The sequence below is a fragment of the Prionailurus viverrinus genome, chromosome D1 (genome assembly GCF_022837055.1).
Source record: "Prionailurus viverrinus isolate Anna chromosome D1, UM_Priviv_1.0, whole genome shotgun sequence".
NCBI lineage: Eukaryota > Metazoa > Chordata > Mammalia > Carnivora > Felidae > Prionailurus > Prionailurus viverrinus.
The window spans coordinates 35,661,241-35,733,329 of NC_062570.1; positions in this window are offsets into that span (position 1 = coordinate 35,661,241).

Below are 72,089 nucleotides of genomic sequence, written 5' to 3' on the forward strand. Positions count from 1 at the left end.
AAGACAAATTGCCCAACAGATTCTTTCTTGAATTTCTTTCTCACAATATTGTATATAAAATTAAACAATATAACCTTACATCTCAAGGAATTAGAAACACAAACTCATCCCAAAGTTAGTAGAAGGGAAGAAAAAATGTAGATTGTAGCAGAAATAAATCAAATATAGAATACAAAATAGAAAAAAAATAAATACAACTAAGAGTTAATTTTTATACAAAAGATAACATTGACAAAATTTAAATTACCTACTTAAAATAAAAATAAATAAATAAAATCACAAATGAAAAGGGAGACATTAAAACTAATGCCACAGAAATAAAAAGGATCATCAAGACTAACATAAACAATTACACACCAAGCAATTGGACAGCCTAGAAGAAATTGTGAAATTTCTAGAAATATAAAACCTACCAAGAATGAATCATGAAGAAATAGAAAACTTGAACAGACCAATAGTGAGAACTTTAATCATTAATCAAAAACTTCCCAACAAAGAAAAGCCTAGGATCAGATGGCTTCACTTGTGAATTCTACCAAACATGTAAATAGTTAATGCCAATCTTTCTCAGGCTTTCCCAAAAATTGAAGAGAAGGGAACAATTCCAGACTCATTTTATGTAGTCAGGATTACCCTGATAACCAAAACCAAACAAAAACACAAGGAAATAAAGCTAAAGGCTAATATTCCTTATGAATATAGATGTAAAAATTCTCAACAAAATACTAGCAAATCAAATTCAACAGCACATTAAAAGATTGTACACCATGATAAAGTCAGATTTATCCTTGGGATGCATGGATTGCTCAACATATACAAATAAATATGTGTGATGCATCACATTAACAGAATGAAGAATACAAATCATATGATAATCTCAATAGACAGAGAAAAAACATTTGGCAAAATTCAATATCGTATAACAAAATCTCAACAAAGTAGGTATAGAAGAAATTTACCTCACCATAACAAAGGCAGTATTTAACAACCCCACAGCTAACATCACACTCAATGGTGAAAAACTGAAAGCTTTTATTTTAAGATCAGGAATGAGACAAGGATGTCCACTCTTGATTGCTACTCTTATTTTGCTTACTACTGGGAGTTTTAGCCAGAGCAATTAGGCAGAAAACAAAAGTAAATAAGAGGCATATAAATTGGAAAGGAATAAGCAAATTGATTTTAAGATGACATGATCTTGTATGTGAAAATCCCAAAGATTCCATGAAAAACAAACAGAACTAATAAATAAATGTGATAAAGTTTCTAGATGCAAAATGTACATACAAAAACTGGTAGTGTTTTTAAACCCTAAACACAAACTATTCCCCCCTCAAAAAAAGCCCCATTTAGAATGGCATCCAAAAATAAACAAATAAACAAATAAATAAAGTGTTTAAGAATAAACTTAACAAAGCTAATGAAACACTTGTGTATACTGAAAACTATAAAACATAGATGAAAGAAATTACAGAAGAATAAACAAATGAAAAGACATCACATGTTCTAGGATTGAAAGACTTTATGTTTTTTAACCATCTTACTATACAAAGCACAAAGTGATCAACAGATTTATTGTTCTCCCCAACAAAACACCAATGGCATTTTTACATAAATATAAAAACCAGATAAAATCATAAATGTCCCAAAGAGCCAAAGTGATTTTAGGAAAGAAGAACAAAACAAGAGACCTCACAATTCCTGATATAAAACTTTATTACAAGTCTATGGTAATCAAAAGAGTATGGTAATGGCATAAGCACGGACATATAGACCAATGCAACAGAAATAAATCCACACATATTATATTCTTCATTAAAATTTGTTTACTCATTTTGAGAGAGAGAGAGAGCAAGCGGAGAAGGAGCAGAGAGAAAGGAAGAGGGAGAATCTCAAGCAGGCTCCGTGCTGTCAGCACAGAGTCTGACGTGGGGCTCAACCTCACAAACCATGAGATCATGACCTGAACCAAAACCAAGAGTCAGATGTTTAACAGACTGAGCCTCTCAGGCACCCCTGCCACACATATTATATTCCAATGATCTTTGACAAGGCTGCCAAGAATGCACAATGGGAAAAAGAAAGTCCCTTCAACAAATGATTCTTTGAAAACTGGTTTTTTATGTGCAAAAGAATGAAATTGGACCTTTTCTTATACCACACATAAACACCAACTCAAAATGGAAAAATAACTTAACATAAGACCTGAAACTATAAAACTCTTAAAAGGAAACAGAGGCAAAAAGCTTTTGGCAATGCTTTTGGCCATTACTTTTGGCAATGTTTCTTGGATATGACACCAAAGACACAGGCAACAAAAGCAAAAATAGAGAAGTGGACTACATCAAAGTAAAATGTTTCTGCATAGCAAAGAAAATACTCAACAGAATGAAAGGATGACCTACGGAGTGGGAGAAAATATTTACAAAGTATATCTGATGAGAGGTTAATTCCAAAATATAAAATCAGCTTTTCACTCAATAACAAATTAATAGTTAATAATAATAATAATAATAATTTGATTAAAGATAAACAAATGACTTGAATAGATATTTCTCCAAAGAAGACATACAAATGGCCAACAAGTATATGAAAATGCTCTTAGCATTACTAGTCACTAGGGAAATGAAAATCAAAACCACAATGAAAAGGCTTCCCATCTATTGGAATGACCATTTTAAATTAAAGAGAAGGCAAGTGTTGTTGCAAATGTGGAGAAATTAAAAGCTGAACACTTTCAGTAGAAATGTAAATTGGTACAGCCACTATGGAAAACAGTAACAGAATCCTCAAAAAAATGAAATATAGCACTATTGTATGATGTAGTAATTCTATTTCTGAGTATAAATACAAAAGAATTGAAATCAGGATGTTAAAGACATATTTGCACTCCCATGTTCATTGAAGCATTATTTACAATAGTCAAGATGTGGAAACAACCTAAATGCCCATCAATATATGAATGAATAAAGAAAATGCAGTACATACACACAATGGATATTATTTAGCTTTAAAAAGGAAGGAAATTGTGTCATATATAACAGAATGAATGAACATGGAGGACATTTTGCTAAGTGAAATAAACCAGTTACAGAAAGACAGATACTACCTGATTCCACTGATTTAAGATATCTAAAATAATAAAATTCATAGAAGCAGAAAATAGAATGGTGGTTGCCAGGGACTGGGGAAGAGGAAAAATAAGAAGTTTTTGTTCAATAGGTAAAACATTTCATTTATGCAAGATAAGTTGTAGAGATCTGTTGTACAACATCATGCCTATAGTTAACAATACTACAATACACATTTAAAGTTTGTTTATAAATTTTTAATAACATGGGGTGAATTTTGTTATATGCTCTTGCCACAATAAAATAAATTCAATATAGTATTGCATATACTATCACACTTTCTACAAGCTGGTATTAATACCAATCAAAACATCGTATTTACTGGTCTGTTTGATCAGCCTTAAAGTCTTTGAGTGTAATGTAATGTTTTATGCTATTTTGTTAACCTTAACATTTTGAAAAATATTGACAGTTTCTTAAATATTTGTTAACTTTGAATAATAAGTTTGTTCCACAGGCATGATTATATAAGGCTAAAATAACTTGTTATAAACGACTTACTGGATTCAGTTTTCACCCATGTTCTATTAATTTCAAGCAAAAAGCATGTATGGCTCATGTTGTTTGTATTTTTATATACATCTATGGAAATTGTGTATAGTCAGTTGACAATGGAAATAAAAATCTTTCTATACTGTTACCTTCGTGTAGACAAGACAACTTGATAATTTTTCATATTTTTATATTTTGACACAGTGTTCTCTAAACACAGTCCTAAGCATAAATAAGTTTTTATTTTATTGTGTTCTCATGAATTCCCTTTCCAACTTTAATTCAGAGCCCACTAAAGTTTTCTGACCAAGAACAACAAAGATATACTAATAAGGACACATTATACTTATTCCTATCTACCCCATTCCTGGCACTATTTTCTGATCACCCAATAAAATACATTACTGAAGAGCACAACTAGCTTTTTATAGCAATTAAACTGGAGCCCATTGTGTGATAGAGAAACAAACAGAGAGAGAAAGGAAAGGAAGGAGGTAAGGAGGGAGGGAGAGAGAAGGAGAGAAGGAGTGAGAAAGACAAATTGTATTCAATTTCTCATTTTATTTGCCGATTCTTATTTATCCTGTCCAATTTATTTTATGTTCTGGATATATGACCTGACTCTACACAGCCATGTCTTCCAGAATCACATTGAAGTTAATTTATTTTCAAGTTTTCATTTTACATAATGTTGTCATAAACTTTAATGTGCGAGAGTGGTGATGTTTCAAGAAGAGTTTCATACAACAAAGTTCTCTTCTCAATGTCAATTTATAGTAGTACAGCGTTCTAATTTTTACACTTTATGTAGGCAGGTTTGTCTTTGGCTCATGATGGGTATGAAACAGGGCTATGTCAGTGTCAGGTTGAAAGCCAACTCTAATGTGTCACAGAGACAGGAAAAAAAATCACTTTTGATAAGTATCTTATATGATTTTTTAAATGAATGTTTACTTATTTTTGAGAGAGAGTGAGCAGGGGAGGGACAGAGAGAGAGGGAGACACAGAGTCTGAAGCAGGCTCCAGCTCAGAGCTGTCAGCACAGAGCCCAATGTGGGGCTTGAACTCAAGAGCCATGACTTGAGCCGAAGTCGGACGCTTAACCAACTGAGCCATCCAGGTGACCCATCTTATATAATTTTTTTTAAGTTTTTATTTAAATTCCAGGTAATTAACATATAGTATAATATTAGTTTAAAGTGTACAATGTAGTGGTTCAGCACTTACATCCAACAACACCCAGTGCTCATCACAAGTGCACTCATGAATCCCCATGACCTATTTCACCCATCCCTCCACCCACCTCCCCTCTGATAAGTTTGTTCTCTATAGCTAAGGGTCTATTTTTTGGTTTGTCTCTCTCTCTTTCTCTTCTTCCCCTATTCTCATTTGTTTTATTTCTTAAATTAAACATATGAGTGAAATCATAAAGCATTTGTCCTTTGACTGACTTATTACAGTTAGCATAATATTCTTTAGCTCCATCCATGTCATTGTAATTGGCAAGATTTCCTTGTTTTTTTATGACTAATATTACACACACACACACACACACACACACACACACATGTGAGTGTTTCTGTATAGATCCATTCATCACCCTATGGACATTTGGGCTGTTTCCATTGTCTGGCTATTATAGATAATGATGCTAAAAACATCAGGGTGCATGTATCCCTTCAAGTAAGTATTTTTAAAATTTGGGGGGTTATAAGACCTTTTTCAAGATTTGAATATTTGATAACATGAATTGATGTTTAAAACACTCTTTTGTTTATTAAAGGATATATGAGTAATGCTACCAATCCATCTGAATGCATATCAAAAGTTTGGTAAAAGATTACTTAAACATTTACTTTAGAAATTTGTACTTTTTAACATTTTGTTATGGAAAATATTAATCATATAAAAAGGAGAAAGAATAGGCTAACAAACTTCTACATTCACATCACAAATATTTAATAATCATCAAATCCAGAAATCTGTTTTCTATTATATCCATATCCACTCTTCCTGCCCAGATTATTTTGAAGCAGATCCAATACTTTATATTATTTTGCATGTAAATATCTCAGTATTTACCTCTTAAAATAGTTTCTTCTTAAAATGATAGCCATAATATCATTAGCATATATTAAATAGCTGTGTCATATGATATATACACAGTGCTTATATTTTCTTGTTATAAGTACCAGATATTTTGAAAATTTAAATGAATAGTGATTCAAATTGTTTAAATATACCTTCAGTTTTTTTAATAGCAGATCTTTCTCCTCTCTTTCTCTTGTAATTTGTTTGTTGATAAAATTGGGTCAGTTTCCCAGCTGCCTTTCCTAGAGGATAAAATGAAAATGATTTGACTGTTGATATTCCACACCTCTACCCATTTTGTCATCCATCCATGCTCATTCAACACTTATATGTGTCTCTATCTATATCTATCTATCTATCTATCTATCATCTATTTATCCTCAATCTAAATTAGCTAGTGTATATAAATTAATATTTTAGTGTGGATACAGAAAAATCAATGTCTAAAAGCAATGGCATATTATGCTATGGTGACGTGATAAGGTTTGTGTTTGTGAGAGCAAAGTAATTATAGTGATAAATATTCCTACGCTTTATTTACCCTAATCATGCCAACCAAGGAAGTTTCTGTCTTTGACTACTTTATATTTTTATTTCATGAATTCTAAGTTACCTTTGACAATCTTTTGAAGGAGATCTGTTGCAGAAAGTGGATGAAATGATAAACTGTGAAAAAGAAATGGATGGAAACAAGGAAGTCCTTGTGATGGATTATAGATTCTAGAGTAAATTGGGAGCTATTTAATGTAAGAAGCCAGTATAGAGTGATAAACTGGAGAATAAGTGAACACTGCTTTCTGTGAGTTTGTTCAGTGGAAGCAAGAAATTAACAGTCTGAAAGAATATATTTTCTGGATAGATAATACTATTCATAATTCTAGTATTAGAATCTAATGTAGTTTTATATAATCTACATAATCTAATCTATAAAACAGGGATTAAATAAGGATTTGAGGGATGTAAGTGGAAAGAAATTTAAAATGGTAGAATGTGAGGAAGTGAGCATCTCTGCTAGATAAATTGTCCAAAAGGGAGTGAAGTTTTCCACAATGATACATGGGCCAAGGATATAAAGGAAGACTATAAAGATTGTCTGCCTAGAGGATGCGGAGAAAGAGGATCTCTTTTGCATTGTTGGTGGGAATGCAAGCTTGTGCAGCCACTCTGGAAAACAGTATGAAGGTTCCTCAAAAAACTAAAATAGAACTACCCTAGACCCAGCAATTGCACTACTAGGCATTTATCCACAGGACACAGGTGTGCTGTTTCGAAGGGATACATGCACCCCCATGTTTATAGCAGTACTATCAATAATAGCCAAAGTATAGAAAGAGCCCAAATGTCCATCAATGCATGAATGGATAAAGAAGATGTGGTGTATATATATATACAATGGAGTATTACTTGACAATCAAAAAGAATGAAATCTTGCCATTTACAACTATGTGGATGGAACTGGAGGGTATTATGCTAAGTGAAATTAGTCAATCAAAGAAAGACAAAAATCATATGACTTCACTCATATGAGGACTTTAAGAGAGAAAACAGCATAAGGGAAGGGAACCAAAAATAATATGAAAACAGGGAGGGGGACAAAACAGAAGAGACTCATAAATATGGAGAACAAACTGAGGGTTACTGGAGGGGTCATGGGAGGGGGGATGGGCTACATGTGTAAGGGGCACTAAGGAATCTACTCCTGAAATCATTGTTGCACCATATGCTAATTTGGATGTAAATTAAGAAAAATAAAAAAAAAATTAAACAATAAAAAAACATTAAAAAAAAGATTGTCTGCCTAGATATTGGAAAAAAAAAAACATGTTGAGGAAACCCAACCATGCATTTTTATGCACAAAATAAATGAGGTAGAAGGTACATAGCAAATGATGAGAATCCAGAACAAAAAAGCTTTGTAAGTTTAGGAAAATAGAAATGGAAATATAAGAAAATTCTGATTCTGCCTCCTTGCTTGTGAGAGAAATTGTTTAGAAATATAAATGGATTCTCCTTAAAGTAGGTTTTCAGAAGGACCTGTGCCTTCACATTAAAGGCAGGATTCAATTAAGGTGAATAGTTACAAGGAACACCAATTAAGATGGAAGATGGGATTAAATTTATGATAGAAGAATCTTAAATCTAGCTCTCTCTCCATTCCTATCAAGTTATTCTAATGATGAGCCAGGGCTGTGGTCACTTCATCAGAGCAGCAGATTTCCACTTTCACTGCACAATGGAGTAATCTGATGATGTCTGGTTCCCATCCCCAGATTTCTGCTTTCATTTTTCTGACAAATAGCCCAGGTCTGAGAACGATTGAACTACTATGTGAGTTCCTACTGGCCACTCTACATCCTTAAAATCTACACTCTCAAGATCTATCATTATCTGGGAATACAAAAATCATTAAATATATATGTGGTTTTGAAATAATTATACAAACCTAACCTAGGTGACACCCTAGAGCTCGTGTGTACTGAGAAAGCAATGGTTACCATGATTAATGAGATTGTCACTTTCTCCTTTGGATTATACTAGGTTGATTTAAGAAAGACTTTCTTTCCCTCTATAAATATATACTTTTGAAATATTATGCTGAAACATGTGTTTTAGTAGTTTCTGCCTAAAGCTAACAGATTGGTTCCAGTTCCTCAGCTTTTGAAATTTTGAAAGATGCACATTGATTGAAACTGAGCTTGGCAGAAAAAAAATCATAGAACTTCAACCCAGAATCTTTAGCATCCTATTGCAGATGTTTCTTATCAGATATAATTATTTCCAAGTTTCACAAAGTATGAAATTATATTTATATAAAATCTGAAGTCTAGAGAAATTTAGAGCAAAACATATGGACATTTAACAAAAACACTAAGAACATACATTTTAGAGTCAGACAAATGTAAGCTTGAATTCACCTTTTACTTTCCAGGTAGAAAAATTTTATTATATTTGAATCTTTGTTTCTGGCTTATAAAATGACAATATGAATACATTATTCATTTGACTGATTAAAAAATAAATGATACATGTGAAATAAATTAGTTGTGCTTAATAATTATTAAATTCTATATATTAAATATGTATGCAAAATTTATAAAAGAAAAAGAGAAACTAAGCTTCAAGGTCAAGTAACAGATTTGACCTTAGAAAAACAGAATTGTTTCCCAAAAGTTACTTATTAATTCAAAAAACATTACAAAGTATTTACACAAGATGCTCTATTTTATGAAGCTAAGCTCTAGTGGAGAAGACAGAAAATAATCATTAAATTATTCAAACATATGTATAATTATAAACTCAAGGAAATACATTAATGTAAGCAAAGGAAAAGGAATTCTGTAATAGAAAATAACGAAGGAAACTGAAGTGAACTATTTGGGGGTGAATCAGAATTTTTCCCTAAGGAAGTGATGCTCAAATTAATCAAAAGATTAATGAGTTCAGTAAATAATGTATTGTGTGTGTGCATATTTAATTTATTTAATTGAGCTTCCCCCCAAAACGTGAAGCTCTTTTTTTTTTCTGCAAAATACTTTCTCATAATACGCAGAGACATGCTCAAAAATAAAGTTGGGAAATCCGAGTTTAGAAAATTCTTTATCTGAATAATTTCCATGACAGGAATAGAAGAGGGGGAAAGATCAACAGGAAATGGAAATCTTAATTTGAAAAGAATTAAGAACATTCACAAAGACAAGAGTATGATGTAAGTCTAAAGAAATATGAGGAGAGGAAAAACAAAAAAAAATTCACATTGGAAAGTGAAACTTAAAATATCAGCTGAAATAGTTTTAAACAAGCATTGAATGAATTTCTTCCAAATTGGTGGAAACCAAAATCTAAATATTAGACAAGACTTACAACTCTAATTCTATACAACTTGAGGATGCATATTTATCCCCAATATACTGTGAATCTAGCCATCATTTTCCACTTAATTTTCATTCATGTTCTCAAAACAACTTAATTTCCTCTACTCTTTGTATTCAAAGAAATATTTTTATTATATAATAGAAGTCATTCAGGAAAATTATTACATTTTTCAAGGTTTATTGTTAAATGGGTTAGAGAATGTAGGTTCTGTACAAAAAGTCTCCCTGATATGCATGAAGATTTCTTCCCAAGACAATTTACGATACTATTGATTTTTATTAAAGCTTCAAATAAAGAAAGAAGAAAGATCCATTTTCTTCACCACAAAATTTCAGCCATCACTGGGATAACATATAGCAGCTGCTTAACAGCTCTGCAGACTGGAAACTACAGGGAGAAATTTGGCAGGTGCAATGCAATTACCCGCACTGGACTTTATCCAGGAATATAGGGCAAACTCCCTTCCACTCTTACAGATTGCTTTCAAATCTTTAATAATCATAAAATGATTAGTGACCTCACTTTTTTATCATTCAAAATATATGTAGCTTAGTCACATTGAAAGAAAATTAAAATTAGTTGTTTTGTGCTAAAAAATAAGACTAACAATACTATTTCACTGTTGGCATATGCTTATATAATGAAGAGTATACATGTGTTATGCTTTTAATTAAATACTAACTCTCTCTCTCTGTATGTGTATATATGTATATATACACATATACATCCACATATGTATCCTCTGTGTATTAATAGTATATATAACATAAAATGAATTACATATGTTATACATACATATAAAGACATAATGAATTACAGAGAAAATTTCTTTTTTTTCAGGTTGCAATATAAGCTATTCAAAGGAATTAATTTCTTACAAGGGTTTTATTTATTCACCTGACATGAATATAAAAATAATGTGGATTATATTATATATTTTATTTTATAGTGAGACATTAATTTGTTTTTTTCATGGCTTGATAGACTGTTCATCCATTTACAATTAATTCTCCTCTAATGTACTGAGTACTAGTATAATCCTAATTTAGGAAACAAATTTCCGATGCCTGAATCTTGAAAGAAAACTGACTTTGGTTTTGATGCAACTTCTGTCACAATGAGACTGGGACACATTTTTCACATTTCCTTTCCTCTTTCCCATGCCACTTTCAGACTCTCTCTTTATGTTCCAAATTTGATAATTTGCTTAGTTTCAGGGGAAAAATCATCAATATTTTTCTTATTTTTATTTTTTGGACAATAATAAAATATGTGTGTTTAACAGATCTTTAAAGTAATCTTAGAATTTATAATAAAGATTTTATACAGATATTGGTCTCCAGATGGATTTAAAATCAAGTTGTTCTTCTTTATTTTTTTTTTTCTCTTACATGATATCTTACCTGTCTGACTGTGCCTTAGTCTTTTTTGAAGAGTGTCTTGTGCAGCTTTTTAGCCTTTGTTTTATGCTCATTTAAATTTGTTTCACCTGCTTTATTAACTTGTACTTTCTCAATCTAAGTTTCATTTTGTTTTTCTGTGATTATATTTGCCATTTTTAGACATACTTACACCATATCTTTGTCCATGTCAGTGTTATTACTTATTCCTAATTTAATATTCTCTGAAATTTGAAACAGGCTTTTTATTCTTTCAGTTTACTACGGGAGGCTGAAATTAAGTACAAATCAGGTGCAAATTCAGCACCTTCCAAAAAGTTTCCTGAATTGACTTCATTTATAGGAATTATTATTTCCTATTTGTGTTTTAATTCTACCTCTATCTCTAAAGGTACAATTGTTAAGGTGGAGGTTATTTTAGCATTTAGAATGACAACTTGTAATGTTCACAGTAAATACATTATAATGTAAACACTATGAGAGTGGATGGGGCAGTATTTACTCCATTTAAATCTATTTTGCTTTTATACCTGATACCTTTGCCCTACCCATTATTTTCTTACCTATTAATATCCCTATCCCTATTTTCCCACTAAAAATAAAACTGGTTGCATTTTTGTTAATTATCAGCAGTATGCTTATTTCTGAATTTTCAGATTTATCTCTGAGTAATAGTAAGTGGTTCAAGATGTCTATGCATTCCCTTAATTCCCTAAGAATCTTGTCATCTGGACGTATTGATTTGCATATGTTCAAATTTCCCAAATGTTCCTACATGATTTTTGTCAATAGCTGTTTTGCAAAGTTTTCATTACTCTCCAATTCTTTAATTTTTCTTAGTTATTGTCACAAAATTAAATAGACACAAAGTCATCATATTTTTTCAATCCTAACATCATTAACATAGATTTTATAATGAAAATATGCCAACAAATTTATGAATAATTGTAAATACCAAGATTTGGTTTTAAAGTAATAACTTTTGAGCAATGATGAAGGTAACTGATTTCTTTGAAAAATGTTTTAATGTTTATTTTTGAGAGAGAGAGACACTGTGTGTGAGCAGGAGAGGAGCAGAGAGAGAGGGAGACACAGAATCCGAAGCAGGCTCCAGACTCTGAGCTGAACCATGAGATCATGACCTGAGCCGAAGTCAGAAGCTTAACTGACTGAGCAACCAAGTCGCTTCTGAAGGTAACTGATTGTTATGTTATCACTATCTTAAGAAATGTTTAGAAAGTGTTGACCAAACCACTATGAAATGATTTTTCCTTTTAATGAAATATGGAACTGAATTGCATACAAAGAAATATCTCTACATCATAGAAATTTTCATTTAAGTGGTTGAATTAGAGTAATTTACAAATACACCAAGGGATGTCTGGGTGGCTCAGTTGGTTAAGCCTCTGACTACTGAATTCAGCTCAGGTCATGATCTCATGGTTTGTGGAATCTAGCCCAGCATCAGGCTCTGTGCTCTCAGCATGGAGCCTGCTTGGGATTTTCTCCCTTTCTCTCTGCCCCTCCCCTGCTCACACTCTGTCTGTGCCTCTCTCTCTAGGTAAATAAACTTTTAAAAATGCACCGTATTATCTGTTATATTCTGTAGATTGATGAAGATGCTAATTGTTACTTATTTAGAAAGGATCATTTCACTGAAAAGGGGCTAAAGGAAGATTTCAGCTTATAAATAATTAATAAGTTAAGGATTTAATATTATCTACTTATACGACAAGCTTTCCACTAGAAATAAAGATTCAACATCCAAGAAAGCAAACCATTTTTTTATCTCTCCAATAGGTTTCATTATCTTGGATAAGACAGATGATTAATAAGAAAATGGCATTATGAAATTATCTATGAATATATGTGTGTATCTATATCTATTTATTTGTCCCTGAAAAAATGATATTTGCACAGATGTTTTAAGGGATAGAAGGGGATTTTGAGATGGTGGTAATATGCTGAATGTTCCTGATGTAGGAAAGAGTTTGATGTGTTCTCAGAACAATAGGGGTGTTGGATATTGATGGAGCTTAAAGTGATTGAAACAACCAAAATTTGGAGAAATTGGCAGAGACAAATAAATCAACAGATTTGTATTTTAAAGTTAATCTTAACTAATCTTAGATAAATACTAGGGGATAATAATTGAAGAAAGAAAAACAAATTAGAAAACAGTGTTATCCAGGTGAAAATTTATGAAAGAGTTTGATGCCTGGACTAGGATGAAGATATATGGATATGAGTAGGACTGGAAATTGTCTCTAGCAATGGATATGGGTAGAAGCCACTATCATCACTCTTATTCAATAGTACTGGAAATTCTAGCAAGAGCAATCAAGCAAGATAAGTAAATTAAAATCATCCAAATCAGAAAGGAAAAAAAAATAAAACTGTCTTTACTTTCGTATAATCAAACTTAAAATAGAAAATTTTTAAAATTCAAATTAAAAACTGTTGAAACTAATCAATGAATTCAATAAGGTTGTAGGAGGCAAAATCAACATACAGAAATCTGTTGCACTTCTGTGCACTAACAATAAAATATCTGAAAAAGAAGTAAAACAATCTCACTCATAATAACTTTAAAAATAAAAACATAGGGGTGCCTGGGTGGCGCAGTCGGTTAAGCGTCCGACTTCAGCCAGGTCACGATCTCGCGGTTCGTGAGTTCGAGCCCCGCGTCAGGCTCTGGGCTGATGGCTCAGAGCCTGGAGCCTGTTTCCGATTCTGTGTGTCTCTCTCTCTCTGCCCCTCCCCCATTCATGCTCTGTCTCTCTCTGTCCCAAACATAAATAAACGTTGAAAAATAAATAAATAAATAAATAAATAAATAAAAACATAGAAATAAAGTTAACAAAGGAAGTAAAAGATCTGTTCGGTGAAAACTAATTGTAGAAGACAAAAATGGAAATATATCTCATGTTTATGGATCAGAAGAATTAATAATTAATTGAACTGTCCATATTTCCCAAAGCCCTCTATAGGCTTAATCCAATCCTTTTCAAAATTCCAACTGTTTTTCATAGAAATAAAAAAAAAAATACTAAAATCTGTGGGAAACTACAAAGACTCCAAAGTAACTCTTAGAAAAATGAACAAAGCTGGAGACATCTCATGCCCTGATTTGAAACTATACTACAAAGCTATGGTAATCAAAACAGAATGGTTATTGGCATAGTAATAGACACATAGCCCAGTAGATCAGAATAGAGAGCCCAGAAATAAACCTACACATACACAGTCAACTAATATTTCACAACAGAATCAAGAATACTCAGTAGGGATGGGGCGACTGGGTGGCTTAGTCGGTTAAGCATCCAGCTTTGGCTTACGTCATGATCTCACAGGTTCGTGAGTTCAAGCCCCATGTCAGTCTCTGTGTGGATGGCTCAGAGCCTGGAGCCTGCTTTGGATTCTGTGTCTCCCTCTCTCTCTGCCCTCCCTGCTCATGTTCTGTCTCTCTCAAAAATAAACATTAAAAAATTAAACACAAACATTAAAAAAAAAGAACACTCAGCAGGGAAAAGATGGTCTGTTCATTAAAGGTACTGGGAAAACTGGATGACCACATGCAAAAATTTAAATTTGTCTATCTTACACCACTCACAAAATTAACTAAAAAATGGATTAAAGACTTAAACATAAGAACTGATACTATTAAACTCCTGGAGAAAAGCATAGGGAAGAATTTACTTTACACTAGTTTTGGGAAAGACTTTTTTTTGTACCAAAGGTACAAGCTATAAAAGCACACACACACACACACACACACACACACACACACACACAGCTTGTGCACACACCCAAAAAACTACCCACAAAATGGAAAAGAAGTCTGTGGAATGAGAGAATATATTTGCAAACCACATATTTCATAAGTCATTAATATCCACAATATAAAGAATTTATAGAATTCAATAACAAAAACAAACAATCTGATTTAAAAATGAGCAGAGAAAATGAATAGAGATTTTTTTCCAAAGAAAACATATAAATGGCTAATGGGTACATGAAAAGATGCTTAGCATCATAATTGTTAGAAAAATATGAATCAAAACCACAATGAGCTATTACCTCACACCTGTTATTATGGCTATCATCGAAAGACAAGAGATAGCAATGTGGGTAAGATTATGGAGAAAAGGAAACCCTTGTACACTACTGGTAATAATGTAAATCTGGTCAGCCATTATGGAAAACAGTATGGAGTTTGCTCACAAATTAAAAATAGAACTACTTGGGTGCCTGGATGGCTCTCGGCTAAGTGTCTGACTCTTGATTTTTGGCTCAAGTCATGATCTCACAGTTCGTTTGTGAGAATGAGCCCCATGTCAGGCTCCCCACTGGGGATGGGGCCTGCTTGGGATTATATTTCTCTCTCTGTCTTCTGCCCCTTCCCCGCTCATACTCACTTGCTCTTTCTCTCTCTCTCTCAAAAAAAAAAAAAAAAATATATATATATATATATATATATATATATATATATATATCACATAGTCCTTATCCATTTATAAGTAGGATATAAGTAGAAACACTAGGAAACACTAGGGCTGTTTCCATTATTTGGCTACTGTAGATAATGTTGCTCTGAATGCTGAGGTGCATGTATCACTTTAGTATTTTTGTATTCATTGGATAAATATCTAGTAGTGCAATTGGAGTTATCTACCATTTAACTCTTACATAAGAATGACTTGAACTCTGATTTCATGGTTTTGGAACATCTTTTAGTCTCCTAGTACCTCTTATTCTAAGTCTGTGGATACTTATATTACCTACTTCTGCAATAAGTTCTTGCTTTGCTTAAATTAAATCTATTTATGAATCTTTCAGTAATACCAGCTTTGTTGCCATTGCTGTTTTAGGTAGATTAATCCTTTCTTTAATATCTCTACTCATTAAGCCTAAACCAAGATAAAATATTTTACCTGTGTGATGACTTTTCATTATACAAATGAAAGAAACTTTATATTCTGGATCAGATATACCTGTCTCTAAATGACTGTTGGACAGTCACATCAATAAGTGTTCACTGGCTTCCGATTTCACATTATTCCTCTGCTTTTTGGTGTTCATCTCTCACCTTCTCACTCTAACCATGCATTTTACTCTTCAGTAGCTTATCCTGATGCATTCCAGGGAAAATGACTCCCATGTTACTCTAATTTGAAAATTCACCCAGTTTTCTGTCTCCCTAATCCAAAACACAGATCAAGGGATATTTATTTATTTATTTATTTATTATTTATTTATTTATTTATTCTAATGCTTATTTATTTTTGAGAGAGAGCGACAGAGTGTTATCAGGGGAAAGGGGGAGAGAGAGAGAGAGAGAATCTGAAACAGGCTCCAGGCTTTCAGCTGTCAGCCAGAGCCCAACACAGGGCCCGAACTCGGGAACAGCAAGATCATGACGTGAGCCGCGGTCAGATGCTTAGCCAGTTGAACCACTCAGGCCCCTTCAGGGGACATATTTTTATAATTGAAATTGGCCAACATGCATATCTGATATCTTATTGGCAACAAAAAATAGCATCAGAAACCCAGAATTTCCACTAACAGTATTTTTTGCATTATAGGTAACAAAATAGAAAAAGTAGATAGATGAGAGTTGATAGACTCAGAATAATAGCTTCAAAGATTGACACTGATTATCTGTCACCTACATCTATTCTTCACACACATTTTGATTCCATGACTGAAATGTTATGAAATATGAATTATTCTCTGATTCATTCTTTTAACTGATATTAAAGTGTGCCATGGCCAGATTATTAGGCTAGGAACTAGTGGAGTATAATACAGAGGTAACATTATACATGTGTACTAATCCTAAAGAAAAAGAAAGTCATCAAATCAGTAATGAGAAGCTTGATGTGGTTTCAGAGAGGCAAGTTCAGTGTGTAGAGACTTAACCTACTCTGGAGGCTATGGGAATCAAGGGAGATAGACAGCGAGGATCTTTTTATTTGGTGGAAAAACATAGATAATGGTGATAGTTGAGTTTTCCAAATCTCAATTATTTGGGCAGCATCTTCAAAATTGTTATATCATTATAATTTACGTTATTATTTAATGTTTTGTTTAAATTAACTGACTTTTTAATTTTGTTTTATATGAAACCACATTATTTTTTTTTTAATTTTTTTTTTCAACGTTTATTTATTTTTGGGACAGAGAGAGACAGAGCATGAACGGGGGAGGGGGCAGAGAGAGAGGGAGACACAGAATCAGAAACAGGCTCCAGGCTCTGAGCCATCAGCCCAGAGCCCGACGCGGGGCTCGAACTCACGGACCGCGAGATCGTGACCTGGCTGAAGTCGGACGCTTAACCGACTGCGCCACCCAGGCGCCCCTGAAACCACATTATAAGTTAAATCATGGGAATCATACATTAATGGGTTTTTGCAATAAGTTAATTATCTAGCCATTAAAGTAGTTTATCTGTGAAAGTGCTGAAAGTATTTTACAGTCACTATTGTTACAAGTTTAAGAGAGTGGTAGTCTATATACTGTAAGACAATATGCTTGGTGTCTGACTGTGCTTAATGCCCTCTTGCTCCTGAACAAAAATCAGAAAACAAACAGAGGATAAGTCATTAAAGGCACAAGATAAGTCATTTTGTCACCTCCATTTAAAATTTCCCTACCCACCATTTATGGAGTATACATCTCTGGTAAGTCATGAGATATGACACTCCTCTTTCATATAGAAAAAAAAAATAGAGTTCTTTGATTGCATGGATTCTATAATTAATTTTCTCTGGTAAACCAGTTAATACATTGAGTTCAGAAAACATCAGGCCTGAGGTACATATCATTATAACCCATAGGGTAGTCCTAAGCAAAGATCCATGAGACAATCTGTAAAGTCCAAATCACTAATTAATCACTACAAATATTAACAGAAGAGACAAGTTAAATAAGGCCATGAAAGTTGACCAACATCCATAGAATCAGGTGAACCGAGGTGTCAACAGTGGAAGTAAAACTGAAGCAAACATTTAGAATATTGAAAAAAGGAAGTCTGCACACGTAGAGAAAGAATAGGACACCAGTACCTTAATGATTTATGCAAATATAAGATTTATGCTTCTACTACCAAGTTACAGAGACTTTGGTATTCTAGACCTTAGGTCGCAAATTTACCTGTGAGTAACTGAGTAGGAAGCGAGAAATTATTGTGCTACAGAAGTCATCAAGCGACTACAAGACTTTGAGTCTGGAAATCAGGATTATGTTCTTCAAAACACCTTAATGAGTTTCATGTGAAGTATGTGACTGTGAGCAGTGTTTCAGGAGCACTCAGTAGGCAGAAGAGGTTTGGTAGTAAAGAACTCTTCTGCATACTGAAATTTTTCTGTGAACTCTCTAGATTAACAGACTGGGAATAGATATTATAATACAATACGGATTGAATGGCCTTGATGGTAATGGCTTTCCCTAAATTTGTCTGTCTTTCCATCATCTTTAAGTAGCTAACTATTCCACATTTTGTTTATTGAGACTCTAATTGCTCATGTACTATTGGCCATGGGAAATTGGACTTTACCACAAATGCCAGTGACAACTGTTCTCTGCCCCAACTAAGAATATAAATTTCTTCAGGGAAAAGGTATTTGCATTCATATCCTTATTGCTAAGGCCATTGCTTGCATTTATTAAATGTGGGTAAATATTGAGAGAATGATTTTGAATACATGACAAAATCAAATGTTAATCCTACAACTCTTTCAGTTAGGGATCAATCTCCCATTACATCTTGTGGCTTTTTTTGTGTGTGTGAATTCAGAGAAAATAAAAAACATTTTAGGCATTTTAAGGATGATTAATTGGTTTCATCTCAAGAAAAAAAAGTAGTTTAACATTTATTATTAATCATTGGAATTTATAAAATAAATATTGAAATAGGGGTGCTTTCCAGGTGAATAATTGAAATTTCATAATCATATGCTATAGATATTGTACTAATGTCAAATGGTAGGAAACTTGACTAGAATGGTTTAGATAACATTTTCAAGGTTGTCATGGTGAAACCAAGACTCAGATGCAAGACTTCAAAGAGTGTGGCTTGCTACTTGCCTGGTGTTTTCAGACTGCTTTAGATTCAGCAAACAACAATAATATAAAAATTAAGAAATGGTCCTATGTAGATCTCCTCATGATATTTGTTATAACTTGCCAAGACATTGCTGTCTTCAAGAGGTCAGAAACTCTCCTCTGAATGCATTGCACCAGTTTATTTCTTTTTAAGTTTATTTATTTATTTTTAGAGAGAGAGCATCAGTGAGGGATAGGCAGAGAAAGAGGGAGAGAGAGAATCTCCATGCTGTTAGCATGGAGCCCAGTGCAGGGCTCAAGCCCACAAAGTATGAATCATGACCTGAGCTGAAATCAAGAGCTGAACACTTAACCAACCGAGCCACCCAGGTGCTCCTGTATCATTTTAAAACTATAGATTTCTGGGGGTGCCTGGGTGGCTCAGTCATTTAAGCATCCGACTTCGGCTCAGGTCATGATCTCACCGTCCATGAGTTCCAGCCCCGTGTCACGCTCTGTGCTGACAACTCAGAGCCTGGAGCCTGTTTCAGATTCTGTGTCTCCCTCTCTCTCTGGCCCTCCCCCATTCATGCTCTTGTCTCTCTCTGTCTCAAAAATAAATAAACGTTAAAAAAAAAACTATAGATTTCTGTAGCTATGAGACCTTGGATGAACAAATTATTTAATTCTTAGCCACTAGTTTCTTCATCCATAATTGAATATAATATTCATTAGAAGTTTAGTACATGTACATGTAAATATAAATGTATATATACTTCTTTTTATTTCTTGCTTTTGTCTTATATTACGTCTTCATATTAAAATGAGTATTCATTTTTCCACTATTCCACTATTCTTTTTTCCAGTCAATGTTATCCAGCAGATAGGAAAATAAGGACACTAATTATAAATAAAAATGAAAAATTAACATTTTGTGTGTGTGAGTGTGTGTGTGCTTAAAGCAGAGATCAATATTTTGCCAGCAGTTGAGTCTCAGCCCTATGATTCTTGGAATTGCCTTTATCTCACTTAAATACTCTAATGGTTCATAATGCCATAAATAAACAGAATAAGTGATGTGAATTAGTAGAAAATGTGGACAAAATCAACATCATTCTACATTTAAAGGTAACTATTCTGATATATTTAATATTAGTATAATTCTCCTCTAAGTTTAAATTTCAGATTTTAAAAATCATAGAAACAAATATGGATAATATGTAGATTATATGTGCCTCACAGAATATCAAGAAAGAACATGGTCATTGACCTGCTTTTGTTTCTGTAGAATTAACCTCTTTTAGTTACAATATGTAATAATCCAATTTTTAGAAAATTATAAGCAATAAAAAAAGTATAAGGAAAAAAGCAAATATGACATGAAATCTCACCACTCAGATATAACTACTATTAACAAGTTATTGACCACTCACATTTCTACAAATACACACACAGATAATTTTGTTTTATTATTGTTTTTTAAGTTAGAATTGATATTCCTCATCCTCCTTTCTTTTCTCCCTTCACCAGTCTACTTCTCTACTTCTCTAATAAATAATCACTACTTCTTCACAATTTCCTGTTGCCATATTTAGATACACACAGACATATATCTCTAGAAAATTATGTGTTTGAAAAAATATTAGATTTTAAATAAATGTACATTTAATATATAGGATAATATTATAGAGTAGAGATTATGGTCTTTTCAGTTCACTTTTTTAAGATTAATACCAGTATAGTTCTAGAAATATTTAAGATCCTCATGAAAATTCTGTGCCATAATGTTGTTTGATCTGAAGAAAAGAGGTAGGTCTTAAAATATACCTCTGATAAAAATTATATCCATGATTAATTATATTCATTTGAAAAAGAAAAACTTAAAGATAAAATAGAGTAGATAAAATAAAAATATATGAGAGCAGTTAACGTGTAGTCAGGAAGTTGCATGAATTTTATGACTGAAGCTCAGGCTGGTACAAAACTGAAAACAAGCATCCCATTGGACTTGGCAGAGGGGGGGGGGAGAATGTTACTTTTTTACTTAAACACAAAAAATTAAAACAAATATAATCAGGTTTTCCTCTCTCTGGAGGCAGGGTAACACTAAAAATGCTAAAGGGTAGAGAAAATACATAATATATAAATAAAGGGTATAATATATTATATATATGCATATATATATGTATTTGCATATATATACTTAACTCCCAAGTTAATGGGAAAAAAAAAAACAAAGGAGAGACCACCTTCAAAGTATTTCAGGTGGGAAATGGGTAATAACAGATTGAACATCTCAGGAAGAGATAAAACTTGTGTATGCAGAGAGCGGATCCTAAGAGCTGATGGATTCACACCATAGACTTCAAATGGCTTCAGCAATTTAAGAAAGGTAGAACTTCTGAAAATAGGAATGATAAAAATGGGAAAGTGTATTTGTAAGTTCATAAACGAAGTATCAGAATTCAGACAGATTCTTCCATACCCTCTGTACCTGCATGACTACTTCTTCTCATCCTGGAAGAAACAAGGGGTTTGTTCTCTGGAGAAGTTGAATATGAGGGATTGGAGGCACATGAAAGGTACAAACACATGGGTACATCTATCTGAAGGCTGTGTAATTTTCTGGAAATGATGAGGTCAACCAAAGGATGTGGTTTTGTCCTGTGTCCTTTCTCCCTTTAGCTCACAGATCATGCGCTGAACTATAATCAAATGATGTGAGCTGCCTACCAGGACTATCAGAATATTTTTATATTTGAAATTTCTTGCATTGTTTTTATCAAAAACTTTTTACTACTGAATTTATTCAGCCTACATGCACTGTCCACCAATATAGGCAAAATTCTGTATGAAGACATTTGTGTTATAAAAAATTAAAATCATAGGGCATGATGGAATTGAATGCTTGTTTTGTGTCCCTGTGATTCTTAAAACATAAGTTAGAGACATGAGATACAGGGAAAATAAGAGTTACAAGTGTGGAAGAAATTTAAGAAGAAATTTCAGAACAGTATTTGATCTTCCCTAAAGGGGGTAATTAGGAATTCATCCTAAATATTCAATTTTAAAATCAGTTTTAAAGAGAACAGGATATGGTCATTAGCCCAGAGACCTGCAAGCATCCAGAAGTTCAACCTTTCCAACCACAGTGACTAAGAGAGAACATGTCAATGTGGGAAATCTCTCTACCTTCACCTCAATATTGCTGTGAACCTATATCAGATCTCAAAAAATAATTCCTTAACACTAAACAAACAAACAAACAAGTGAAGAGAAATTCTGGTGAACAGAATTCTATGAAAAGAAAGAATAATTTACGTAGGAAAAAAAGAATAATTATCGCATAATGAACTGACAGAGACAGGGTTTATATTAGGAAGTACTGAGGATTAATGGAGTCCTTTTCTCTGGAATGTCGTTTACTGAAGTAGAACTAATACTCACTAACAGCCCTCTTTGCTTCAGAAAAGCAAAAACAAAACATTAGCAAAGATTGCTGTGTTCGCCAAAGTTCTACGTATCTAGTTTTACATCAAGCAATAAGACAATGTACTCATAAAGTCAAATTCCAAATTCACAAAAAATACTTGGAAATAACCACTAAAATATACTGCCCACATGTTTTTGGTCTGTGTGTATATGTTGCTTATAGAACCGATTTTTAAAATTTTATATTTCCCCTTCCAGGTAGAATACTATCTTGATAATAGGGAAAATGTTTAATGAAGGATAAAAAGAAAGTAGTAGCCATATAACCACATGTATATCTACCCATCCTGCTTCAGCAGTGAGTGAAAAATTTGAGTCTTTTGTATTCAACAGATTCAGTATGTCAATCTGTGTATATAAATACTTTCAGAAACAAATCTTCCTCATTTTGGAAATGCACAGCATTTTAAGGTCATCCAGAAAACACTGATCTTTTTACTCTGGGTTGAAAAGTTATACAGTAGGACTTGAAGACAAAAAAAAAAATAAAAAATAAAGATTATTTTTAATCCCTTGCCTAAGGACAATGAATCTCAAGGGAAGAAAAAATGGTCATGTTCCGTTTCCATTGTGGAGGAAAAATAAAATGATCAAGCTAATTGGTAATTCCCAGAAGAATATTGCAGTGTCCCACTAGATACAAGCTAATGAGCTCAAGAAGAAAAGCCTACAAATATTGACAGTTGTGATTCCTTCAAGGAAATGGTTCAGACACATCACAGTTACAGTGCAAGATAAGCCTGATGTATTCACAAAAGCATTCATCCCAGTATCACCAGACATTTGAGAAATGACATTAATATAATAAAGATGGATAAAGAAACATGGAGAGGGAAAATAAAAAAAAATTGGAGAAAATTAGTACATAGAAACAGAAAGGGTTGAGGAAACATGTTTTCTTATTTAAGGAATGACAAAGTGGTGATGCTGAAATCTCTCCAAAACAAAACTAAATGTTTTAGATTAAATAATAAGAAAATACATTTTTTTTGGAAAGAATAGATGCCCTTTAAGAAAATAAGCAAAATTCTTTGAGATTAAGAAAAGAGTGGGAGTAAGGAGTCTGGAAATGGTAATAATAAATTTTTCAGATGTTTTAGGGGCAACTAAGAAGTTCCAATGCCTGGAAGTTGCTAAGAAATTATCTGTCTTTTGCTTCTTTGTGGTATATTCACAAGAGAAAGCTCGTTGTGAGAGAAAAAAAAATCTGCATAAAAACAAGATACAGGATAGGACATGCTTTCCTAAAATACTTTGAAATAGATGGGGAATAGTCCCCAGGGATGGGCTACAAAGAATATGTCCTATCTTGGGTTTGGCTCTGAGAGAAGTTACAAAAGATGTTTTTCATGATAATTCATTAACACTAGGGAATGTGGAGGTGGTTTTGAAATTGTCTACAAAAATTTAAAAAGAGGCAAAAAAGGAATATATTTGGACTAACATGTAAAAAAATCAATAATTGTAAAAAGAGAAAAAGCCCTAGGATTTGACCAAGTGTGGCATCTACTCTTAACAAAAATTCTTAGTGAGTGAACAATAGAAAAAAACTTCCTTAATATGAAGCTTTCTCCTATAAGACCTTAACACTTAATGGTGAAACACCAAATCTATCTCCCTGAGATCAGAATGAGGAAATCATGTCAGCTATCACAGTTTCTATTAACAATGCACTTGAGATCGGAGTCCAACCTTCATTACGACTTTGAAGTAGGCAATATAACTTAAATGAGACACATGTATTCCTACAACCTACATTGATTTATCTAAAGATTAAAAAAGAGAAATAAAATCTAGCTAGTCAAAGATGATATTGTTTTATATGTTAAATGTCTAAAAAGAATATATAGGAGAGCTATTAGAATTAATAAATACCTCTAACAAGTTCAATGAGTACAAGTAGTTTTAAAAACTCAATTGTAATTCTGTATGTCATTCACAATATTTATAAAATAACTCAGTACAAAATATATCATTTAAAATACCATCAAAATATTATGCATAGAAAAAAATTAAATACCTAGGTGCAGTATGCTGAAAAGGAGTAAATTAAATACTTAAGAAAAATATGCTGAAAGGCCTCTGTGAAGCATTAATTCTGTTTCATATTTAACAAAAAGTTCACCATGTTAAAGTATTACAAAGAATAGTCATAAAAATGCAAATATAAAGCTTTACTTGTGCAAAATAGTATTACATATATTTTTATTTATAATACATAGACATGTGATGAAATATATACTTTTGTATAGGTATAATAAAAAATTAGGCAATAACTACTTCCTGGAAGCAAAGTTGGGTGTATACTTTTCAATAATTTCAGTAACATTTTATTTCCTGAAAATGTTCTGAAGAAAGTGTGGAAGATTTAGAACTGATAAACCTGAATAACTGCTACAAAAATGTTAGTTTTATTATACACAGTAGTTTTCTATAATATTAAAACTTTTCATAATTTAATGAATGGATAAAGAAATTGTGGTTTATATACACAATGGAATATTACGTGGCAATGAGAAAAAATGAAATATGGCCTTTTGTAGCAATGTGGATGGAACTGGAGAGTGTGATGCTAAGTGAAATAAGCCATACAGAGAAAGACAGATACCATATGGTTTCACTCTTATGTGGATCCTGAGAAACTTAATGGGAACCCATGGGGGAGGGGAAGGAAAAAAAAAAAAAAGAGGTTAGAATGGGAGAGAGCCAAAGCATAAGAGACTGTTAAAAACTGAGAACAAACTGAGGGTTGATGGGGGGTGGGAGGGAGGAGAGGGTGGGTGATGGGTATTGAGGAGGGCACCTTTTGGGATGAGCACTGGGTGTTGTATGGAAACCAATTTGTCAATAAAGTTCATAAAAAAATAAATTAAAAAAAAAAAAGAAAACATGAATGGGGTATCTGGGTGGCTCAGTCAGTTGAGTGTCTGATTCTTCATTTCATCTCAGGTCATGATCTCACAATTCATGGGATTGAGACCCACATCAGGATCTGTACTGACAGCAAGGAGCCTGCTTTGGATTCTCTCTCTCTCTCTCTCTCTCTCTCTCTCTCTCTTTGCCCTTCCCCTGCTCATGTTCTCTCTAAAAATAAATAAATAAACTTAAAAAATAGTAAAAAAAAAAACCCAAAAAACAAAAAAACATGAGATGAGGCTGGGATCTCAGTTTTTGGATTGTCAAATAATTCTAACCAACAAACTTGGTGCATTCTCAATTCTAGCTCTGAATTTGAATCCCCATTACTATACTGCACACAAATACTTATGCATTATACAGCTGATATTACTATAGTGGAGCTCGAAGATCTTGAATTTATCTTACTGCTATAACTGGAAAAAGAAGAAAAGAACAAAAAAGAAGGTGTTTAGATAGCTTATTTCTCTCAACCAGCGTGACTAGATTCTTTCCACTCTCTTTTTTTCTGTTGAAAATGAAAGAAAGGAGACTATCAGACACACTTCTCAAACAGGAAATAAATAACCTTGTGTTGGTTCTTATCACACTATTGTCAGTAGAGAATGTCTCTGTGTTGTTTTCTACCAAAAACTTCAGTAGAAGAAAATTTCAAACATTTAATTCTTTTTTGTTCTCCTTTAGACATTCTAGCTACATATTTCAGCTGAGTTTTATATCTTCTTTGGGTGATCAAACCTAATGATATCCAGGAGTAGAGCATGTTTGGAAGGTGGAGGAGAATAGATGAGAGGGGGTGAGCCTTATACAGTTACTAGTATCTGAATATGTGTCTAACATATTAGTAATTGTTCAGTACATATTTAATTATTTAAAATTAATAATGTTGATCTCTTAGGTATTGGCATTTCTCATGGAGCTCTAATTTTACAAATACCAGTCTTGCAGATATTATTTTATTTTGGGATTCATTAGCTTATGTTAAATTAAAATTACTTTCCAAAAATATTCAGAGGTAAATCAATAAGTAGACAATAACACTTGATTAGTCTTATAAACATATCCCTGAGAATATACTTTTGTAAGCCTGTTATTTTTTTTAATGTTACTCTTATTAGGTATAATTTTTAAATTCATTTTAATAGACATTTTACGTCTTAGCTTAACTATAACTTTTCGAATTGTACAATTATACTTTTCCTGAGTAAATCCAATATGAAACTTTGGATTGATGTAAAAGATAGTCATACAGTCATAATGATATTCAGTGACATGCTTTAAGTGACAATTTCATAACTATATTTCAAGGGTGTTTCATCACAAAATTATTCACAGGTTACCTTTATACAAATACATGTATTATTTAAAGTGAGCTATACCCACACAGAGATTAGTTAGAAACAATCTGGGTTTATTTTCCAGATATTTTGTAATATTCCTACCACTAACATCTATCAGTTGAAGAAATATCTCACTTAATTTACTATATAACTAGAAAAATGTGCATTGGGAATTTTTACTTTGCCTCAAATATGAAGAATTATTCACTTCTGGAGACAGTAAAGCAGACTAAGTGGACTGAAGATCTTCTCAAGGAAAATAATAATGTATTTTAAATCAGCACTGAGAATATTCTGTCCAGAGTTATGACTATATGGTGAAAAACTTGGTTACTGTTAACAAGAAACATAGTTTGTTGAGTTAGGAATAAAGAAAATATTTAATAATAAATGACCAAATATTCAAGTAAAAAAAAACACTTAGGGGAAGGAGAAAAAGCAGTGTAAAAATCCACGCATTTACTAAAAGCTATAGAACTTCATAACTTAAAGAATAAACCATGGGCGCCTGGGTGGCTCAGTTGGTTGAGCGTCTGACTCTTGATTTCAGGTCATGTTCCCAAGCCCTGAATTGGGCTCCATGCTGATCATGGAGTATGCTTGGGATTCTCTCTCTATCCTTCTGCCCCTCCCCCACTCTCTCTCTAAAATTAAAATAAAAAAAAAATCTTAGAAAAAACCTGACTAAATCTTAACATATAAAAAGTAAAAAAAAAAAAAGGAAGTTAAAGGATCTTATGATAGAATGAAAAATGTGACAAAACAATCTAACTATATTGCAAATGTATGAAATAACCTCACTGAAGGGTATAGGTAAAAATGACGCTGCCCTAAATAACTCTGGAAATGAATGCATTCTCTAAGACTAGGGGCAAAAGCAGCTGTACATAACATTGTATAGTACTTGATAATGTTATTTTCCAAGAGATTAAGAGTCAATATTTCTGGCACCAACATTCACACATAACTGGTATTGAACAATTCCAAGTGGATTATCGGAGTTGGATTTCTCACTGTTGAAGTAGTAGTTTATAGATAAGCAAGGGGACAAAGCTAGAATGACTCATGTGGTAATGGATTAGAGTTGAGAACATCAGTATGTACTTAATGTTTAGCTTAATATAGTTACATGTGATTACATATGAAATATTTATGGATATGTGCATATTTAGAAGTTAACAGACACCCAGATATTTCCTTTCTCGGTCAGTTGAGAAGACTTAAGAAAATGTCACCCCGGGGGTTGCACATAATGATATCCTTCCAAAGAATACAGTATAAAAAGGGGAAGCTAGAATAATTTTACAGTGGGGAAACTCTACAAACACTCCTTCAGCAAAATTATCAGGATTCACACCAACAGTGATAAGTCATGTTGACAATATGTACTCATGATGTGATGTGATGAAAATGGCTTCCTCTCTATAATCTTTCTTCCCAGAATACATAAACTTAGTGTAAGTATGAGAAAAACAGACAAATCCCAGCTGAGGCACATTTTATAGTACTTCTCAAAACCAAGAAGGTCATTTCCCCTAATAGTCCAAGATAGGTATTTTGGAGAAGCCTTCACATCTCAAATCCCAATGAATAAAAATTAGGAAGAATAATAGAAAATAAAAATGTTTTCATTTAAGCATACATACTGAGTTTGAGATAATTCTGGTGCATTCATGTAAGGGTAGTTATTGGTTAAGGTAACTCAGGAAAGATTTCAAGACTGGTAACATAGATGTCAGAGCTGAAAGTGTCAGGCATTGGCAAAATCTTGCTTAACAGAATTGAGCACAAACTAAATTTATATAAACTAAAATGAACCGAGTCAATTTTATATGTGTTAGGTTAAGACTTTTAAATACATTGTAACATTTGGAGCTTTGGGACTTAATGTTATCTGTGATTTCAATGGGATATCTAGGCTTCTGTCAGTAATGAGGGGTTTTAGCTTAATGAATCTAATAGAATAAAATTGACTCTGAGATTTAGTTTACTGATTCCAGCCAATTTCTTTACTAATTTATCCATTTACTATGAGTAAACCATGATTCTTGGTACTAAGGATTTAAAAATAAATATTTAAACAAATTAAATATAATTTCTAATATTCATAAATACAAGGTAGATAATAAGACAGGATAGCTGGATAGAATGTGATTAAAATATATTTACATTAGTTTACATGCACGCCAGTAAGGGTGCATTCAACTGCAAGAAACAAATAAAAATATAAGCAAAAATGACAATAATTCAGGGCAGACTTCAGGCCTACATAGAATCAGAAGCTTACTGGTAGCTACAACGGCCCAGGTTTAGTACCTCCTTCATCTTGAAGTAGAGTTTCTATTGTTGTTGGTCTAACACTTCCCAAGCTGTATGTTTTCCTAACTTTAAGTTGAGAGACAGTGGGGAAAAAAAGAGAATTATTAAAGTTTTATGAAAATATCAAAAATGTTTTTAAAATTAAAATCCTAGTGTACATTTACCTGTTTCATATGGATCCAAAATGGGTCATGACCCTATCTTTAGAATAATGATTGTGGTGAGAATTTGGTATAATTGTGATGAACATAGAAAAACATCATCACTTTAACATGGAGTGGAGTCAAATTCTTATAAAGTGCAGGTGGGTACTTGAAATTAAGCATAAAAGGGAATTGCTATTGTAACAGCAACCAAAATGCCCACTACCAATTGTGGGTGAAGTTTCCCCAAAAAAGTAGCATATAAATTGAGATCTGAATTGCAAGGAACTGTGTAAAGATCAGTTGGAAAGAAGAATTATCCTCACCAATAAAGTAGGAAAGAGCTTAGTATTTTAAAGTAATCCAGTAAAGAGCACAAGGGGGAGAACAGAGTCAGAGCTGACATGAGCTTGGAAATTTAGGAAAAGTAAGTAATCCATAACTGATCCTTATTTTCATTGTAGTAAGCAGCCAGTGGACAGATTTAAGCCAGACAGTAACAGGATCCAAGATCACATTGGTTACTATATGGAAATAGTGACAAGTTCCAAATGACATAGATTGCTTGACAGGTGAAATAAATATCTAAAGAGCAATCTTATTTAGAAAAAAGATTTTTTTTTCAAATTGGTTTCTGTTCAATTTCTTTTTCTTCTATTGTTCCCTTATTTTTTCTGCTTTTGATTATTTTTCTTTTCAGTTATCAACAGCTCATCACAGCCCATACACAATTACTGCTAACAAATAATTAAATATTAGAGGAAACAGTGTTGAAAACCTAAGCACACAACTCCCCACTTACTTTTAGCATAAGCCGAGCTATTTTATAGATCCTTCTAAAATCTACCTTTTCTGTGTTTTATTTAGAATATGTGTTTGTATATAATTCATGCAATGCAATGTAATATAATGAAAATATGAGCAAATGCCTCTTGTATCATGTGCTGAAATTCATTATAGCTTTTATTTTGTCCTAAACGTCTTATAACAAGAATAAAATTTGGAAATAAAATCACCAGAGACTGCTTTTATTTTTTAAATTTTTTAGCATTTATTTATTTTTCAGAGTCAGAGAGAGACATAATGTGAGTGGGGGAGGGGCAGAGAGAGAGGGAGACACAGAATCCAAAGTAGGTTCCAGGCTCTGAACTGTCAGCACAGAGACCAACATAGGGCTGGAACTCATGGACCCTGAGATCATAACCTGAGTTGAAGTCAGAGGCTTAACCAACTGAGCCACCCAGGCACCCCACAGAGACAGCTTTTAAAGTCATCCTATCATAACAAGAACAAATATAAGCAGCCTACCAATTAGAGGTTTACCACACACTTGCCAGTGTTACTAAAATAATTAATTCAATGTAATTTGATTTTTCTTCAAGCTCTTGATCAGATATCTACTGTAGATAATTCATCAAGGAGAAAAGAGCTTCCTCCTAAAAACTGCTCAATGCTCTGGTGGTTGGAAATAAGTATAATGAAAACTAGGTCACTTTGAGGGCTTTTGTATGCATGTAAAAATATATATAAGACTTAAACAAAACAGTATTTTTTTATAAAACTTTAGTATCTCAATATTATTTTTAGTAGAGCTCATTTGAAAGAAACTGATTCACACAAAATACTTTCTTTTTGATACAAAATATGTAATTCAAATTAAATACCCACATGTATCTTATAATTTGTTATAACAGGTTGTGCATGAGGTTCCTATCATCATGGAAAACACAAATAATGTTAATTTTAAATTATGTCATTGGTATTGTAAAATATTAAATATATACTTTTACATTATGATGGTAATATAATTTTTCATAAATCAAACTAGAAATGAAAAAAAAGACCTACACAGTAATGTTTTACCTTCTTTAAGGTACAATAGTTTAAATATAGTAAATACAGTAGTTTAAATATAGTAAAATATTCAAATTAAACATTTCTCAAAGAAATTTTTAGGTAGAAAATATTCAGCACAGATGTTAGGGTGAATATATTGTACATATCTGAAATTTCTAGGCTGTTCACACAACATGACTTTTTCTATTACTGACTTTGCCTTCAATTCAGACTTCTGCATTTTGCTGTTTATGACCAAATGGTTTCCCTTTACTTCTACATAGAGTTAAATGTTTGGTAATAAAATGTAATGAGGGAAGAGCTTGGTAATTAGAGTAGATGTAGTAGACAAACCAACTAATTACATATGTATTTGAATGGATTTTAATCAGACATGCAGTAATAGAAGCAGTTACAAAGCGTTTCTAAAAAAAACCATCCATACATATTTGTATACCACTCCTAAGCAAAAACTAGTTGAGTTTTTACATTTATCATTAATTTATGGAGATTGTCATATGTCTTTCTTTTCCTTTATTATGCTCATTTTGATTAAATTTATGACTTCACTATGATTAAATTTATGACTTCATTTATAGTCTTAAACTAAATTGATCAAAAGTGATGAAATCTGAAGGATTTAATATTTTAACCTGAATCACTCAAAACTTTGTTTAGATGTGTATGAAATAAGCAAGGCCAACATTTCATTAATAAAATATATTTCCAATAATATCTCTATGGATTTATAACTTGGGAATGCTGTAGAAAACATAATTGGTTTTATGTTAATTCTCATGTGATCAAATATCAAGATTTTGGTGACAGATAAATCCAAGTTCAAATTCCCAGTTCTTGGGGCGCCTGGGTGGCGCAGTCGGTTAAGCGTCCGACTTCAGCCAGGTCACGATCTCGCGGTCGGGGAGTTCGAGCCCTGCGTCAGGCTCTGGGCTGATGGCTCAGAGCCTGGAGCCTGTTTCGGATTCTGTGTCTCCCTCTCTGTCTGCCCCTCCCCCGTTCATGCTCTGTCTCTCTCTGTCGCAAAAATAAATAAACGTTGAAAAAAAATTAAAAAAAAAAATTCCCAGTTCTTCACTTTTTACTGTGTACTCTTTAGCAATTTACCTAACTTCTTTTTCCTCATTTTTTCCATCTGTATAATTGGGGAAGGGACCTGACAAATCAATAAGACACACACAAAAAAACTAAAATTAAAAAAAAAAAACATTAGGCATCCATATAGGAACAGAAGAAATAGTTATTGCTATTTGCAGACATGAGAAAACCCCAAAGAGTCTATAAAAAAGTAACTTTAGCACCAATAATGACATTTAGTAAGATTATGGGATTCAAAGTCAGTATACCAAGCCCAAATTTATTTCTATCCACCAGTAATGAGACATTTAAACAAATTTCAACTGAAATTGGAAACATGAAATGCTTACTTATAACTATAACTTGATTCTTATTTATTGAAACAATGACTTGAAGAAAAACTACATGCCTATATGTGCATGAGTGTGTGTGTGTGTGTGTGTGTGTGTGTGAGCATACACACACACACACAGATTTTCAGTACCCTCTTTACTCTCAGAAAGTGGTGCTCTCACTTTTAAATATTTCTTATCCACTAAATTAAATCAATACAAGTCATTGGAGAACATACACTATTTTACTTTCTTCAAAATCTATCATAATTCATCCACCTAGGATAGTAAGATGTGAACAGAAAAGTTATTAATACATGGCATCAGCATGTCATAATGAGAACTTCCACAAATCTAGCCTCAAAACGTTTGATTTGTTAAAGATTTACTTGCTATGTCACTATGTCACTTTTAAGTGTTCATATCTGTAGTACAATAGAGGTTATGCAATATTTATAGGCCAAATAATCTATTGGAAATGTGTGGCATACAGAGGTCCCTGCTCCTTCCATCTCAAATTCTGACCTAAGAGGTATGAGATGGAGACTCATAGTCTGAATTTCACCGAGTCTTGCTTGTGGTTCTGATGAGGTATTCCTAAATCCGTACCTTGGGAAACACTCATCTGGTCCAAAAATAGATTTTGAATATGCATCTCTATCTAAATATGAGCTATATAATAATTTATTAACCACGAGATTGTATTTGCCATTTATTTTCTTAAGTTTATTTATTTTGAGAGAGAGTGGAGCAGATAAGGAGAGAGAGAATCCCACGCTAGCTTCACACTCAGCACCAAGCCTGACTTGGGCTCAATCCCACAAACCATGAGATCATGACCTGAGCTGAACACAAACGTCAGACGCTTAATGTACTTAGGCAACTAGCCACCCCTATTTACCATTTAATTATCTACTTTCTGAGCAAGCATCAACTGATTATTCATTTATTTTTCACAAGTACCTGGAATGCACCTTCCATATTAGATACATAGCATATGTTTGCTAACTTGTATTTAAAAAAATCAACTTCACTGAAGAGCATTAACAAACATATAAAATATGTGACAGAGAAAAAGATTAGTTATGATTAGAGGACTATGGGAAGCTTTGTGGAAATTTAAACAATGACATATAGGATGACAATGACATAGAAGAGTTACTTGGGTAGGGAGTTTTAGTTGAAGTCAGACATCAAAGTAGCAATCCATATACGGAGAACAAAAACAATATGGTTTGAAAGTAGCAAGTAAATGGCAAATAATGGAAGTTAGATACAAAAGTACATGTCTATAACAGACAATAAATGATCTCAAATGCTAAGTAAAGGAATTTCTGATCCACTCCATCAGCCAGTTAAAGATTTTTGAGCTGGACAAGAATTTCAGCATTGACATTCACTACTACAAAATCCTTGGTAATTTAGGATACACTATACTTCAAAGTATCTCATAGTGTGAAAAAAGGGTTAACAGGCCCAGCCTCACATAGTTATGATTATAGCCATAAACAGCAACAAGTAGGTTTGTCTTGCACTTACAATTTATAAAAGCATTTTACTGCAAATTGTTACACTGCAAATTCACACAGTAAATGTTTTTCAAATGTATTTGCAAAGAGATTAAGTGGCTTGCTCAAGGTCAAAGAGAATGAAAGTATCAAAACAAGGATTGATACCTGTTTTCTCATAACTTTTCCTGTAATGTGTTTCCCATATCCATTGACTTTTTCACCATTCCTATATTATTAAAAAAGAGTGTAATCAATATTTGATTTTGTTTTGCCTTAATATCTATGTTTGCTTTTCTGACAAATGTTTCCAGAATGAAACTCTTTCTTTAGTCTTTGTGGTTGTACAAACATTTGTATTCTTGATACAGCATGGCTAGCTAAGTGTTTTTGCCAAAAGTCCCACAGACCAGCTGCCTCTCACAGGCTGGAGGGTGGTAACATTTGTAGAAAGAAAAGTGTACAGATGGAACAATACAAACATTGTCAGAAACATTGTAGCAATCAGAATGGCAGTCAGCGTCCCTCCAGATAATTCCTGTACCCACTGAGTTTTTTTCTTGTAATATAATCTCAAAGCACAAGTATATTAATTTTTAAGTTCTCTGTGGAACTATGGAGAAAAGAAGAACAACATTTGTCTAAATCCATTGCTGACAATGTTTTTAAAAAAAAAAGCTTTGAAAGTACCTTTGGTAGTGTCTGATTTGATATTTGTGAAATTTCAATTTAAATGCCAGTTAAAGTTCAAAAGTAGTTTTTGAAAACCAATATCTGTTGAAAGCATTCATCATAACTTTTCATTTGCTTGGATTTTCCTTATGGAAAATATCACCTCATCATTTTACATTTTTAAGACAAATCTTTTGAAGGCATTTTCCTTAATCAATTGTGAAAAACATTATAATTCAATATGATCTTGGCATAAATATATTCAAGAAAATAAATTAAAGGACAGATTCAGAACACCTGCCAGATTGTGATAAAGATAGTGAAAATGATTTAGTCTGACTCATTACCTCCCACTCAGACCTAGATAATTCAAACTAGTCAGCCTACTTAAATACAGTTTGAATACTCAGCCAAATGGAGTCTGACACATTACTTCATTTTCTATCAAATATTATTTTCTTCTCTCACTGTCGTTCTTTAGACTTCTTAATGCTCAGATTAATCTTCATTATTAAAACACACCCATTTCAGTAAGTGTTTTGTGTGGTTGTATAAAAACTTGCAATTAAATTGCCTAGGCACAAAAATTAACATTAAGCGTTATTGATCTGGTATAGGTAAGATTTACTATTAAGCAGATGTCTTATAGGTTAAGTTCAGTAGTCCTCCCCTCCAGGTATATATATATACACATATATATATATATATATGTATATGTATATGTATATACATATATGTGTATGTATATATATGTATGTATATATATGTATGTATATATATGTATATGTATATATGTATATATAGATACATATGTATATATATGTATGCATATATATGTATGTGTATATATATGTATGTGTATATATGTATGTATATATGTATGTATATATATATGCATGTATGTATGTATATATATGTATGTATGTGTATATATATATATGTATGTATGTATGTATGTGTATATACATGCAAGGCGATTGTTGAAATACAGTGTTAAATATTTTACAAAACATTTTAAGGAATCATCTATAATTCATTACAATTATTAGAAGTGGATTTTCTTTTCTCTCTTACAGCAGGTGGTAGTTCTTTCCCACAAGTAACAGAGTTATGATATAGAACAACAGATTTCAAATGTAGTAAAGAATGCACAATGGTTGCAGTGCATGTGTGTGTTTATGCATATTTTGAAGATTCAATAAAAACTATATGTCCAGTGCCCGTTTCAGAGCTGTATAATTTCATAGACTATTGATCAAAATAAGAGAGAAAAGCAGAGCAATGTAAGAAAATAAATTTTAAGTGTCATGCATATTCTTTTTAGTGTTTTATCTGAAATGTGATCAATGCAAACCTTATGAATGCAGTAGAAGTAAATGATCTGACAGAATATAATTTTATACTCCAAGAAAATTAGAATAGTCATAGAATTTTGGCTATTTGGGGGAAAAGGGGATATTAATAGTCTATATGGTATAAATAAGAAGAAAATGTGAAGAACTTGCTTTTTTGTATTTATTTACTTTTGAAGTTTATTTATTTTGAAAGAGAGAGAGAGGGAGAAAATGAGAGCAGGGTAGGAGCAAAGAAAGAGGGAGAGAGAGAGAGAGAGAGAGAGAGAGAGAGAAGCCCAAGCAGACCCCACACTGCCAGTGCAGAGCCTGATGATGCAGGGTTCTAACTCAGGAACTGTGAAAGCATGACCTGAGCTGAAATCAAGTGTTGGATGCTTAAACATCTGAGCCACCCAGGTGCCATGAGAACTTTTTCTTTTATTTATTATCTATTCAAATTAAGTATAAACAAAAAGAAATAAAGCAAATTTGTCACAAGATTTTCAGTGTGTCATAAGTGTTTTGGACACTGTGTGACTGAAAAGGAAATATAGGGTTAAATATTTATTTTTAGAATTACAGCTTTCTTCCCTACATTCGTTCCCTCAGGACAAATATAATCTAATTTTAGTATGAGCCTTATATTAGACTTTTGCTTTCAGCTAGAAACCTGAGAGAGATAGAGAAAGAGAGATGAAGGTCTAGCTAAATTCCTAAAATTATATATATATATATATATATATATATATATATATATATAAAGGTGTCTAAATAGAGACTCAACACTTCCTTAAAAATAGTTACAACAGCAAGTGTTATAAATGTTCGTATCAAAATAAAAAGACCAATAAAAATTTAAAAGAACTTGAAAGGAACAGATCATATAATAAATGCCAACTACTACAAATTCTAATTTTTATCATTAGAACAATGTTGGTTATTCTTCCCTCATTCCCCACCATATCCAGCGATTACAATTTGTTCTGTAGAACCAAATAGAAAATAACAAGAAAATATTTTTTAAAAATTTTTTAATGTTTATTTATTTTTTTTGAGAGAGAGATTGACAGAATGTGAATAGGGGAGAGGTAGAGAGCGAGAGGAAGGCACAGAATCCAAAGCAGACTCCAGGCTCTGAGCTGTGAGCACACAGCCCGACAGAGGCCTTGAACCCACAAACCATGAGATCCTGACCTGAGCCAAAGTTGGATGCTCAACCAACTGAGCCACCCAGGAGCTCCAACAAGAAAATATATTTTTTAAAATATTTTTTTCAGGCCAAGATGGTGGAGGAGTATGGAAGTTGTTTTTGCATCCCTTGTCCCTGAAATACAGCCAGATCAACACTAAACTATCTTGCACACCTAGAAAGCTGATTTGAGTGTTAACACAACAATCTGCACACCCTGAATCACAGAACTCAGCAGGTACATGGTGTAGAGAGGTGAATTGGGGGAGACAGCCACCAAGGGCACAGAGATGTTTCTGCTTGTGGAGAGAGGACGGAGATGGGGGGAGAGTATGGAAAGCATCCCCCCAGCCAGAAGCAACTGGAGAGAAAAAAAGTGTATTCAAGGGACTAAACAAAAAAGGGAGAAAGGAGAAAGGAGAGGTTTATATTCCATGAAGACTCTATAAACAGGGGGAGCACAGAGTATGAAACACCACAGCTCAATACCTGGAGGACCTCTGGTGGGAAGGGTGAATCCCGAGGAGCAGAGAAAGAGGTCCTCAGGGTCCTTGTACCACATGGAGAGGCAGTTCCCCTTCTGGGAGGACATTTGGTAGAGGCTGTGTGGCCAGTACACAGACAAATGTCCCAGCAGACCCTAGAAAACAACCATATTCACTGGTGCTGGAACAGGGACATTAAGGGAGAAGCCTGGTTCCAGATGTGTGTTATGACGTTTATAAACCCTGAAAAGCTGCTGCTACAAGATCACACAAACTTTTTCTGGTACGGGCTGGCACCCAGCCTCAGTCTCTGGGCATCGGCAGCAGCACAGTCCCGTGACATTCCTGAGTATGGCGGGCACCTGGCCTTTGCTTGGTGAGACCCTCCCCCAGAGGATCAGTACAGATCAAAGCTACAGTCTCTCAAAAGTGAGATAAAATTCAGAAGGGAGGTGCCACCAGGGAGCCTGATGGCTTGGTCATGGACTGTGTAAAAGTGGGGGCATGGACGGACTGGAGACAAAGGATGGGTGCACAACTGCTGGTCGGGGAGAGCAGAGTTCTGATACTAGAGACTGGGTAGCTGGGTGACGCCATTTTCACCCCTCCCAGACATGCGCATACACACCAACAAGTGCAACAAAAATCTACCCCAGTAAACTAAGCAGCGCCATCTGGTGAAGAACAGAGCTGTTACACTAAGCCCCGCTCAACTGGGCCAACCTCACTCTTCAGGAACAACACAAGTCTCTCCACCTGCTTAGTTTATGGAATATAAAGTGCTTCATAGTTAAACTTCTAGGGAAAACCTATATAATTTCAATCATACTTCAGTCTGTTTGCTGGTCCATCTATTGAATTTTTTTTCTTTTCTTTTCTTATTCTTGAATACAGAAAGAGAAAAAATACATTTTTATTTTCCATTTCTATTAAAAACATTTTTCTTTAATTTTTTCTACTGTATTTTTACTTTTTTGTAAAATTTTCAAATTCTATGTCTTTACTTCCATCATTTCAGTTTATTCTATTTTATTGTATTCACTTTTTTTCAAATTTTCAAACATTTTCTTTTTTTTTCTTATCTTTCCCTTTTTTTCTCTAACCTATCAGCCTCCTTTCAACAAACAGACCAGAACACACCAAGGACCTAGCATCCTTTATTTGATTTGTGTGTGTGTGTGTGTGTGTGTGTGTGTGTGTTGTTATTAATAATTTTACTTTATTTTTTTACTTTATTAATTCCTTTTCTCCCTTCAAAATGATGAAATGAAGGAATTCACCCCAAAAGAAAGAGCAGGAAGAAACAACAGCCAGGAACTTAACCAACACAGATACAAACAAGATGTCTGAACCATAACTTTGAAGGATGCTACTAAGAATACTAGCTGGAGCCGAAAATAGGTTAGAATCCCTTTCTGCAGTGATGCAAGCTAGTCAGGATGAAATAAAAAATGCTATAACTGAGCTGCAATCTCGAATGAATGCCACAGCAACAAGGATGGATCAAACAGAGCAGCGAATCAGCGATATAGAGACAAAATTATGGAGAACAATGAAGCAGAAAAAAAAGGGACGCTAAGGCAAAACAGCACTATTTAAGAATTAAAGAAATCAGTGACTCATTAAAAAGAAACAACATCAGAATCATAGGGGTCCCAGAAGATGAAGAGACAGAAAAAGGGGTAGAAGGGTTATGTGAGCAAATCAGAGCAGAAAACTTTCCTAACCTGGGGAAAGACACACTCACCAAAATCCAGGAAGCACAGAGGACTCCCATTAGATTAAAACAACAACAACAACAACAAAAGGTCATCAACAAGGCATATCATAGTCAAATTCACAAAATTCTTTGGCAAGGAAAGAATCATGAAAGCTGCATGGAAAAATGTCCTTAACCTACAAGGGAAAACAGATCAGGTTTGCAGCAGACCTAGCTACAGAATCTTGGCAGGCCAGAAAGGAGTGGCAAGATATATTTAATGTGCTGAATTGGAAAAACATGCAGTCAAGAATTCTTTACCCATTAAGGCTGTCATTCAAAATAGGAGAGATAGGGGCGCCTGGGTGGCGCAGTCAGTTAAGCGTCCGACTTCAGCCAGGTCACGATCTCACGGCCCGTGAGTTCGAGCCCCGCGTTGGGCTCTGGGCTGATGGCTCAGAGCCTGGAGCCTGTTTCCGTTTCTGTGTCTCCCTCTCTCTCTGCCCCTCGCCCGTTCATGCTCTGTCTCTCTCTGTCCCAAAAATAAATAAACATTGAAAAAAAATTTAAAAAAAAAATTAAAAAAAAAAACAAAATAGGAGAGATAAAACGTTTCCTAGACTTGGGGCGCCTGGGTGGCGCAGTCGGTTAAGCGTCCGACTTCAGCCAGGTCACGATCTCGCGGTCCATGAGTTCGAGCCCCGCGTCAGGCTCTGGGCTGATGGCTCGGAGCCTGGAGCCTGTTTCCGATTCTGTGTCTCCCTCTCTCTCTGCCCCTCCCCCGTTCATGCTCTGTCTCTCTCTGTCCCAAAAAAAAAATAAAAATAAAAAAAAATTAAAATTAAAAAAAAAAAGTTTCCTAGACAAACAAAAATTAAAAGAGTTCGTGACCACTAAACCAGCCCTTCAAGAAACTTTAAGGGGGACTCTGAGGGGAGAAAAGATGGGGGGAAAATACCAAAAGCAGCAAAGAATATAAAGGACCAGAGAACACTACCAGAAACTCCAACTCTACAAGAAACATAATAGAAATAAATTCATATCTGTCAGTACTCATTCTAAATGTCAATGGGCTAAATGCTCCAATGAAAAGACATCGGGTAACAGAATGGATAAGAAAATAAGATCCATCTATATGCTGTTTACAAGACACCCACTTTAGACCTAAAGACACCTTCAGATTGAAAGCAAGGGGATGGAGAGCCATCCATCATGTTAACAGTAACCAAAAAAAAGCCAGAGTAGCCATACTTGAATCAGACAATCTAGACTTTAAGACTGTAACAAGAGATGAAGAAGGGCATTATATCATAATTAAGGGTCTATCCACCAAAAAAATCTAACAATTATAAACATTTATGCTCCAAATGTGGAAGAACCCAAATATATGAATGAATTAATCACAAACATAAAGAAACTCATTGATAATAATATCATAATAGTAGTGGACATTAGCACTCCACTTACAACAATAGACAGATCAGCTTAACAGAAAATCAAAAAGGAAACAATGGCTTTGAATGACACACTGGACCAGATGGACTTAATAGATATATTCAGACCATTTCATCCTAAAGCAACGGAATACACATTCTTCTTTAGTGCACATGGAACATTCCCCAGAACAGATAACATACTGGGAAACAAGTCAGCTCAACAAGTACAAAAAGATCAAGATTGTATCATGTATATTTTCAGATCACAACGTCATGAAACTCGAAATCAACCACAAGAAAAAAATTGGAAAGGTAAAAAATACTTGGAGACTAAAGAACATCCTACTAAAGAATGAGTGAGCTAACCAAGAAGTTAAAAGGAAATTAAAAAATACATACAAACCAATGAAAATGATATCACCACAGCCTAAATCCTCTGGAATGCAGCAAAGGCAGTCATAAGAGGGAAGTGTATAGCAATCTAGGCCATTTATAAAGAAGGAAGAAAGGTCACAGATACGCAACCTACCTTACACTTTAAAGAGAGGAAAAGGAAAAGAAAATAAAACTGCAAACCATCAGAAGACAGGAAATAATGAAGGTTAGAGCAGAAATCAATGCTATCAAAACCAAAAAAAAAACCAAAAAACAAAAAAAAACCCAGTAGAACAGATCAATGAAAACAGAAGTTGGTTCTTTGAAAGAATTAACAAAGTGATAAACCACTAGCCAGTTTGATCAAAAAGAAAAAGGAAAGGATCCACATAAAAAAAAAAATCAAGAATGAAAGAGGAGAGATCACAGCCCACATGGCAGAAATAAAAACAATAATAAGAGGATATTATGAGCAGTTATATGCCAATAAAATGGGCAATCTGGAAGAAGTGGAAAAATTCCCAGAAACGTATACACGACCAAAACTGAAACAGGAAGAAATAAAAAATCTGAACAGACCCATAGTCAGTAAAGAAATCGATTAGTAATCAAAAATCTCCCAAAAAACCAAGAGTCCCGGGCCAGATGGCTTTCCAGGAAAAGTTTAACACACATTTAAAGAGGAGTTAACACCTATTCTCTTAAAGCTGTTCCAAAAATATAGAAATGGAAGGAAAACTTCCAAACTCTTCCTATGAAGCTAGCATTACCTTGATTCCAAAACCAGACAGACTCCACTAAAAAAGAGAACTATAGACCAATTTCCCTGATGAACATGGACACAAAATTCAGCGACAAGATACTAGCCAACCGGATCCAAAAAAGATATTTAAAAAAATTATTCACCATGAACAACTGGGATTTATACCTGGGATGGAGGGCTAGTTCCATATCCCTAAAACAATCAATGTGATAGATCACATCAATAAAAGAAAGGACAAGAACCACATGATCCTCTCTATAGATGCAGAGAAAGCATGTGACAAAATACAGCATCCTTTCATGATAAAAACCCTCAGGAAAGTAGGGATAGAAGGATCATACCTCGAGATCATAAAGCCATATGTGTAAGACCGGCTGCTAATATCCTTAAGGGGGAAAAACTGAGAGCTTTCCCTGTAAGGTCAGGAACAAGACAAGGATGTCCACTTTTGCCACTGCTATTCAACATTGTATGGTAAGTCTTAGCCTCAAATATCAGACAATACAAAAAAATTAAAGGCATCCAAATTGGCCAGGTGGAGGTCGAACTTTCACTCTTTGAAGATGACATTATAGTCTATATGGAAAGCCAAAAAGATTCCACCAAAAAACTTGTAGAACTGATCTATGAATTCAGCAAAGTTGCAGGATATAAAATCAACTCACAGAAATTGGTTGCATTCCTGTACACCAAGAATGAAGCAACAGAAAGAGAAATCAAGAAATCGATCCCATTTACAATTGAACACAAAAAACATAAAATACCTAGGAATAAATCTAACCAAAGAGGTGAAAAATCTATACACTGAAAACTATAGAAAGCTTATGAAGGAAATCTAAGACACAAAAATGGAAAAATATTCCATTCTCCTGGAATAGAACAAATATTGTTAAAATGTCAATATGTCAATGCTACCCAAAGCAATATACATATTCAATGCAATACTTACCTATCAAAATAACACCAGCATTTTTCACAGAGCTAGAACAAACAATCACAAAATTTGTATGGAAACAGTAAAGATCCCAAATAGCCAAAGCGATCTTGAAAATGAAAACCAAAGCTGGAGGCATCACAATCCCAGACTTCAATCTGTATTACAAAGCTGTAATCATCAAGACAGTATGGTACTGGCATAAAAGCAGACACTCAGATCAATGGAACAGAATAGAGAACACAGAAATAGACCCACAAACGTATGGCCAGCTAATCTTTGACAAAGAAGGAAAGAATATCCAAAGGAATAAAGACAGTCTCTTCAACAAATGGTCTGGGAAAACTGGACAGCAACATGCAAGAAAATGAACCTGGACCACTTTCTTACACCATACACATTAACAAAATCAAAATGGATGAAAGACCTAAATGTAAGTCAGGAAGTCATCAAAATCCTCAAGGAAAAAGCAGACAAAACCTCTTTGATCTTGGCCGTAGAAGCTTCTTACACAGCACATCTTCAGAAGCAAGGGAAACAAAAGCAAAAATGAACTACTGGGACCTCATCAAAATAAAAACCTTCTGCACAGTGAAGGAAACAATCAGAAAAACTACAAGGCCACCAAGGGAATGGGAGAAGATATTTGCAAATGACATATCAGACAATGGATTAGTATCCAAAATCTATAAAGAACTTATCAAACTCAACACCCAGAAAACAAATAATCCAGTGAAGACATGGGCCAAAGACATGAATAGATGCTTCTCCAAAGAAGACATCGAGTTGGCCAACCAACACATGAAAAAATGCTCAACATCACTCATCATCAGGGAAATACAAATCAAAACCACAATGAGATACCACCTCAAACCTGTCAGAGTGGGTAACATTAATCATTCAGGCAACAACAGATGTTGGTGAGGATGTGGAGAAAGAGGATCTCTTCTGCACTGCTAGTGGGAATGCAAACTGGTGCAGCAACTCTGGAAAACAGTATAGAGGTTCCTACTTGCACACTGCCAGGCTTGTGGTGCTGCTTCAATGGGATCTTGCTTATTAGCCAGGGTGGATCTGCAAGGTGCACAGGGGCGGGAGGGGCAGGCTTAGTTAGCTTTGCCATGGGTGATCCCCTGTGGGAGGGACTCTGCAGCACCAGGACAGAGGCAGACCTGTCAGAAGGATAGATCCACAGAAGCACAGCGTTGGGCTTTTGTGTGGTGCAAGCAAGTTTGGTGATGGGAACTGGTTCCCTTTGGAATTTCGGCTGGGGGATGGGACAGGGAAATGGCGCTTGCCAGTGCCTTTGTTTCCCCTCCGAGCTGAGCTCTGTCTTCCAGGGCTCAACAACTCTTGCTCCCGTTGTCCTCTCGCCCTCCCCGCTCTCTGAGAGCAGAGTTGTGACTTTTTAAATTCCAGATGTTAAGTCCCGCTGGCTGTCAGATCTCACAGAGTCCGGCCCCTCCATTTTTGCAAGGGGCTCTGCCTTGCCTGTCAGGCTGCCCATCCACCGCCCTGGCTCCTTCCCATCAGTCTGTGTAGCACGCACCGCCTCTCTGCCCTTTCTACCCTCCTTTGTGGGCCTCTTGTCTATGCTTGGCTCTGGAGAGTCCGTTCTGCTAGTCTCCTGGAATTTTTCTGGGTTATTTAGGCAGATGTGGGTGGAATCTAAGTGATCAGCAGGACGAGGTGAGCCCAGCGTCCTCCTATGCCTCCATGTTCCAGATATTGCCTATATTTTCCTTTTCTTTCCCATTCCAGAGTCAAATGTCTGCCAAAGGTAAACATTATTCTGTGTGTATTACCTTTAGTTACAACTGTTACTTTCTTAACTTAATATATTTAGACCAGCCTAAGACTTCAATATGCTAGTGAATACAGAGGAAAAATAACTTTTGCTACTTTTATATTGTCTTGTTATTATAATTAAATGGGAATTTTCCAACTCCTTTTTATTTAATCATTTATAAGTTTTCATTAAGAGAGAAATAAGTATTTATAAGAGGAGGGGGACAAAAATAATAAAAGACAAATCAAATCAAGTCCTTCTAGAATTTATGATTAGCTAGGTTATCTTTATGACTTATGCCTTCTAGTTTATAAACTGGCTGTCTGTATAAGGTTAACTGTTCTTTTAAATTTTCTTGCTCATTTAAGCATAATCTTCCCGGCTATTGTCACTGAAACCAGCTCTCCAAAATCGGGTCATGATTAAGAGTGAAATAAAATATCCAACATAGTATGCAATTACAAATCAGAATCATTAATATCATTAGCTATTCTAAAAATTCATCAGCTAAATTTCACTGAAATATGATTTCCAACAGGGAAATAGAATTAAAATCCTCATTAGATTTTGATTCAATTGATTCTTCATTCTATGAAGGAAGTGAATTTTGAATTAGCTTTTTCCCAATTAAAAAAAAAGGAGAAGATAGTTATGTTTCCTTTCTGAGTCTTAAAGATTAGTAAAAATACCCTGAGTAGTCAGAAGATTATGCATATGAACTATTCTTAATACTTAAAAATAGTTTCCTTGAGGTTTTAAAAATATCATACCAACAAGATTAATTCTAAAAATCTAATATGTTGGTATTGTATTTTCCAGTCTGCAGTTTTGTATGTTGAATTGATGAGATACTAAGAGATTGTTTAGGCAAATAAAACCAGAAAAGAGATATGTTTTCCCCAAGTATTTGGTGGTTGCAGAATAATGAAATTTGTTATACCATTTTATTTTTGTGACTATCTGAACAACATCATTCAGTTTCTCACTTCTTTGTCTTTCACTTGTGTCTCTAATGTAACACCATCCTCCTCCTTACCCTTGGCACTCTGTTCACTAATGTCCATTCATGTCTATTCAGTCAAAAAGAAACAATTTATAAATGAAGGGTACTAAGATAGTACCACATCCCTCTTCCCTACTTTAGTTGGTAGCTAAGAATATTTGCCCTGAATTGTCTTCATTGGTAGTGGAAGAGCATTTGTCACTTGTATTAAATTAGTAAAAAAGCATTACTTATTCATCTCTATATTTCATAATTTTTACCAGATTACATGGCACACAGATGCTCATTTACAGTTGTTGAATCACATTGTCCTTCTAAACTAGACAATGGATATTTTATCACAGTCTTCCATCAGTGTTATGGTCTGATTTGTGTTCTCCCCAAATTTATAAGTTGAAGATCTAACTCCCGTTATCTCAGAATGTGATTATTAGGAGATAGGTCCTTTAACGAGGTAATTAAGTTAAAATAGGGTCATAATCCAATCTCTAATCCAAAATAATGTATGTCCTTACAAGATGAGATGATTAGGGCACAGAGAGATGACTATGTGAAGACACCGTGAGAAAGGAGCCATCTAAAACCCAACATCATGGAATTCTAGCCTCCAGTATTGCTAGAATATAAATTCCTGTTGTTTAAGCCACTAGTCTGTACTATTTTATGTCACTAGCAAAGCAATGCAATCAGTTAGGTTTTTCATAATGTTTAAAATAGAATACTTGTTCAGTCATAAAATTCCCACTTCCTGAAGCAGGATGATTTACTAAAACTGTTCTAAGTATCAGTTTCCTCATCTATATCATTATAGTAAGTAACTACTGCATAGCATGGTTTTGGTATAAATAATATAAATGTGTATAATGGACTTAGTTCATTGGTTATCACCTAGTCAGTTTTCAATATATATTTATATTTATTCATATTTATTTTCATGTAATTTATTTTGGGTGTGAGAATGATGTGTTTGTGTTCTTTGTCTTGTTTTGCATTAGGTGTTGTTTTATTTTTTTTTGAAATATGAATGTTTTTGTATATTAGAAAATAAAATTATATCATGTTTTAAGTTTTACCCCATTTTTTATCTTCTAAATTTATAGCTTTCTAAGTATAGACATATAAATTTAGCTATATTTTCACTTTTATATTTAAAATGTTTGGCAACTTATTCACTCATCAAACATTTTGTGCTACTTTTGTACATTAAGTATCATGTTAGGCACTGGTGATATCAGAATGTCTTCACTCATGAAGTTTGTATAAGATACAGAGAAGTAACTCTGCAACACCATGGAATAGGTGCTGTTATGATAGCCTGTATAAAGAACAGTACACAAAATACATAACACAACAAAGAATAAGACATAAACTATATTCCTGAGGAAAAGTAGGAATATATATTATTCCATAAAAATATTTCTGTCACTTCTCTCACTGCATAACTGCATAAAAGTAAGCAAACCTCTAGCCCAATGTTAGAGGGTCTTTCTATAGCCACTTATCATCAGAAACAGTGATTGTCAACTGTCAGATGTTCCCACATGAGGATATAATGGAGTGCTGGGGATATGGCATCCACTTACTAATTTTTATCTGTATTTATTATATCATTTGTACTTTAAAAAATAATGTTTACTTATTTTTGATAGAGAGAGAGAGACAGAGCATAGCAGAGGGGGAGGGGAAGAGAGAGAGGGAGACACAGAATCTGAAGTCTAGTCTCAGAGTTGTCAGTATGGAGCCCAATGTGGGGCTGAAACCATGAACCGTGAGATCATGACATGATCCAAAGCTGGACATTTAACTGACTGAGCCACCCAGGTGCCTCCATTTGTACTTTTTAAAAAAGTACAGATAGACATCAATGTATGATGAAAAGATAGAAGAAAGGAAGGAAGGAAGGGAAGAAAGAAGGAAGGAAGGAATAAAAGGAAGGAAGGAATAAAAGGGGAAAGGAAGGAGAAAGAAGGAAAGAATGAAAAAAACAAAGAAAAACATGGAGACTTGAAGAATATAAAGAATTGCATAGTACATGTAACTATGGTTGATATTTTGGATTAAATAGATAACAAAAGAACTGGGGAAAAATTATTGGATTTATTATATCCTTGGAAGAAAATGATAAGGTTGATAATTAGTTAAGGAAAATATCTAGATTTGGGGTTTGTGCATGTTGATAGTGATGGTACTATTCACAATAGTGTACAATGGAAAAAGTCTAGAGTAGAGGAAAGTTTTGAGTTAAGTTCAGATATATTGAAACTGAGATTCTTTTGAAATACCTGGAATGTCAGAGAGTTCTCAACTTGTTAAGGGTCCCAGAGGAAGAGACTTGGAGGAAGATGCAAATCTATTCATATTTATGTATTTTTGTAACAGATTCTGCAAGTACATATAAAATTTACTCAGGAGATAGAATGAGGAAAAGAAGTAATGTCTTTGGGCTTAAGTAACTTCAAAATGTAATGGCTCTATAAAAGAGAATGACTGGAAAATGAGAGAAATAAATTAATGGGGAAAAGTCTGGGAACAAATCAAAGATTTATAATGGAAGCTAAAGAAGAATGTTTCAAAAAAGAAAATAGCTGAGCAGTCTTAATACTGCTAAAAGATAAAGTAACTTACAGATTAAAATAACGTCCATTGGATTGATGTATGACTGTTATTGATGAGCTTGGAATAAGAATTTTGGGAATTATCAGTGTGAAAACAAGAAAATAATGTGTTGAGACTGAGTTGAGCTGGAAAAAAAGAATGAGTAGAAACAGATCTTTTAAGAAAATTGATTTTGAAGTGAAGGGAATGAGTAGAGAATTAGAAATAAGAGATGAAATAAGATGAAAAATGTTGGAAGGAAGAAATTAAATATATATGAAACTGTTGAGAAATAATATTTTGAATTTTCTCAATTTATAGTGTAATCTAACTACTTATTCTTTAGTGCATAGATAAAGAAAAAAATGGTAGTTGAGACAACATTGCATTGAAAATTTTGGCAGATGCACTACAAACAATGAAAAGGATTCTAATAACACTGAAACACCTGTATAAAAGGCAAGGAAGAAGACAGTTAATGGATTGAAAATAAGTAATAATGGTCAATGAATTTAAGGTCTAAATAAGTAAAAATTGATTGAATGAGTTTAAAATGGTGCTGGAAGAAGCATCAATCACCAATAGGAAATTCATTTTTTCAACTAGTGAGTTTTTTAGTTGAAGCCATTAAGAGTAGTGACAGCATCCAACAATATATGAGCATAGGAATTAGGGATCAATGTGGACTGGAAGACAAGGTCAATATAGATGAAGATGCCAAGTAACTAGAAGCTTGTAGGGAATCAACTGTATGGATTTTACAAATCCTCCTGATTGTGTTAAGGCTAGGGTGTGAAGGCTAAGGGAAGCAGAGTATGAGACCAGTAGATAAGAACACTGAAGTGGTTTGAAGATGGGATGGATAATTCTATCTGAATATTAGCATCAAAGAAATCTAGTATAATATATATATTTATATTATATACTTATATATTATATATTTATATTATATTTCTTTTATAATGTACATGTTTTTATATTTCATAACTAATAATAGATTATTATAGTTATTTTTTGCTATATTTGGCTCATTTGGACCATTTAAACTAGAATTGGTAAGTGAAATATGCATCATTTTTACTACATTGCAGAATCTAATTAAAACTATATGTTTAACATTACCAGTGAGATTGACATTATATTTTTAAGTTTTTATAATGTTTAAGTTCTTTTACTTCCATTTTAAATAATCCTTTTAGAATTTCTTAGTAGGAAGATCTGGTGGTAATAAACTCCCTCACCTTGTGTTTGTTTGGGAAAATTTCTATCCCCCTTTTGCTTTTGAAGGACAGCTTTGCTGGGTATAGGATTATTGGTTGACAGTTATATTTCTTTTAATATTTTTAATATGTCATTCCATTCTCACCTGACCTGTAAAGTTTCTGTTAAGAAATTTACCAATGGTATGTAACTTTTTTCTTTTACTGCCCTTAAAATTGTTTCTTTGTTTTTGAACAAACTTTTAATTTTTTGATATTTATTTATGTTTGAGAGAGAAACAGAGGTAGAGCACAAATGGGATGGGGACAGAGAGAGAAGGGGAGACACAGAATCTGAAGTAGGCTTCAGGCTCTGAGCTGTCAGCACAGAGCCCAACGTGGGGCTCAAACTCATGAACCATAGATCATGACCTGAGCTAAAGTTGGATGCTTAATTGACTGAGCCACTCAGGAAACCCAAAGTTGGACAATTTAATTATAATATGTCCTGCTATAGCCTTATTTAGTTTCAATATATTTGGGTTTCAATATCCTTTGGTTCTCATGGATCTGAATGTCCATTTCTCTACCCAGGTTTGGGGTGTTTCCAGACATTATTGTTTTAAGTATACTTTCTATCCCTCTCTCTTTCTCTTTGTTTTTGTTTATTTTGATGATTGGTATTTTCTTTTGTTTTTAATATGAAATTTATTGTCAAATTGGTTTCATACAACACCCAGTGCTCATCCCAAAAGGTGCCCTCCTCATACCCATAACCCACCCTCCGCCCCCCACCCCCATCAACCCTCAGTTTGTTCTCAGCTTTTAAGAGTCTCTTACACTTTGGCTCTCTCCCTCTCTAACCTCTTTTTTTTCTTCCCCTCCCCCACATACATCTGCTAAGTTTCTCAGGATCCACATAAGAGTGAAAACATATGGTATCTGTCTTTCTCTGTATGACTTATATCACTTAACACTCTCTAGTTCCATCCACGTTGCTACAAAGGGCCATATTTCATTCTTTCTCGTTGCCACGTGTATATTCCATTGTGTATATAAACCACAATTTCTTTATCCATTCATCAGTTGATGGACATTTAGGCTCTTTCCATAATTTGGAAATATTGTTGAAAGTGCTGCTATAAATATTGGGGTATAAGTGCCCCTATGCATCAGCACTCCTGTATCCCTTGGGTTAATTCCTAGCAGTTCTACTGCTGGGTCATAGGGTAGATCTATTTTTAATTTTTTGAGGAATCTCCACACTGTTTTCCAGAGCGGCTGCACCAGTTTGCATTCCCACCAACAGTTCAAGAGAGTTCCCATTTCTCCACATCCTCTCCAGCATTTATGGTTCCTGATTTGTTCATTTTAGGCACTCTGACTGGCATGAGGTGATATATGAGTGATTTTGATTTGTATTTCCCTGATGAGAAGCGACGTTGAGCATCTTTTCATGTATCTATTGGCCATCTGGATGTCTTCTTTAGAAAAGTGTCTATTCATGTTCTCTGCCCATTCCTTCACTGTATTATTTGTTTTTCAAGTGTGGGGTTTGGTGAGCTCTTTATAGATTTTGGATACTAGCCCTTTGTCCCATATGTCATTTGCAAGTATCTTTTCCCATTCCATTGGTAGCCTTTTAGTTTTGTTGATTGTTTTCTTTGCTGTGCAGAAGCTTTTAATCTTCATGAGGCCCCAATTATTCATTTCTGCTTTTAATTCCCTTGCGCTTGGGGATGTGTCAAGTAAGAAATTGTTGCAGCTGAGGTCAGAGAGTTTTTTTCCTGCTTTCTCCTCCGGGGTTTTGATGGTTTCCTGTCTCACATTCAGGTCCTTTCTCCATTTTGAGTTTGTTTCTGTGAATGGTGTAAAAAAAGTGGTCTAGTTTCATCCTTCTGCATGTTGCTGTCCAGTTCTCCCAGCACCATTTATTAAAAAGACTGTTTTTTTTTCCATTGGATATTCTTTCCTGCTTTGTCAAAGATGAGTTGGCCATACTTTTGTGGGTCTAGTTCTGGGGTTTCTGTTCTATTCTATTGGTCTCTGTGTCTGTTTTTGTGCCAGTATCATGCTGTCTTGATGATTACAGCTTTGTAGTAGAGGCTAACATCTGGGATTGTGATGCCTCCTGCTTTGGTCTTCTTCTTCATTATTACTTTTCCTATTTGGGGCCTTTTGTGGTTCCATAGAAATTTTAGGATTGTTTGCTTTAGCTTCGAGAAGAATGCTAGTGCAATTTTGATTGGGATTGCATTGAATATGTAGATAGCTTTGGATATGTATGATAGATTGTAGATAGATTGACATTTTAATGGTATTTATTCTTCCAATCCATGAACACGGAATGTTTTTCCATTCTTTATATCTTCTTCAATTTCCTTCATAAGCTTTCTATAGTTTTCAGCATACAGATCTTTTACATCTTTGGTTAGGTTTATTCCTGGGTATTTTATGCTTCTTGGTGCAATTGTGAATGGGGTCAGTTTCTTTATTTGTCTTTCTGTGGCTTCATTATTAGTGTATAAGAATACAACTGATTTCTGTACATTGATTTTGTATCCTATGACTTTGCTGAATTCATGTATCAGTTCTAGCAGACTTTTGGTGGAGTCTATCGGGTTTTCCATGTAAAATATCACGTCATCTGCAAAAAGTGAAAGCTTGACTTCATCTTTGTCAGTTTTGATGCCTTTGATTTCCTTTTGTTGTCTGATTGCTGATGCTAGTACTTCCAACACTATGTTAAACAACAGCAGTGTGAGTGGACATCCCTGTCGTGTTCCTAATCTCAGGGGGAAAGCTCTCAGTTTTTCCCCATTGAGGATGATGTTGGCTCTCATGATGTTTAAGTATGTTCCTTCTATCCCGACTTTCTTGAGGGTTTTTACTAAGAAAGGATGCTGAATTTTGTCAAATGCTTTTTCTGCATCAGTTGAGAGGACTATATGGTTCTTATCTTTTCTTTTATTAATATGATGTATTAAATTGATTGATTTGCGAATGTTGAACCAGCTCTGCAGCCCAGGAATGAATCCCACTTGGTCATAGTGAAAAATTCTTTTTATATGCTGTTGAATTCGATTTGCTAGTATCTTCTTGAGAATTTTTGCATCCATATTCATCAGGGATATTGGCCTGTAGTTCTCTTTTTTTACTGGGTCTCTGTCTGGTTTAGGAATCAAAGTAATGCTGGCTTCATAGAATGAATCTGGAAGTTTTCCTTCCCTTTCTATTTTTTAGAATAACGTGAGAAGGATAGGTATTAACTCTGCTTTAAATGTCTGGTAGAATTCCCGTGGGAAGCCATCTCGTCCTGGACTCTAATTTGTTGGGAGATTTTTGATAAGTGATTCAATTTCTTCACTGGTTATGGGTCTGCTCAAGCTTTCTATTTCTTCCTGTTTCAGTTTTGGTAGTGTTTGGGTGCTTAGGAATTTGTCCATTTCTTCCAGGTTGTCCAGTTTGTTGGCATATAATTTTTCATACTATTCCTTGATAATTGCTTGTATCTCTGAGGGATTGGTTGTAATAGTTCCATTTTCATTCATGCTTTTATCTGTTTGGGTATCTCCCTTTTCTTTGTGAGAAGCCTGGCTTGAGGTTTATCAATTTTGTTTATTTTTTCAAAAAACCAACTCTTCGTTTCATTGATCTGCTCTACTGTTTTGTTTTGTTTTTTTTTTTTAGATTCTATATTATTTATTTCATCTCTGATCTTTATTATTTCTCCTTTTGCTGGCTTTCAGGTGTCTTCACTGTTCTGCTTCTATTTCCTTTAGGTGTGCTGTTAGATTTTGTATTTGGGATTTTTCTTTTTTTCTTGAGATAGGCTTTGGTTACAATGTATTTTCCTCTCAGGACATCCCAAAGTGTATGGATTGTTGTATTTTCATTTTTGTTTGTTTCCATATATTTCTCAATTTCTTCTCTAATTGCCTGGTTGACCCATTCATTCTTTAGTAGGGTGTTCTTTAACCTCCATGCTTTTGGAGGTTTTCCAGACTTTTTCCTGTGGTTGATTTCAAGCTTCATAGCATTGTGGTCTGAAAGTATGCATTATATGATTTCAATTCTTGTATACTTATGAAGGGCTGTTTTGTGACCCAGTATGTGATCTATCTTGGAGAATGTTCCATGTGCACTCGAGAAGAAAGTATATTCTGTTGCTTTGGGATGCAGAGTTCCAAATATATCTGTCAAGTCCATCTGATCTAATGTATCATTCAGGGCCCTGGTTTCTTTATTGATCCTGTGTCTATATGATCTATCCATTGTTGTAAGTGGAGTATGAAAGTCCCCTGCAATTACCACATTCTTATCAATAAGCTTGCTTATGTTTGTTAGTAATTGTTTTATATATTTGGGGGCTTCCGTATTTGGTGCATAGACATTTATAATTGTTAGCTCTTCCTGATAGATATTCCCTGTAATTATTATACAATGCCCTTCTTCAATTCTTGTTACAGCCTTTAATTTAGAGTCTAGTTTGTCTGATATAAGTATGGCTACTCCAGCTTTCTTTTGACTTCCAGTAGCATGATAGAGACCTCTCCATCCCCTCACTTCCATTCTGAATGTGTCCTCAGGTCTAAAATGAGTCTCTTGTAGACAGCAAATAGATGGGTCTTGTTTTTTTTTTATCCATTCTGATACCCTATGTCTTTTGGTTGGTGCATATAGTCCATTTACATTCAGTGTTATTATTGAAAGTTATGGGTTTAGAGTCATTGTGATATTTGTAGGTTTCATATTTGTAGTGATGTCTCTGGTACCTTGTCTCACAGGATCCCCCTTAGGATCTCTTTTAGGACTGGTTTAGTGGTGACGATTTCCTTCAGTTTTTGTTTTTTTGGGAAGACCTTTATCTCTCCTTCTATTCTAAATGACAGACTTGCTGGATAAAGGATTCTCGGCTGCAATTTTTTTCTGTTCATCCCATTGAAGATTTCCTGCCATTCCTTTCCGGCCTGCCAAGTTTCAGTAGAGAGATCTGTCACGAGTTTTATTGGTCTCCCTTTATATGTTAGAGCTTGTTTATCCCTAGCTGCTTTCAGAATATTTTCTTTATCCTTGTATTTTGCCAGTTTGACTATGATATGTTGTGCAGAAGATCGATTCAAGTTACATCTGAAGGGAGTTCTCTGTGCCTCTTGGATTTCACTGACTTTTTCCTTCCCCCAATCAGGGAAGTTCTCTGCTATGATTTCTTCAAGAACACCTTCAGCACCTTTCCCTCTCTCTTCCTCCTCTGGAATCCCAATTATTCGTATGTTATTACGTTTAATTCTGTCACTTAGTTCTCTAATTCTCCCCTCATACTCCTGGAGTTTTTTATCTCTCTTTTTCTTAGCTTCCTCTTTTTCCATAATTTTATCTTCTAATTCACCTATTCTCTCCTCTGCCTCTTCAATCTGAGCTGTGGTAGCCTCCATTTTATTTTGCAGCTCATTTATAGAATTTTTAGCTCCTCCTGACTGTTTCTTAGTCCCTTAATCTCTATAGCAATAGATTCTCTGATGTCGTCTATACTTTTTTCAAGCCCAGCAATTAATTTTGTGACTCTTATTCTAAATACTTGTTCCAGTATATTGCTTAAATCGTTTTTGATCAGTTCATTAGCTGTCACTACTTCCTGGAGTTTCTTTTAAGGAGAATTCTTCCATTTCATCATTTTGGATATTCCCTGGAGTGGCACAGAAATGCAGGGCTCTTCCTCTGTGCTGTTTGGAGTAACTTACATTGGTGGGCAGGGTCACAATCAGACCCAATGTCTGCCCCAGCTCACCTCAGGGGCCACAGTCAGACTGGTGTGTACCTTATCTTCCCCTATCCCATGGGCAGGACTCACTGTGGAGTGGTGTGGCCCCTGTCTGGGCTACTTGCACAATGCCAGGCTTGTGGTGCTGCTTCCATGGGATCTGGCATATTAGCTGGGGTGGATCCACAAGGTGCACAGGGGCGGGAGGGGCAGAGTCAGCTCGCTTTGCCTCGGTGGTCCTCTTTGGGAGGGCCTCTGTGGCACCAGGAGTGAGGCAGAACTGTCGGAGGGATGGATCCACAGATGCATAGCGTTGGGTGTTTGTGCGGTGCAAGCAAGTTTGGTGATGGGAACTGGCTCCCTTTTGGATTTTGGCTGGGGGATGGGCGAGGGACATGCACTGGTGAGTGCCTTTGTTCCCAACCAAGCTGAGCTCTTTCCTCTGGGGTTCAACAACTCTCCTTCCCATTGTCCTCTAGCCCTCCTGCTCTCAGAGCAGAGCTGTTGACTTATAACTTTCCAGATGTTAAATCCCACTGGCTGTCAGAGCACACTCTGTCTGGCCCCTCTATTTTTGCCAGCCAGCTTCAGGGGATCTGCCTTGCCTAGCAGGCTGCCACTCCACTGCCCTGGCTCCCTCCCACCAGTCCACATAGCACCGCCTCTCCGCCCTTCCTACCCTCTTCTCTGGGCCTCTCATCTACACTTGGCTCCAGAGAGTCCATTCTGGTAGTCTTCTGGCTGTTTTCTGGGTTATTTAGGCAGGTGTGGGTGGAATGTAAGTGGTCAGCAGGACGCGGTGATCCCAGTGTCCTCCCATGAAGCCATCTTCCTCAATGATTGCTATTTTCTTATTAAACTTTTTATTTTATTCCTGCATTGTTTTTCTAATTTTATCTAGTGTATAGTCATGTTTTCTTATTGTTTACTAAACTTCTTTAAGAAGATTATTCTGAATTCTTTGTGTGACAGCTCATAGATCTTCATTCTTTTAGGGTTAGTTATTGGAGCTTTATTGATTTCTTTTGCTTGTCATCTTTACCTGGTTTTCATGATCCTTGATTCTCTACATTGGCATCTGTACATTGCAGTAATTGGGTTCCTCGTTCAGACTTTATAGATTTGCTTTGGCAGAGATCATTTTCACAAGTCAGCTCAGTTTGGGTTTCTGAGTATCTGAGTTGGTATGTCTTGGACACGTGACACTTATTATTACATTTTGTGGTGAGGTCACTGATTAAGTTCTGAGAATGGGGATAGGGTGTGTGTCTTGGCTTAAAGCAGTTGGATAGAATTGCTGATTTTGTCCTCTAAACAAGTGAGGGTCTGGCATAAGCTCTGTGGTTGCCTGGATTCTTTGATAAGATTACTTGATGGTCAGGAATGAGTACTATATTCAGTAATAGATCAAGCTATGGATTAACTTCCCTGACTTGGCATGGCAACAAGATGGCACTAGGGTTCATTATTTGGGCACATTGTCAGGCCAGACCTTGCACTGAAATACCTGGTAAGGTGAGGCCACTGGTTTCGCTCTGCAGCTGGGGGCAGCCACAAGGCATGCTATCTGTTCAAGTGCCACTATGCCTAAGGCTACTGAATGGCTTATGCAGCTTCCCATGTGCTCTCGTTAGGTTTCTTGGTTGAATAGGCTAAAGCCTATATCCAGTGATGAGTAGGGTTATGAATTAAATTCTCTGCCCAGAGTCAGTGGTAGAAGCAGCTCTAAGGCTGCTACAGCTCTTTGTTGTTTTGGCTCAAGCAAACCACACCCAGGTTCCCTGGCTGAACAGGACCATCCACTATCTTTGTTCCATTAGAGCTTTTTGCAATTTATGAAAACCCTTCACATGCATTATATAATAGTGGTCATGTCTGTAAGAGTAATACTTGCCATTCTTTCAGAGACACTAGTGTTCTGGTCTATTGATTTAGCAGCTATGGTTTTATATTTTTATGGTTCAGCTATGTGCAGAAATGTTAAAGAGTTCTCAGACTTATCTACTCAAGAAGCATTTTGATGGGGAATACATTTGAATGAAGTTTCTACTACTTCCTTAATTTAGCATCTGCTTCACCCAGAAAAATAATATGTTGAACATCTCCGTATTCCACCACTGAGCTGCACAACTTTTAAGGGTTGCCCATGGCTCTTCTGGTTATATGGGTCGAGAAGACCCTTTTCACTGTACATGGGGCTGTGGTTCTGCTTCTTTTGTGTGCATAAGCAATCCAGGCTTATAGTACCAGGAAAACTCCTTGTTTGAGGGTTTGAATCAGGTGGATCTCTACTCTGACATGTTCCCTAGTCAGTGTGTGCCCTTGATTTGACTTTGTAGGTAAGCAAAATCACTGGTTGGGATTGCTACTTGAGCACAGCAGGTATGACTTCAGTCTGCCAAGATCCATTTGTTGGTGGTTGCAAGTCCTTCCATGCTTATCTGCCACAGTTAGATTTCCCTGCAATCTTGTTGGTGTGAAATATGATGAGGTTTTCACAAAGCAATTACAGTGCTTGGAGGGGGTGGCTGTCTCCCTAAGTTCTCTTTTCCTACTAGGGGGAATCAGAGGCTTGGAGGAGACCTCTCTCTGTGGTGGTGGTGTATTGGCCTGGGAGAGGCACAATGTGATCAATGGGTAGCTGTCTCTGTTACCCTTCTAATGCAGAGTCATGGTCTCTGTGGTGCTGAGGTGTGCTTCGGGACTCTCAGTAGTGTCTTATTCTTGAACAGTTGTTGCTTTCCTTGTGAGGAGGAGCAAAGTCAGGAATAACCTGTTTCACCACCTAGGTGACATCATTACCTAAGATTAGTGTCTTTAAGACTGTCAAACACTTATAACTTCATGTTATAAGTTAAATCTTGTTATAAGTTACATCATGTTATAAATGTTATATCTTCAAGAGATAAAGGAAATAAACAAAAGAAAGGGCTTAGGGAAAGGTCAGACATTTTGTCTTCAACATAGTGAATGTGATGTGATGGAAGACATTTAAGTAGAGATGTCTGGGAGACAGACAGTGATAAGGGACTAGACAGAAAGAAAGAGGACAGAAATGAGATAAATATTTTTATCAGTGTAGATAGAAAACTGAGAAGGAAATGGAAGCTTTAACTATATAATTATAGAGAGGTAAGAAACCTGAGAAAAGTCCATAAAATATAAAAGAATTACCAGTGGCGCCCAACAAAGCAGACTTTTTGGTGCTAATGCCATTATAGCTTTTTGCAATTTATGAAAAGCCTTCACATGCATTATATAATAGTGGTCATGTCTGTAAGAGTAATACTTACCATTATTTCATAGACACTAGTGTTCTGGTCTATTGATTTAGCAGCTATGGCTTTATAGTTTTATGGTTCAGCTATGTGCAGAAATGTTAAAGAGTTCTCAGACTTATCTACTCAAGAAGCATTTTGATGGGGAATACATTTGAATGAAGTTTCTACTACTTCCTTAATTTAGCATCTGCTTCACCCAGAAAAATAATATGTTGAACATCTTTGTATTGTCTACCTGCTAGCCTAAGCTTTTCTTTCTGTTCACCTCTCCTATAAATATTGCCAAATTCTCCCAAATTTCTGAGCAAGCTTCGTTTCCACTGATCCAATGTTATAATAATAATAATAGCACACAATTATATAGCAATTAAATTGCCTAGGACTATTTTATATTTTTATGTACAATTAATTATTTACACCTCACAGCACCATATGAGTAAGAACTATTATTCTTATTTACTAAATGAGGAAACCAGGGCATCAAGAGAATGTGATTTTTCCCTCAGCTGGTAAATGTCAGAACTGGAATCTGACATTAAGTTTTCTTTCTGTGTATTTCTGTTCTATTGAGAGATGGTGGTTCTTAAAAAAAGGCAGTCATTTATTTCTTGGTAATTTACATTTTTGCTTTCATATAAAACAAAGACTCTTGTATTCTAGAAATAACTTATAAGCATCCATTATGTGATGGACATTCTTCTATACGTAAGGATATAGTAGGTAGCAAGACAAAGTGTTATGTCTATGGTAGGTCAAGTCTCTTATATAAAAAATACCCTGAGAACTTTAACTAGATAGTAACTAATCTTTTTAAAAAATTTTTAATGTTTATTTATTATTGAGAGACAGAAAGACAAAGAGTGTGAGCAGGGGCTGAGCTGTCAGCACAGAGCCTGACGCTGGGCTCAAACTCACAAACTGCAAGATCATAACCTGAGCCAAAGTCGGTGACTTAACAAACTGAATCACCCAAGCGCCTCTAGATAGTAACTAATCTTATTGCAGTTGATCACTTAGCACATTTTGGTATACAAATATAGAATAATTATATTGTACAACTGAAACTAATATAATGTTTTATGCCAGTTATATTTTAATTAGAAAAAGAAATTCAAACAAAATCCTTAAAAGGAAAAAGTACATGTATTAAGAAACAAAAGGATAAAATAACAGAATCTCACAAAAGATAATATAAAAACTGCTAGTAATCACTGAGAAAAATGTACTCAACATCATTAGTTATTAGGAAAAGGTAAACTAAAACCACAATGAGATACCACTTCATATTCATTTAGGAAGGTTAAAAATGAAACAAAGCAGACAAAAATAAATGTTGGTCAGGATGTAGAGCAAGTGGGACTCTTCTAACTTGATGGTTGGAATGCAATATGCTATAACTTTTAGATAACTGCTCATGAAGAGAAAGGAAAAAAAATATTTAAAAAAAAGTATTTTAACTGAAATTCATCAGCACACTTATTCATGGGCTCCAAACATTGGAAATACTCTATAAGTCCACCAAAAGGAGATTAAACAAATAAATTATGATATAGCCAATACAATGAAGAATTCATCAGCAATTAAAAAATACAACATGCACAAAATCTGAACACCATTATGTAAGCAAAAGAATCTAGAAAAATAAATGTGAATACAGTATTATTCAGTTTTACATGTAATCCAAATACAGATAAAATTAAAATATTTTTTACAATTATCAAAATCATATAGAAGTTCTGGAGAGTATAGAGATAGAATAGAGATGGAGAATTAGAACACTAACTGGATAAGGAATTGCCTGTGAGAGGAACAAAGAGCCTTTGGGAAAGAAGAGATGGAAATGTTTCATATTTTATTTTCAGTAGTGGTCACTTAAGTATTATTGTCATAAAATCCCACTAAATAGTTAAGATCAATACATTTTATTGCATATTGACAATATGTCAACACCTAACAACTCTTCATTCATATTACATGACTTCATAAATTTTGGTTTAATTCTGATCCTTATAGACTACTTTTTCCTCTTTTATTGAATTCCTTAATTTTTTTTCACTAGACTTATAAAGTTATCTTTACCATTGCTTTCCTTAGTTCAAATAAATTACTATGTTAAGAAATTTGGCAAAGCATGACAAATATTATAAATTGACATTGATTATAAACTAACAATAAGGAAACCACTTAAAATCAGAACTATAGGGTTAATATCATTCCCTATAGACTACAGATTTTCCATTAAAATTCCAGTTGTGCTGCTTAGTGGCTATGTAATCTTTGGCAAGCTTCTGAACGCTCTATGCCTGATTGTTTTTGTAAGATTCATAAACATAAAGATTGACACTATGTTATATAGATGAATAGATTGATCGAGCCTGGCTATCAAAGACTTTAATTTTAGTTCATTCTGTATTTACAACTCTCTTTTTCTTTAATATGAAAAGTTATTATGTCTATTTCTAGATGGTATAATCTTAAACATATAAAATTCTAAAGAACCCACCAAAAAAACTAGAGTTCAATAGTTGGTAAACAAGTTCAACAAAGTTGTAGGATATAAGAATAATATACAAAAATAAGTTATATTCCTGAACATTAACAGTGGATAATCTGGAAATAAAAGTGAATTAAATATAATTGCATTTATAACATTAAAAAGAATAAATTAATTATTAATACATTTAACTAAATAATTGCAACACTGGTACATTGAACATTACACATTATTGAATGAAATGTTAAAAGATACGAAACCATGGAAAAATTCCTGTTTTCATGGGTTGGAAGTTCTGATATTGTTGAAGGGTCAATATATTCAAATTGATCTTCAGATTCAAAACAATACCTATCAAAATTTCAACTACCTTTTTTGCAGAAATGGGCAAGCAAACACAAAAATACATAAGAAAATTAAAAGATACTGAGTAGTTAAAACAGTTTTGAAAAATAAAGACAAATATGGAAGATACACACTTCCAATTTCAAGACATTTTACCGATTTGCAGTAACCCAGGCAGTATGGTACTGATATAAATTTAGACATATAGATTAATAAAATAGAACTAAGGGGTGGCTGGGTGGCTCAGTTGGTTAAGCATCTGACCTCAGCTCAGGTCATGATCTCATGGTTCAAGAGTTGAAGCCCCACCTTGGGCTCTGTGCTGACAGCACGGAGCCTGGAGCCTGCTTCAGATTCTGTGTCTCCCTCTCTTTCTCTATCCCTTCCCCGCTCATGCTCTATCTCTCTCTGTCTCAAAAACAAATAAACATTAAAAAATAGAATTAAGAGTCTAAAAATTCTACTGATATATAAATAAGTGCTCACATGTAAAGTCAATTGATTATAAACAAGGATACCAATACTACTAAATAAGGAAAGAATAGTCTTTGTAACAATTGCTCTGGGAAAAATGGATGTTCTTATGCAAAAGAATGACATTGAGGGACTATCACACCATTTATAAAAGTTAAATCAAAATGGATCAAAGACCTAAAAGTAACACATGAAAATATAAAATTCTTATTTATTTTATTTTATTTTATTTTATTATTTTATTATATATATATATATATATAGAGAGAGAGAGAGAGAGAGCACAAATGCACAAATAGGGGAGAAGGGCAGAGGGAGAGAAAGAGAGATCTCCAGCAGACTCCACACTCAGCACAGAGCTCAGTGCAGAGCTTGATTCTACGATCCTGGGATCATAGCCTGAGCTGAAACCAATAGTCCAACACTCAACCAACGGAGCCACCCAGGCACCCTGAAAGTATAAAATTATTTATAGAAAACCCAGCTGTATATCTGCATAATCCTGGATCAGACAAAATTTTTTAGATATGACACAAATAGCACAAGCAATATAAGACAAAATGGATTATTTGTACTTAGTTTAAAAAAAAAAAGTTTACTTATCTTGAGAGAGAGAAAGCATGTGAGCAGCCCTTCCCCTGAAAGGGCTGAGGGAGAGAGAGAAAAGTTCAAGCAGGCTCCACACTCAGAGAGGAGCCCAACATGGGGCTTGATCTCACAACCATGAGATCATGACCTAAGCCAAAATCAAGAGTTGGAAGCTCAACTGACTGAGCCACCTAGGAGCCCTGATAAAATTCAACTTTATTACAATTAAAACCTCTGGCGTCTGAGTGGCTTAGTCATTAAACACTTGACTTCATTTCAGGTCATGATCACATAGTTGGTGAGTTTGAGTCCCACATTGGGTGAGCACAAGCTCCCTTAGGGTGACCTCCAGCCCTGCTTCTCTTGAACATGAGCCCCACTTCGAATGGGCTTGTGCCCCGATTCTGGTTACCCCAGCCCTGCTTTAGGTAAGCTCCAGCCCCATTTTGGGTAAAAACGGGAGCCCTGGGTGAGTCCATTTTCTCTCTGTTTCTCTCTCTTCCCCCCACCTCCCATCTGCCCATTGTGGGACTCTCCTTCTCTCTCTCTCTCTCTGCCCCTAGATCACTTGTGCCCTCTCTCTCAAAAAAAAAAAAAGAAAGAAAAAATTAAAAACTCAAAATTAAAGTCTTTTTAAAAGGAATACTATGGGCAAATACTTGGGTGTATACTCAACAGAAATAATTTTAAAACATCCACATAACTGAGCAGGAAGACTACCGTGGAGTAAGACGATGCTAGGCTCACCTTTTTTTCTTGGAAACAACTATATAACTATCAAATCATCCTAAATATCCCAGAAATGACTGGAAGACTGACAGAACAAACTCTACAAATAAAGAGAAGAAGTTACATCGAAGAAGATAGGCAGTGCAGAGATGTAGTTTAGGGGAGAAATGAATCTCAGGTACTGTGGAAGGGAATGAACCATGGTACAAAGAAGGGCAAGAGACAGAGAGAGAGAAAGAGAGAGAGACAGAGAGAGAGAGAGGAGCATAGAAGGGAATGCACAATGAGAACATTTCTCCAAAGCCATTGGCTTAGAAAATGAAAAGGAATGAAAATCAGCAACACGTGAAAGAGAGAGACAAGCAAGGATCAGAGAAAATCTCCAGAAACAACAACAAAACATGTAATAAAATGGTAATACATCTATCAATAATTATTTTGAATGTAAATGGGCTAATGATCTGATCAAAAGACACAAGTGTCAGAATGGATAAAAAATAAGACCAATCTAATGCTACCTACAATAGACTCATTTGAGACCTAAAGACACTGGCAGATTGAAAGTGTGGATGGAGAAAAAGTGATCATTCAAATGGATGTCAAAGGAAAGTTAGGGTAGCAATACTTATATTGGACTAAATAGACTTTAAAAGAAAAACCATTAGGAGACAAAGAGGGCACTATATAATAACAAAAGGGACAATCCAACAATATATATTACAATTGTAAATATTTATGCCCCCTACATGAAAGAACCCAAATACACAAAATAATTATTAACAAGGATAAAGCAACTCATTGATAATAATACTATAATTGGGGACTTTAACAGCCCACTTATATCAATGGACAAATCACCTAAACTGAAAATAAACCAGGAAATAATGGCTTTGAATGACACTGGACCAAATGGAGTTAACAGATATATTCATCTGTTATTTTCCATCATAAAGCAACAGAATACACATAGTTTTCCAATGCACACAGAACATTCTCCAGAATAGATTACCTATTAGGTCACAAAACAAGACCCAACAAATACAAAAATATTGAAGTCATTCGATGCACCTTTTCTGACTACAAAAAGAAGAAATTAAAAAAAAAAAAATCCATGGTGGCAAATGAAAATGAAAACAGTGTCCAAAGCCTTTGGGATGTAGCAAAGTCCAGGACCAGATATACTCACAAGAGAATTTTACCAAACATTTAAAGAAGAATTAAAACTATTCTCCTCAAACTGTTTAAAAAAAAATAGAAAAGGAAACAAAAGTTCCAAATTCATTTAATTAAGTTAGTATTACCCTGATATCAAAACCAGATAAAGACTCTACTAGAAAAGATAACTGCAGGCAAATATCTCTGATGAACAAGGATGCAAAGATTCTCAAGAAAATGCTAGCAAACTGAATCCAACAATCATTAAAAAAAATCATTCACCATGATCGAGTGGGATTTATTCCGGGTCACAAGGGTGGTTCAATATCCACAAATCAATGTGATACATCACATTAATAAAATAATGGATAAGAACCATATATTCATTTTAATAGATGCAGAAAAAGCCTTGGACAAAGTACAGCAGCCATTCATGATAAAAGCCCTCAACAAAGTAGGTTTAGAGGAAACATACCTCAACATAATAAAGGCAATATAAGAAAAGCACACAACTAATATCATTCTCAATGAGGAAAAACTGAGAGCCTTTCTTGTACTGTCATGAACAAGAGAGCGATGTCCATTCTCACACTGATTTAACGGTACTGGAAGCCCCTGCTACAGCAATCAGACAACAAAAAGAAATAAAAAGCCATCTGGATCAGCAAGGAAGAAGTCAAATTTCACCATTTGCAGATGACATGATACTATATATAGAAAACCCAGAAGACTCCACCAAAAAAACTGCTAGTTCTGATAAACGAAATTAGTAAAGTCACAGGATACAAAACCAAAGTAAAGGTATCTGTTGCATTTCTAAACACGAATAATGCGGTAGCAAAAGGAGAATTTAAGGAATCATTCCCATTTATAATTGCACTACAGCCATAATATACTTAGCAATAAGCCCAACCTAACAGGTAAAAAAACTATGCTATGAAACCTATAAAATACCAATGAAAGAAACTGAAGACAACACAATGGAATGGAAAGACTTTTCCATTCTTTGAAGAACAAATATTGATAAAATGTCTATACTACCCAAAGCAATCTACACATTTAATGCAATCCTTATCAAATTACTACCAACATTTTTCACAGAGCTAGAACAATCCTAAAATTTGCAAGAGACCACAAAAAACCCTGAATAGCCCAAGCAACCTTGAAAAGAAAAGCAAAGATGAAGGCATCACAATTCTAGACTCCAAGTTATATCACAAAGCTTTAGTAATCAAAATAGTATAGTGCTGGCACAAAAATAGACACATAGACCCAAAAAAATAGAATAAAAATCCAGAAATAAATAACAATTATATGATCAGTTAATCTTCAACAAAGCAGGAAAGATTATCCCATGGGAGAAAGACAGTATCTTCAACAAGTGTAAGGAAAACTGGACAACAACATGCAAAAGAATGAAAGTTTTCTTACACCATACCCAAAGATAAACTCAAAATGGATAAAAGACCTAAATGTGAGACCTGAATCATAAAATTCCTATAAGAGATCACAGGCAGTATCTTCTTTGACATCAGCTATAGCAATTTCTTTCTACATATGTCTCCTGTGGCAAAGGAACAAAAAGAAAAAATAAACTACTGGGACTACATTAACATAGAAAGCTTCTGCACAGTGAAGGAAACCATCAACAAAACTAAAAGCCACCTAAGGAATGGGAGAAGATATCTGCAAATGACAAATCTGATGAAGAGTTAGTATCCATAATATATATAAAGAACTTATACAACTCATCACCAAAAAAAGAAATAATCCAATTAAAAATGGGCAGAAGGCATAAACAGATATTTTCCAAACAATACACACCCATGGCCAAAAAACACGAGAAAATGCTCAACATCATTTACCATCAGGGAAATGCAAATCAAAACTACAATGAAATATCACTTCACACCTGTCAGAATGGCTAAAATCAGCAACAGAAGAAACAACAAGTGTTGGCAAGGATGTGGAGAAAGGGGAACTCCTGCACTGTTGGTGGGAATGCAAACTGTTATAGCCACTCTGGAAAACACTATGGAGTTTCCTCAAGAAATTAAAAACAGAAGTTGAAAACAGATCCGGCTATCATAGTACTAGGTATTTACCCAAAGAATACAAAAACACTAATTCAAATGATACAAGCATCCTGATGTTTATAGTGGCATTATGTACAATAGCCAAATTATGAAAAACAGTTCAAGTGTACATAGATTAATAAATGGATAAAGAAAATATTATATATATACATATATGTGTGTGTGTATATATATATATATATATATATATATAGAATAGAATATTACTCATCCATAAGAAAAGAATAAATGAAATCTAGGGGTACCTTGGTAGATCAGCTAGTTAAGTGTCTAATTTTTTATTTTGGCTTGGGTCATGATCTCACTCTTGTGAGATGCAGCGCTGCAGTAGCCAGCCAGCATGGAGCCTGCTTAAAATCCCCCCTCTCCCTCTTAGTCCCTCCCTCACTCTCTCTCTGTCTCTCTCTCTCTCTCTTTCAGAACAACAACAACAAAACACCAAGAAAAAAACAGAAAAACAATGAAATCTTGCCATTTGCAATGACATGGAGGGAGCTGAAAAGTATTGTGCTAAATAAAATAAATCAATCAAAGGAAGACAAATACCATATGATTTCACTCATATTTGGAATTTAGGATACAAACAAGTGAATGGAAAAAAAAAACACAGAGAGAGACACACTAAGAAACATACTCTTAACTATAGAGAACTGATGGTTACCAGAGGGGAGGTGGGTGGGGTTATCAGTTAAATAGATGATGGGGATGTGATAAACACTGGGTGAGGTGTGGAAGGGTTGGATATTGTACACCTGAAAGTAACATTATTCTGTATGTTAACTAACTAGAATTTAAATAAAATATTTAAAAAATACACAAAACTTGTATATGAATGTCCATAGCAACATTATTTATAATAGCCCTAAAGTGGAAACAACTCAAATACCCATCAATTGATGGATAAATACCAAGTTATATATCTATGTACTGATATATAATTCAGCAATAAAAAGAATTAAAGCTATTTGACATTCTATGATGTGGGACATCCTTGAAAATCTTTTACTAAATAAAATAAATCATTAACAAAAGACTGAATTTTGTATGAAATTTCCATGAAATTTCCATTATAGGCAAATCTATAAAAACAGAAAATAGATTAGTGATTACTTACAGCTGGGAATGAGGGTAGGGAAAGGGGTTTGTTGAGTGATGAGAAAGAGGTACAGGGTTTCTTTTTAGTATAATGAAAATATTTTTTACACTGATGAAATTACTCTGAATATACTAAAAGCCATTGAATTATACATGTCATGTAAGTGAATTGTATGCCATGTGAATTATATCTCAGTTAAGTTGTTTACAAAAAGAAATTAAAAAGTATATACACACTTAAAAACACTAAGCTTATTTTATGAAATACATGCAAAATTATAAAATAAGACAATGATGCTTGCCTATTGCCTATATATTGCCTCTTTTACAAAACACAGTGACAGTACTGTGCTGTGAACTAAGGAATGTAAATATCTCAAACCTCTGTACCTGAGACCCCAAAAATACTAAAGGGTAAACCTTATTTGCTTATAATGAAAATTAAATGAGTTACAAAACGCCAGGCACACAAGAGATACTCAAGAGATTGGAACAAAGATTTTTATTAGATTTATTGTCAAGCAATAAGGGAGATAAAATGATATTCAGTATCTTAGGGCTTCTAGAACCCCTTTCTTGGTTAAGGAACAGCACTGAACTTTAGCTGTCAGTGGTGTTCTTACCAAAAAATAAGAGGATTGACACTCCAGCTGTACAGAATACCAGAAGCAGTAATGATGAGGAATGGATCTCTACTTTTTACGCTGGAGCTCTGCTCTTCAAACTTTAACATATTTCAGATAGCTTTCTAAGACTTATTAAAATACACATTTCTGGGCCTCAGACCCAGAGCTTCTATTTCAGTAGGTCAGGGGTAAGCTTCAAGAATATAATTTTGTAGGGGTGGCTAGGTGGCTCAGTTGGTTAAGCATCTGACTGGATTTCAGGTCAGGTCATGATCTAGCAGTTCATGGGATCAAGCTCTGTGTCAGGCTCCTTGCTGACAGCATAAAGCCTTCTTGGGATTCTGTCTCTCCCTCTCTCTCTCTGCCTCCCCTGCTTGTATACTCCCCCTCTCTCTTTCTCTCAAAAATAAAGTTAAAAAATAATATAATTTAATAATTATATTTATAGTATAAAATATAATATAAAATATATTTTATAATATAAAAAGTTCTCAGATGCTACTGATGATAGTGTTGGTCTAGGGACCTCACTTTGAGAAGCATTGCATTAGAGTCTTAAAATACAGCACACATGAAGGTTATTAAAAAAGGGAAAGGGTGAGGCAGGTCAGTTATGAGATGACAGTATGAGCACTATTCAGAATGGAGGTATAATGCAGATCCAACCTCCAGCAAACAATCCTTAGGACAAAAACTGAATTCTAGGTATCTACTACTTAGGCCAATCATGGAGCATTCCAGATAAAAGTAATAGAACACAAAAATTGATCTTAACACAAAATGAGCTGAAGACTAGACTATAAATTTCTTCCACTGTGCCCTTTGCTCCTTATCTGTACACTCCCAGGCAAATAAACAGTGAATCATATAAAAATCAGCCCTCATGAATACACTGTGTTAATTCTTCTCTATTAACCATAAGCTTTGGATATTAAATGAAAAATTTTTGCAATTTAAAAATGCATATGGAACTTGTAATATAATCTTATTGACATTAAACAGAAATTAGGAAATGCCACAAATTGATACATAATTATAAGACTTAGTAGTTAAATTTAAGAACTAAACTTAGCTAAAATATAGATTAGCTATGTGACTATTGATAAGTCACTTAAGCCCTTTAAGATTATTAAATTATCTTTAATTTTGTTCTAAACTATTTACACATAGGACTTCTGGGGAAGATGGCAGAGTAGGAGGATCCTAAGCTCCCTTTGTTCCATGGATACAACCAGACAACACTTACATAAGAAAAAAGAAACAGACCTTCATATAAAGCACCCCAGAAACAAGGAACCCACAAAAGGAAGAAAAATGTCCATAACATTTGCCTTTGAAAAACAGAAGGGCCTAATCTCATGAGTTCTTACAATCAGTGGGGGTTTACCCCTGGAATTCTAAAAAAAAAATCCGTAACTCTGCTCTGGGATAGCCAGGAGGGTGATAGGAAACTGAGTCCCTATATTAAAGAGATAGCACAGTAAAGAGTCCTATGGAGATACAACATAGAAGCAGGAATTTAAAAACACTTGGGGTACACTGGAGGAATATCTATTTTCTGGTCTCAGAGTGTGTATTGAAGGGGCAGAGATATCTAAGAGACTTCTCCAGAAACCAAAGAGCTGGTATGTGCCATCTACCTCTACTGCCTCTAAGCCTAAACACATGGACATCTGTAGGAACCAGTGCAATGCAACACTCTCCACCTAGCTTTCTAAAGCATGCCTTGCTCTATGTGCTTCTGCTGGTCAGCACCTTCCAACTTAGCCACCCTTGGTCTTCCAATGGATGCAGGTCTCCTCCCACAGCAGACCAGCTCATACCTTGCTGACGCCATGCACTCCACCCTGACAGTCTGTGGGCCTTCACCATCCAACCCCATGGCAAGAGTTTTCTAAAGGAGCTACAGATCCTTTTCCACAGCAAACCAGCACAAACCAGGTTAACACTGCATGCTCTGCCATGTGTTCTCCTGCGGACCTGCTTCCTCTAAAACATCCATGGCAGGATCCATCCAAGCAGTGCTGCAAGACTGGCAATGTGCATGCAGTACTGAGAAGGGCCAGCACCACTCTAAAGTGACGCCTGCATGAAGATAGGGAAATACAACCACACATGCCAGTCCCACTGCAGCCCTAGCAGTGGGCTAGAGACAGACATCTCTGGCAAACTCCTGGTTTGATGACTCAAACCCAAGGTAGGCCCAGATTGGCTAACTAATTACACAGGGACCAAACCTTGCCCACCATGGCAAAAAGAGCCATTGCACACAACTGGACTGAAGGCAAAAGTGACTCAGCCACAATAGTAATGTACACATAAGACACATAGGAGACACCATTGAAGCACCAGTTCCTGGTGAACAGGGGACATTGCCCTGCAAGAACTCTTATTCATAAGACTACTAGTTTCATGAGCAGAAGGCATAGGTAACTTTACTAACACATATAAACAGACATAAAGAGTTACACAAAATGAGACAGAAGAATATGTGTCAAATGAAAGAATAGGACAAAATCACAGCAAGAGAAAAGAGGAAACAGAGATGAAGTAATATGCCTGATAAAAAATTTAAAGTAATGGTAATGAAGATATTCACTGGACTTGAGAAAGAGTGGAGGACTTCATAAAAACTCTCAACAAAGAGGTAAAAAATAAAAATAAAAAATAACCAGAGATTATGAACTCAACTGAAATTAAAAATACACTACAGGTCATATATAGGAGACAGAAGAATCAGAAGAACAGATCAGTGACCTGGAGGACAGAGTAATAGAAAGCAATCAAGCTGAACAAGAGAAATAGAAAATAATAAAAAAAATAAAAATAGACTTAGAGAACTCAGTGACTCCATTAAGCATAAAAACATTGACACTATAGGGATCACAGAAGGAAAAGAGAGAGAAAAGTTCACAGAAATTTATGTGAAGAAATATTTGAAAACATCCTGAATCTGGGGAAGGAAACAGACATCCAAATCTGGGAGGAACAGAGATCCTCCAACAAAATCAACCCAAGTGTGTCCACACCAAAACATAAAGTAACTAAAATGACAAAAAAAAAATAGTGATGGAGAACTTTAAAAGTGGCAAGAGAAAACAATTACATACAAAGAAAACTTTATAGGGCTATTACTTGAGTTTTCAGCAGACACTTTGCAGGCCAAAAGGATGTGGCATAATATATTCAAAATTCTGAAAGAAAAAAAAAACACACAGCCAAGAATACTCCATACAGCAAAGCTGTCAGTCAGAAAAGAAGGAGGAATAAAGAGTTTTACAGACAAACAACAGAGAAAGGAAAGCATGACCACTAAAATAACCCTAGAATAAATGTTAAGGGGGACTCTGTGAGTGGGAATGAAAGAACATTAGTAGCAGTAAGAAAGGAAGAAAGTGGGGCGCCTGGGTGGCTCAGTTGGTTAGGTGTCCAACTTCAGGACAAGTCATGATCTCAGGGTTTGTGGGTTCAAGCCCCACATCAGTCTCTGTGCTGATGGCTCAGAGCCTGGTGCCTGCTTCAGATTCTGTGTCTCCCTCTCTCTCTGCCCCTCCACTTCTTGTGCTCTGTCTCTCAGAAAATAAATAAACATTAAACATTTTTAAAAGGTATAAGGAAAGCAAAAAAGCAATAAAAATAAATATATTTATAAAAATCAGTCAAGGGATATATATTAGGACACCATACTCCTAAAACGTGGGAAGTGAGGAGTAAAAAGTGATTTCAAAAGTAAGTGACAGTGAACTTAATACAGATGCTACATGTATAAGTTGCTAAATACACACCCCAGGGTAACCACAAATCAAAAACCAGTAATAGGTATGGAAAAAATAAAGAGAAAGGAATCCAAGTATATTACTAAAACCAACAAACCATGATAAAAGAGAGCAAGAAAAGAAGCAAACAGACAAAAACTACAAAAACAATCATAAATAACAAAATGGTATTAAGTACATAC